This window comes from Podarcis muralis, chromosome W, assembly GCF_964188315.1.
Source record: "Podarcis muralis chromosome W, rPodMur119.hap1.1, whole genome shotgun sequence".
In the NCBI taxonomy this organism is placed as follows: Eukaryota; Metazoa; Chordata; class Lepidosauria; order Squamata; family Lacertidae; genus Podarcis; species Podarcis muralis.
Window position 1 is genome coordinate 23,203,797 of NC_135674.1, and position 72,089 is coordinate 23,275,885.

Genomic DNA, 72,089 nt, shown 5'->3' on the forward strand with positions numbered 1-72,089 from the left:
GGCGGGACTTCTCTACAAGACGTGCGTCTGTTTCTTAGATGACATCCTGATCTTTTCGGAGTCGCAACAGGAGCATGACAAACACGTCAAGGAAGTGCTGAACAGGCTAAAGCAACATAGGCTCTACGCCAAGCTGGAGAAGTGCCAATTTGACGTGACGGAGGTGGATTTTCTGGGCTACAAGCTGTCTGACAAGGGGCTCGCCATGGACAGCGCCAAGGTTCGAGCGGTGTTGGATTGGAAGAGCCCGCGCAACCGGAAGGAGGTCCAACGGTTTGTCGGCTTTGCGAACTTCTATCGCAAGTTTATCAAGGGCTTCGCTATGCAGACGGCGGCCATCACTGACACGCTTAGCTCCAAGAAAAAGAAGTTCATTTGGACAGAGCAGGCGGAACAGTCCTTTCAGGCACTCAAGCGTCTCTTCGCGTCGGAAGAGCAGCTGCTTCATGTCAACCCCAGCAAGCCGATGAGGGTGGAGACAGACGCCTCGGACAGAGCCGTGGGGGCGGTCCTGCTGCAGAAAGACCCGCAGGGGGTGTGGCGACCGGGAGCGTTTTACTCCAGGAAGCTCAGCAAGTCCGAGCAGAACTACACCATATGGGACAGGGAGTTGCTGGCCATTCATGCAGCGTTCAAGGCGTGGAGGCACTTTCTGATCGGCACCAAGCACACGGTGCAGGTTTGCACGGACCACAAGAACCTAGAGCACTGGCGCACGGCACAGTTCCTGAACCAAAGGCAGATACGTTGGGCTGAGTTCTTTGCGAACTTCGACTTCCGAATAGAGTATGTCCCGGGGGACACCAACATCATGGCGGACGCTCTCTCTCGCAAGCCACAGTATCTGGAGGACGCAACGCCAGCGGCCGCCATGCACATCTTCGCACCAACAGTGTGGGCGTGCGCCGCGGCAACCGTGGATCTGGAGGCGGTGCGACGAGCGTTGCAGGGGGACTCCTTCGCGCAAGCAAAGATGGCAGAGGTGCAAAGGGGCAAGGCAGCGGCTGATGGTTTCCAGCTAAGAGATGGATTGCTCATCCGTAAAGGGGCCATCTACGTGCCGGGAGACGAACTTCGCGCCAAGGTGCTGCAGCAGCTGCACGACGCGCCCACTGCAGGGCACTTCGGCAAGGAGAAGACGGTGGAATTAGTCGCCAGGGATTTCTGGTGGCCTGGAATGAGAGGGGAGGTCGCGGACTACGTGGCGAGGTGTGACACCTGCCAGAGGGCGAAGCCAGTGCTTAGACCGCCGGCTGGACTGTTGGAACCGCTGCAAACTCCGGTCGAACCTTGGGAGAGAGTGGCCCTGGACTTTGTCACGGATCTGCCCAGCTCGAGGGGCAAGACGGCAGTGCTGGTGGTGGTGGACTTGTTCTCCAAGATGGCACATTTCATTCCGTGTGCGAAGGTGGCCACGGCGGAGCAAACCGCCAAACTGTTCATAGACCACGTGTTCAAGGTTCACGGTCTGCCACGGTCTATTCTGTCCGACCGGGGGCGGCAGTTCATCTCGAATTTCTGGCAGAAACTGATGGGCTTCCTGAACGTCAAGATCAACCTGGCGTCGGCGAGACACCCGCAGACCAACGGGCAAGTGGAGCGGGTCAATGCCATCATGCAGCAGTACTTGAGGTGTTATGCAAATCAACAGCCTGCGACGTGGGTGGATTACCTGCCGCTCGCCGAGTTCGCCTACAACAACACGAAGCACGTGTCCACGGGGGTCACGCCGTTCTTCGCCAACAACGGGAGGCACCCCAGAACCTTCCCGGGACTGGAAAGGCTGGGGGAGGGGGAGCCGCAGACGGCAGATGCGTTCGCGTCGGAGCTGCAGGAAGTCCACGATCAGCTGAGGCGCCACCTGGAGCTGGCCAAGCACGCATACAAGGTACAAGCGGACAAACGCAGAAGGGTTGGCGAAGAGCTCCACGTGGGAGACTGGGTCTGGTTAGCAGCCCACGCAGTGCCGGCCAGGTCGTTGGCCAAGAAGAAACTAGGGCATAAGCAACTGGGGCCCTATCAAGTCGAAGAGCAGGTCAACCCGGTGGCCTTCAGGCTGGCGCTTCCGGAGGGTTCCAGAATGCATCCGGTGTTCCACAGATCGGTGCTCACTCCCTACAAGGCACCGCACAGGTTTCAGGAACCCGGAACGGCGCCGAGTCCGGTCAGAGACAGAACAGGGCACGCAGGAGTGGCACAGAAGGAACGCATCAACGAAGTCACAGAAATTTTGGATTCCAGATGGGGGGAAGAAGGGGTAGAATACTTTCTCGCCAAGGAGGGCACCCCGGCCAGTGCGAACAGCTGGGTGCCGGGCTACGCCTTGGACGAACCTCTGCTCAAAGACGAGTTTCATGCCCTCTTCCCACATAGACCGATGCCAGCAGACTTTTTCGACGACTGGCTTTTCACGCCCACGCTTTCGGCCAGCACGTTCCGGGGGTTCGACTCGGACGAGGACCCGACACGAGACGTCCGTTCCCCGGAGGGGTCACCCTCGGGATCTGCCTCAGAACCCTCGTATTGGTGGGACGACAGACCAGAGGAGCAGTGGCGCAGGAAGTGGCAAGAAGGTCCAGGACGAGCAACGCCGCCAGGAGGAAGTGAGGGAGAGACGGACATGGACGTTTTCGGGGACGACCCAGGTTTCGAGCACGGCGGCACAGAGATGGAAGCAGAGGTGACCGTCGTCGATGAGAGCAGGGAGGAAGAACCGGAAGACTTCGGATGGAGGCCCGCTACGGGAAGCGAACGGTACCCGACATTCGTCCCCTTGACACAGCAGCACCCAGCTCCAGCACCGGAAGGAGGGGAAGGGGGAGTGGGGGGCTTCGAGGGGGGGATGGATGTCAGGGGTTCAGGAGCAGAGGCAAGGGCAAGGGAGGAAACAGAGAGCGAAGGGGAGGAGGCAGAAGAAAAGATGAGTGATGACGACGACCCGAGATCTCCGAGTCTTTCCAGTGAATCGGAGGATTCACAGAAAGGAGCACCAGTGGCCAAGGCAAGGGGGGAGTTTAGGGGGGCACCCCAGGAAGATAGAGCCAGAGGGGACTCAGAGGAGAGCAGTTGGAGATCGGGACCAGCGTCACCGCCAGAGAACAGGGAAGAGGAAGGGAGCCAGGGGGCAAGCGCTGGCAGCTCACAACAGGAGGGAGGGCACGAGTCAGGGGTGGCCACACCTCCATCTGGGAGCGAAGAGACGGTTAGACGGAAGGTGGAAGGTTGGGCGCGCGCGCCAAGTTCAAATGCACAGGAAGGCGGCGCAGTAGGCAGCCCGGAAAGGGAGCCAGGTCCTAAAGCCCGGCGCAAGGAGACAGGAGGGTCCGGGGGGTCAGCGTCAGAAGAATCCCGGAAGGAAGAGACCCAGGGGGGCAGAGGGACCCAGAGAAGAACAGTCAGGCGGAAAAGGTGGAGCAGGGCTAGGATATTAAGTTGGTGTACAAGGGGCGGAGATTCAGACGGAGCTTCGCCGATCTAGCTACTAGACGTAGAGTTGCACGCAGCAGCTTGAGAATGGAAACTGTAACTCAATAAAGACTTTTACTTAATGACCGTTGGCTAGCGTGATCCTCTGTGAGCTAGGATCTTGAAGCAACTCTGACAACCGCCTTGATCTGTAAACAAACAGCTAATGCGTTTACTGTGGGCATTTTCCAACCAAGCACAGAACGCCTTGAACCTAGGAAACGCTTCTGACTTCTGCTGGAACATAAACACATGAATGTACCTGGAAAAATAATCAATTAAAACCATGAAGTACCTCGCTCCACCCAAAGAGGGCGCAAGTGTACCAACCAGGTCTGCGTAGACTAGCTGATAGGGTTTGGAAGCCTGTCGGCTAGACACTTTGCCTTTCGGAGCAACCTTCACCTTGTTTTCTGCGCAAGATACCCATTTTATGTGAAACGTACAAGGCTTGATGTCCAAACCTGAACCAACCCAGGCATCTTGGCCAGTGCCTGCCAAGATAAATGACCAAATTTTCGATGCACTTCAAATTTTGTGGCACTTCAGGAGAGAGGCTGTAATCTTCCAGAGGAGGAAAAGGTCTGCAATATTCTAAGTTCTCTCCCTGATAGCTGGGACAATCTCGTTCTCACGCTGGAAGCTATGCGTGAAGAAGATCTGACTCTGGATTATGTTACTGGCAGGCTGCTGGAGGAATGGCAGAGGCGTGACAGAAAGGAGTTGTCAGCTTCAAGTGCTTCGTCAAGCAATCGGCTTGTGAGGAGTGCAGGCAGCATTTCTGAGGAGAAGCAGCCAAAACAACGTACCCGAGCTACGGCTGGCAAAGAGGCTGTGTTTGCTGTTCGGCGTTGTTACCAGTGTGGTTCTACTCGGCATCTGAGGAAGCAGTGTCCGGAGGAGGCCAAAGCAGCGCAAGCAGCAGAAGAAGTTTGCAAAGAAGAAGCAGATGGCGCAACTTGTGATGGCCGTGGTCGAGTGTCCTGATGAGCGGCGAAACACCTGGATTATTGATTCAGGGAGTTCCCGGCATATTGTTGTTTCAGAGGCGTTTTTTTGCCAAGAAAGTTGCTACACCACGGAGCCTGGTGGAAGGGCTTCAGACACTGTGCCACACTCCAAACTTTCTCAATTGGCCCTCGCAGTACCTTGCCCAGGTCTGATAATTGTGGCCATTAAGCTTTGGGCACAGAACCCCATCTGAGGCTTGTAAAAGCTCCATTTCAGCTCTTTACTTCAGCAGTGAGCCTCATTCCCTTCAAAGGCTCTTTATCTCTGGCAGGTCGTAAATTAAGAGGCCTGCTTCTCTCTTGGGCCTAATTACTTGGCTTGGATTTCAAAGACTCTCTGCCGCAACACAGAAAAGCCTTGCTTTTCTCCACATACCTCTGTCGCTGCCAGGATCTCACAGGCATCAGCAGTCTTACTCTCCTGTAAGCGCCGTGATTCTGGGCCCGAAACCATGTTGTTGGGATACTGCCGGGGAGACGGGGGCATCAGGCAGACCCCCAGCTGGCTCTGGATGATCACTGGTCTCCCGTCAGTCAGCGACACGAGCCTCAGATATGTTCCGAGACTTGTGTACACTCTGTCAGCAGAGTATGTAAATCATCCACAATGGAAGAGGCAGACAGAGAGAGCATATTTACAGCTTTATTCAGCGTAGTCAGGAACAGAGGAAAAACATGACTGCTTGCCTTAGTCTCCGGGAAAAACAGCAGTAATACAAAAGCAACATGCAACAGAAGTTCCCAGCGAGAGCTGGAAGTAAACAGGCATGTGATACACAAACGTCGTGCCTGTACCCTTTTAAGGTGGAATTGAACTATATCCTAACATCCACGGCCCCAATCGCCTGGTCCGAGGCGTCCACCTCGAGTATGAAAGGGAGTTGTGAGTCCAGATGGGCCAGGATGGGGGCAGAGGTAAATGCCTCCTTCAGGAACTCAAACACCTCTTGCGCTGCCGGTGTCCACTGAAACGTGGCATCCTTCTGGACGAGGGCGCAAATGGGAGCAACCACATGTGAAAATCCCTGAATGAAGTGGCGGTAGAAGTTGGCAAACCCAATGAACTGTTGTACCCCCTTTACATCCTTGGGGGGGGGGGCTCCAATCCAACACCGTCTGCACCTTTCGGGGGTCCATCTGGAGACCTGCAGGGGAGATGATGTATTCCAGGAATTCCATGCGCTCCTGGTGAAAAGCACACTTTTCCAGCTTGGCGTATGTCATGGTATTGCCAGAGAATGAAGGGGAGGAGCAGAGACAGGCAGAGGAAGGGGGCAGGAAGTGGCGATGGAGGAAAGAAGGGAACGCCAGGAGGAAGGACAGCTCACAGATGTTGGACCAGAGCCTCAACACCACACAGGAAGTTCTGGGACAGACAGCGAAACAATGCCTATTCCGTCTGCCAAAGAAAGGAGAGTGTTAAAGAGGAGGGGACAGGGACAACAGATGAAAATTCCACGCCTTTTCTGTTGGAGACAGGGCGGGCGTAAGGCACTCCCAGAATCTGAGCCGGAGGATTCAGATGCATGATTGTAACGTGCTGCTTGTACATATGTAAAATAAAGACTGTATATATGTATCTCTGAGTGAGCAGAGGCATTTCTTGCAGAGAGCGTTCACAAGCCATCTCAGCATTCTGGGAGTCTCAGTTCTCTTCGCAAGGAGAGGGAAGCTGAGCCATGCAAAACCCATCGAAAGACAAAAAAGGTACGTCCGAACAGCCGAAGGGAGCAGCTGGGGGAGCCAGAGGAGGGTTATCAATGGAGGCGGTCTGGCAGCAGAATGTTTTGTTGCAGTCACAAGTTGTGGAACTTGCCAGCAAACTTGACTTGCAAGTTAAATTGTTGGAATCAGAGAGAGCAAACAAGGCTAGCAGGACTATACCCTTGCTCCTCAATAAATTTGATGGGAACAGCCAGCGATACTCTAGCTTCCGGACAGAGATAATATATATGTTGGAACTGAGAAAGAATGACTTTAGATCGGATGAGGAGAAAGTTGCCTTTATAATCGCTCGCTTAGAAAAAGATGCGAAAGAGCGGGAAGTTCCTTTGATAGCAGGGAATCACGCAGCACTGAAGAACGTGAAGGATTTTATAGATATGATGGACGCTGTGTTTCTAAGTGCCTTACATACTAAGGTTACATTACAACAACTCCTGGGCCTGAAACAAGGTAGCAGGCCAGTAAGAGTTTACTGGGCTCAGTTTGCTACATTAATACACCAGCTACAGTGGTCTATGGATTCTTCACCGGTGGAAGCGATTTTCAGAGGAGGTTTGAACGCAGAGGTTCAAGACCAGCTGGCCAGAATGCCAGAACCTTCTAGTTTTGATGAACTTGTGAGAGTCTGCCTTCAGATTGGACTGAGAGAGAAAGCTTGGGAGGCAGAGAGAAAGAGTGCAGCCGGGAAACATTGGTGCGAAAGTCGCATTCCTGAAATTCCAGATTGTAGAGCTGGCAGCGGGCCCAGAAAGAATGGGGAGGAGGCGATGGAATTGGGGGCTGTGCGCGCCAAAACCACTTCGACCGTTAGCACAGCAACCAAGGAGGAGAGGAGGGGCTGGAAAGAGACCAGGAAGTGTTTCCTATGCAACCAGCCCGGACATATTGCCAAGCACTGTCCAAAACGACGTGCCTGGGAATCCTTGTCGGGAGCAGAAGTGAAGGAAGGTCACGGAGCACAAGGGCAGGATCAGGGAAATGAATCATAGAATCATAGAATCATAGAGTTGGAAGAGACCACAAGGGCCATCGAGTCCAACCCCCTGCCAAGCAGGAAACACTATCAGAGCACTCCTGACATATGGTTGTCAAGCCTCTGCTTAAAGACCTCCGAAGACGGAGACTCCACCACACTCCTTGGCAGCAAATTCCACTGTCGAACAGCTCTCACAGTCAGGAAGTTCTTCCTAATGTTTAGGTGGAATCTTCTTTCTTGTAGTTTGGATCCATTGCTCCGTGTCCGCTTCTCTGGAGCAGCAGAAAACAACCTTTCTCCCTCCTCTATGTGACATCCTTTTATATATTTGAACATGGCTATCATATCACCCCTTAACCTCCTCTTCTCCAAGGAGGCAACCAAGGAGGAGAGGAGGGGCTGGAAAGAGACCAGGAAGTGTTTCCTATGCAACCAGCCCGGACATATTGCCAAGCACTGTCCAAAACGACGTGCCTGGGAATCCTTGTCGGGAGCAGAAGTGAAGGAAGGTCACGGAGCACAAGGGCAGGATCAGGGAAATGAATCATAGAATCATAGAATCATAGAGTTGGAAGAGACCACAAGGGCCATCGAGTCCAACCCCCTGCCAAGCAGGAAACACCATCAGAGCACTCCTGACATATGGTTGTCAAGCCTCTGCTTAAAGACCTCCAAAGACGGAGACTCCACCACACTCCTTGGCAGCAAATTCCACTGTCGAACAGCTCTCACAGTCAGGAAGTTCTTCCTAATGTTTAGGTGGAATCTTCTTTCTTGTAGTTTGGATCCATTGCTCCGTGTCCGCTTCTCTGGAGCAGCAGAAAACAACCTTTCTCCCTCCTCTATGTGACATCCTTTTATATATTTGAACATGGCTATCATATCACCCCTTAACCTCCTCTTCTCCAGGCTAAACATGCCCAGCTCCCTTAGCCGTTCCTCATAAGGCATCATTTCCAGGCCTTTGACCATTTTGGTTGCCCTCCTCTGGACACGTTCCAGTTTGTGGTGTGGTGCCCAGAACTGGACACAGTACTCCAGGTGAGGTCTGACCAGAGCAGAATACAGTGGCACTATTACATCCCTTGATCTAGATGCTATACTCCTATTGATGCAGCCCAGAATTGCATTGGCTTTTTTAGCTGCCGCATCACACTGTTGGCTCATGTCAAGTTTGTGGTCAACCAAGACTCCTAGATCCTTTTCACATGTACTGCTCTCAAGCCAGGTGTTCCCCCATCTTGTATTTGTGCCTCTCATTTTTTTTGCCCAAGTGCAATACTTTACATTCTCCCTGTTAAAGTTCATCTTGTTTGTTTTGGCCCAGTTCTCTAATCTGTCAAGGTCGTTTTGAAGTGTGATCCTGTCCTCTGGGGTGTTAGCCACCCCTCCCAGTTTGGTGTCATCTGCAAATTTGATCAGGATGCCCTTGAGTCCATCATCCAAGTCGTTGATAAAGATGTTGAATAAGACCGGGCCCAAGACAGAACCCTGTGGCACCCCACTAGTCACTCTTCTCCAGGATGAAGAGGAACCATTGATGAGCACCCTTTGGGTTCGGTCAGTCAGCCAGTTACAAATCCACTGTGTGGTAGCATAGTCAAAACCGCATTTTACCAGCTTCTTTACAAGAATATCATGGGGCACCTTGTCGAATGCCTTACTGAAATCAAGGTAGGCTACATCCACTGCATTCCCTTCATCTACCAGGCTTGTAATTCTGTCAAAAAACGAGATCAGGTTAGTCTGACACGACTTATTTTTCAGAAATCCATGCTGACTATTGGTGATCACAGCATTCCTTTCTAGGTGCTCACAGACTGTTTGCTTAATGATCTGCTCCAGAATCTTCCCTGGTATTGATGTCAGACTGACTGGGCGATAATTATTTGGGTCCTCTCTTTCCCCCCTTTTTGAAAATAGGGACAACATTTGCCCTCCTCCAGTCTGCTGGGACTTCGCCTGTTCTCCAGGAATTCTCAAAGATGACTGCCAGTGGTTCTGAAATCACATCTGCCAGTTCTTTTAATACTCTTGGATGCAGTTCATCTGGCCCTGAAGACTCGAATACATCTAGACTAGCCAAGTATTCTTGTACTATCTCCTTAGTTATTCTGGGCTGTGTTTCCTCTGCTGAATCATTTGCTCCAAATTCTGCAGGTCGGGCATTGTTTTATTTATCGGAGAAGACTGAGGCAAAGAAGGCATTGAGGAGTTCAGCCCTTTCTGTGTCCCCTGTTTGCATTTCACCATCTTCTCCTCTGAGTGACCCCACTGTTTCTTTGTTCTTCCTTTTGCTACGAACATACCCATAAAAGCCTTTTTTGTTGCTTTTAACCTCTCTAGCAAGCCTGAGTTCATTCTGTGCTTTAGCTTTTCTGACTTTGTGTCTACACGTGCTGGCTATTTGTTTGAATTCCTCTTTGGTGGTTTCCCCCCTTTTCCATTTTTTGTACACATCCTTTTTTTAATCTTAACTCAGTTAAAAGTTCTTTAGATAGCCACCCTGGCTTCTTTAGGCACCTTCCATGTTTCTGTCTCATTGGTATTGCCTGAAGTTGTGCTTTTACTATCTCCCTCTTAACAAACTCCCAGCCATCATGAACTCCCTTTCCTTTTAGTATTACTGTCCATGGGATCTCACCCAGCACTTCCCTAAGTTTTATGAAGTCGGCTTTCTTAAAGTCAAGAAATTGAGTCCTAGTATGCTTGGCTGCTCCTTTCCGCTGTATAGTAAACTTCAGAAGAGCATGATCACTCGCGCCTAATGATCCTTCCACTTCTACCCCACTAACCAGGTCCTCAACGCTGGTTAGGACCAGATCTAAAATGGCTGTTCCTCTTGTTGCTTCTCCCACTTTCTGGACAATGAAGTTGTCTGCAAGGCCAGTGAGGAATCTGTTTGACCTTATGCTCTTGGCTGAGTTTGACATCCAACAAATATCCGGGTAATTGAAGTCCCCCATTACTACTATCTCCCTTCCTTTTGCATGCTTGGCCATCTGTTCCAGGAAGGCATCATCTATGTCCTCCGTTTGGCTTGGGGATCTATAGTAAACTCCCACAATGAGGTCTCTGTTATTCTTCTCTCCCTTAATTTTGACCCAAATGCTCTCACTTTGGCTTTGAGGTTCTAAATCTTGGATCTCTTCACAGGTATACACATCCCTGACATATAACGCCACTCCTCCTCCTTTCTTGTCTGGTCTGTTTCTCTGAAATAGATTGTATCCCTCCATTATTACATTCCAATCGTGGGACTTATCCCACCAGGTTTCAGTGATGCCTATTATGTCATATTTAGTTTGCTGTACCAAGAGCTGAAGCTCATCTTGTTTATTTCCCATGCTTTGCGCATTAGTGTACAGACATTGAAGTCCATTAATCATTCCCCCGTGTCTCTTATTTAAGGATTTTTTCCTCCCGCCACTAGGTCTGCATGCTGTTTGCTCCATTCGGTCTATGACATTTGGATGATCATCTTCATCAATTGATAGACTCCTACCTTCAGGTGCACTGTCTCCCTCCCCCACATTAGTCAGTTTAAAGCCCTCCTGATAAGGTTTCTGAAATTTTTGGCAAAAACATTCCTCCCAACCGCTGTGAGGTACAGCCCATCGCTTGCCAGAAGTCCATCTTCAAGAAACTGCAGTCCGTGATCTAAGAATCCAAACCGTTCCTGTTTACACCATTTGCGAAGACAGCTGTTCACTTCCAATATTTTTCCCTCTCTCCATGGGCCACGTCGTTCAACTGGGAGGACAGATGAGATGACAATTTGTGCATTTAATTGCTTCAATTTCCTGCCCAGAGCCTCGTAGTCTCTTTTGATCTTCTGGAGGCTATTGCTTGCAGTGTCATTCGTTCCCACATGAACCAAGAGGAAGGGGTATTTGTCAGTGGGTTTTATGATTCCTTGCAGTCGTTCAGTTACATCTTGGATCTTAGCCCCGGGGAGACAGCACACCTCCCGAGACATCTTGTCAGGCCCACAGATCACTGCTTCTGATCCCCTCAGTAGGGAATCCCCTATCACCACTACATGCCTCCTCTTAGGTTTGGTTGGGGTTCTTCCGTGAGCTGTCCGTTCCAAGGTCGCCTGCACATTCCCTGAGGACTGACTTTGCTGCTCGTCTTCATATACCTGATCAACTGTAATGAGGGAGAGATCCTCAAATGGAGTCCGTTCTTCGTCTTCCATGCTAGGGGAGAGGACTTCAAAGCGATTGTGTATTTCTAAACAATCAGAGCGAACCCTGGGCCTCCTACTTCTTTGAGTCACGTTTCTCCATATATCTGGCACCTGTGTTGGTGAACTAGCCTCCTTCTCAGGGGTGTCCTCTGTCTCCTCCTTGGTGGAGACGGTGTTCTCTGTTGCTTCCAAGAAGAGCTCCAGCTCTCTAATTCTTTGGAGCGTAGCTACACGTTCCTCCAGTTGATGGACTTTGTCCATATAGATATGATGGACGCGGTGTTCCTGAGTGCCTTGCATACTAAGGTCACGTCACAACAGCTCCTGAGCTTGAAGCAGGGTAGCAGGCCAGTAAGAGTTTACTGGGCTCAATTTGCTACGTTAATACACCAGCTGCAGTGGGCTATGGACTCTCTTCCGGTAGAAGCAATCTTTAGAGGAGGTTTGAACGCTGAGGTGCAAGATCAGCTTTCCAGGATGCCAGAACCTTCTAACTTTGATGAACTTGTGAGAATCTGCCTTCAGATTGGATTGAGGGAGGAAGCCAGAGCGGCAGAAAGAAAAACTGCAACCGGGAGAAATTGGCGCGAAAGCCGCATTCCAGAGATTCCAGAGCGTAAAATTGGCGGCGGGCCCAGCAGGAATGGGGAGGAGGCGATGGAACTGGGAGCTGTGGGCGCCAAAACTGTCAGTGTTTGTAAAAAGCAAAAAAGGAGGAAAAGGGTTCTGACCTCCCTTTGTCTCCTCAGCCTGGTCCTCGGACCCTTGTCGGCACAAAAAGAGTCCACGAGAATATCCTTGCAGAGTTTTATTCTTAAAAGTCTTTGTGCAAAAACACGACTGAATAACTATACACACCAGCACTAACCAACCAACCCAAACACCAGCCTCAGCAACAAACTAACATTTCTCACTCTATATATACAACTTGGTGCAGACCGCTGAGTCATGCTGACCCAGCTTTATTCGCATTAAAGAAACAGCGGCCATTTTAGCTGTGACACCCCTTCTGTTTCTTAAATGCGAAAAACCCCAACAGAAAAATACATACATACATTATATACATAAACCCAGTTTTGTCATCAATTCATTATGGCATGTTGCTGGCAAAGGCTTGGTAAACAAATCAGCAATATTATCTTGTGACTGACAATACTCCAGTTTGATTACCCCATTCTGTACACAATCTCTCACATTTGCATGACGGATAGCAATATGTTTTGATGCGGATTTCATTATTTCCGAGCCCGCTAATGCAATGCACGATTGGCTATCTTCATACACTTGGATAGGCAAATCTGCTTTACAATCTAGATCTTTTAGTATCTGTATAAACCACATGATTTCATTGCATGCTAGCGACAGGCTCCCATATTCCGCCTCACAGGATGAGGTCGCAACAAATCCTTGTTTCTTTGACCTTCACCCAATTATGGAATTGGCAAACATCATAACCATTCCACTTGTAGATTTTCTGGTAGCTACACAGCTTCCCCAGTCCGCATCAACAAATACTTCTAGTTTTTCATCTTGTGTACTAGATATCTTCAAACACACATTTAATGTCCCCTTTAGATATCTGATAAGCCTTTTCAAAGCACACCAATCGGCAGTACTGGGTTTAGATACACGTTGACTCAGAACATTTGCAGCACATGCAATGTCTGGCCTTGACCACTGGCTTAAATACAACAGTGATCCTATTTTTGAGTGATACAACTCAGGCTGATCAAATTCATCATCACACACTGTCTTTGGGAAATCTGGTGTCATGGGAGTCTGAACTGGCTTGCAGTTTTCCATGCCAAACTGCTCTATCAAATGAAGAATTTTCTCTTTCTGGCTCAATAGGAAGCTTCCATCTGCTTCCTGCCTTACTTCTACTCCCAAGTAATTGCTTACAGGCCCTAAGGCTTTAAGCTTAAACCTCTTTTCCAGTTGACTTGTGAGCTTCTGGATCTCATCTGTGGAACTCCCTGCCACAAGCAAATAATCAACCAAGACTAAGAGCATTAGATATTTGTTGCCTGTCCCCTTGGTGTACAGGCATGGATCAGCCACACTCCTTTTAAAACCAAGTTTTACAAGGGCTTCATTTAAACACTGGTTCCAACACCTTCCACTTTGTTTGAGACTGTAAACAGCCTTTTTCAAACGCCAGACTGCACCATTCCCCTCTTCAAACCCAGGGGGTTGTCTCATTAACACTTCATGGTCTAAATTTTCATGCAGATATGCAGCATCAACATCAAAATGGTGCACTGCTAATTGTCTTACAGCAGCAATGGAAAGCATTAAACGAAAAGTTTCACTCTACAGTGGGAGAAAACACTTCATCATAACTCTCCCCTTTAATCTGAGTGAACCCTCTGGCTACTAATCTGGCTCGAAAACGTGGTTCCCCAGATGCAAGGGTTTTCCTTTTGTAAACCCACTTGCATGACACTACTCTGCCACCAGGTGCCGGCATTATGACCTCAAACACTTTGTTACGTTTAAAAGAGTCCATTTCTTCTTTCATAACTTGTTGCCACAAAGCACGGTCCCCAGGGGGTAAGTCTAAGACTTCATTATAACTTTGTGGTTCCACACAACTCACATTGCATACTCTCACTCCTCCTAGGGTCAAACGCTGAGGAGGTACACCCTTGTTTGAACGCTGGGAGCGCCTAGGCACAACTACTACTTCTTCCCCCCTTATCTCTGGCTCTTCTTCCTCTTCCTCTAGAGAAGTATAATCTATTGCCACATCTTTTGGGGAAATCTGTGCCTCCTCCTCATCCTGCTCCTGTGCTGCCAATGGCTGAGAAGAAGCCTCTTCTCTTACTTGCAGGGGCAGAAGGCAATCTGGGTTGGCATGGATCACAGTCCATCTGTCCTGGTCAGCAAAGTCTGCACTTCGTGACAGAACCACGTGTCCTGGGCGTAAATTGAAACGCCACCCTTTGCCATAGGACTGATATCCCACAAACCACAGTTTCTGCGCTCTAGCGCCCCCTTTCTGACGCTGAGCTTTGGGAATATTTACACGTGCCCAAGAACCCCAGTTATGGAGCATTGTCCACTCTGGTTCTTTCCCAAACAATACACGATAAGGAATATCTTTTATAGAGCTAGACCAGGTTCTATTAATCAAAAAGTTCGCTGTCAGAAAAGCCTCGCCCCACAGCCTATGGTTGTGACCCAATCCTGCATCCACTAGCAGGCAGTCCTTTACTGACTGTATTACAGCCCCACGTCTTTCACACAGACCATTTTCAGCAGGGCTATAAGGGTTAGTCAAACGATGGGTGATCCCCTTACGTCGCAACCATGTCCCAAATTGTTTCTTCAGAAATTCTCCGCCCCTTCGCTCCGCACAACAGGGCGAGCGAAGAACTTTTCAGCTTGGGCAACCCATTCTCTGAATGTGGGGAAACACTCAGATTTCTGCTTTAACAAAAACAACCAACTAAAACGTGATTTATCATCTATTACCAGAAAAGCATATCTGGCGCCCCCTTCAGTCTTCTGTGGGAAAGGGCCTATCACGTCACAATGGACAAGTTCTAAAACCTCTTTAGATCACTTTTAGAAGCCACAGGCTTCCTCTTAGATTTGGCCATTTTACATCGGGATACCACTGCTGCTGCTGCACTGTGAGTTGGGAAGGCCGCTCCCTCCTTAGGCTGATTCCACCAGGCCCAGGGGGCGGGGCCCAGACTGACTCACCAACGCAACAGCCTAAGAGGCCTCATGAGGCACCGGGACACCACCACTGCTGCTGCTGCACTGTGAGTTGGGAAGGCCGCTCCCTCCTCAGGCTGATTCCACCAGGCCCAGGGGGCGGGGCCCAGACTGACTCACCAACGCAACAGCCTAAGAGGCCTCATGAGGCACCGGGACACCACCACTGCTGCTGCTGCACCATGGGGATTGAGGAAGGCCGCTCCCTCCTGTAGGCCCACCCCACCAGGCTTAGGGGGCGGGGCCCATACTCGCCACCACACCTGTTTTAAGGACACTGGTGTTGCTGCAGCAAATGTTTAAAATGTTTTTATATATTTTAAAATGTTTTATAGGGGTTTTTACTTTTTACTTTGTTGTACCACCATGAACGGTGGTTTTTATTGATGTATTTTTATTTTGTTCCGTTGTATTTTGGTTTGGGGTTGGATATTAAGTGGGGTGGGGATTTGTTTTGTTGGTACAATTGTTTTTGGTCTGTTTCGTTTTCTATTTTGTAAATGGAGGTTGGTTTGAGGCTTGGGATTGCTACCGTAGTGGGGCGAGGGAGGTATGGCGGTGGGGGCAGATGTCATAGGCGAAGGGGATCGAGATATGGATATGCTCGTACCCCTTCCAATCTGCGCCCCATCCCGAGGGACGAAGGTAGGGTGAGCAAGGATTACTCACCTCCGTCACTGGTGTTGTGCAATGCCAGGTCTATAGGCAACAAAACTGCCACCCTGCGAGACTTCTTCACCTCGCACGGGGTTGACCTGGCTTGTGTGACGGAGACCTGGGTGCGTGAAGGGGAAACTGTTACCTTACGAGAGATGGCGCCCCCGGCTTCCTCTTAGATTTGGCCATTTTACATCGGGATACCACTGCTGCTGCTGCACTGTGAGTTGGGAAGGCCGCTCCCTCCTTAGGCTGATTCCACCAGGCCCAGGGGGCGGGGCCCAGACTGACTCACCAACGCAACAGCCTAAGAGGCCTCATGAGGCACCGGGACACCACCACTGCTGCTGCTGCACTGTGAGTTGGGAAGGCCGCTCCCTCCTCAGGCTGATTCCACCAGGCCCAGGGGGCGGGGCCCAGACTGACTCACCAACGCAACAGCCTAAGAGGCCTCATGAGGCACCGGGACACCACCACTGCTGCTGCTGCACCGTGGGGATTGAGGAAGGCCGCTCCCTCCTGTAGGCCCACCCCACCAGGCTTAGGGGGCGGGGCCCATACTCGCCACCACACCTGTTTTAAGGACACTGGTGTTGCTGCAGCAAATGTTTAAAATGTTTTTATATATTTTAAAATGTTTTATAGGGGTTTTTACTTTTTACTTTGTTGTACCACCATGAACGGTGGTTTTTATTGATGTATTTTTATTTTGTTCCGTTGTATTTTGGTTTGGGGTTGGATATTAAGTGGGGTGGGGATTTGTTTTGTTGGTACAATTGTTTTTGGTCTGTTTCGTTTTCTATTTTGTAAATGGAGGTTGGTTTGAGGCTTGGGATTGCTACCGTAGTGGGGCGAGGGAGGTATGGCGGTGGGGGCAGATGTCATAGGCGAAGGGGATCGAGATATGGATATGCTCGTACCCCTTCCAATCTGCGCCCCATCCCGAGGGACGAAGGTAGGGTGAGCAAGGATTACTCACCTCCGTCACTGGTGTTGTGCAATGCCAGGTCTATAGGCAACAAAACTGCCACCCTGCGAGACTTCTTCACCTCGCACGGGGTTGACCTGGCTTGTGTGACGGAGACCTGGGTGCGTGAAGGGGAAACTGTTACCTTACGAGAGATGGCGCCCCCGGGTTTCTCCGTCCTCCACCAGTCGCGGACCGTGGGCCGGGGGGGAGGGGTGGCATTATTAATCCGAGAAGACTGTTCTTTCAGGGCTCTACCATCGCCATCGATCCCCGGCATTGAATGTGTTGGCCTAGTGTGGGGCTCCGAGGTGAGCTTGGCTGTCTGGCTGGTGTACCGGCCACCTAGCGCACCAGCAGCCACCCTGTCAGGCCTGCTGGAGGCGGTGGCCGGCTGGGCCTTGGAGTTCCCTAACCTATTGGTATTGGGGAACTTCAACATCCATGCTGATGCCATTCCCTCCTCACAGGCACTGGACCTGGTGTCTTCCATGGCGACACTAGGGCTCTCCCAGTTTGTGTCGGGCCCCACACATCAAGCAGGCCACACGCTGGATTTGATCTTTGGCGCCGGTATAGATGTGATCATGTTTCCTTCAATGAAGGTGCCATGGTCTGATCACTACGCACTGAAAGCCAGGATTGATTTTCCACCCCCACCCTGCTTAGGTGGTGAGCCAATTTGGGCTTGCCCGCAGAGGCTGATGGACCCTGATAGATTCCGTCAGGCCTTGCGGGACCTTGCTCCCCCTGGCGACTCATTGACTGAGCTTGTTGAGGGCTGGAATATCCAGCTCCTAGCAGCCATCGATGAGATCGCACCTAGGCGCCCTCTGCAACCCCGCAGAAACCGGGCTCCCTGGTTTACCGAGGAGCTTCGGAAAATGAAGCGGGACCTCAAATGGCTAGAGCGAGTATGGCGGGGTGCCCGTGACGGAGCCTCAAGAACATCTTATAGGGTTTTTATGAAAACCTACGAGATGGCAGTGAAGGCCGCTAAGAAGTCCTACTTCTCGGCCTCCATTGCCTCCGCTAGCTCTCGCCCGGCACAATTATTTAGTATAATTAGGTCTTTAACGTCCCTTGGGGGACAGCCAAATTTAAATAACAATTCGACACACAGCTGTGAGGCATTTGCGAGCTTTTTTGCGGAGAAGGTCCTGTTGCTCCGCCATGACCTCCCTGCCAATTTGGATACAATAAAGGAACTGGAGGCCCCTCGACTGTCCTCGGGTCCAGTATTGGACCACTTTGACTGGATATCCCCAGCCGATGTGGACAGACTCCTCCAAGCTGGAAAGCCCACCACCTGTCCTCTTGACCCGTGCCCGTCTTGGCTGATTAGAGCGTGTCCAGACGAGGTGCGGGCCCCCCTGGGTGATATCATCAATTTGTCCCTTGGCACCGGGATATTCCCAGGGGAACTGAAGGAGGCAGTGGTGCGTCCGCTCTTAAAGAAAACATCATTAGATCCTTTAGATCTATCCAATTACCGCCCAGTTTCGAATCTTCCATTCCTGGGTAAGGTGATTGAGAGAGCTGTTGCTGAACAGCTTGGTAGGTTTCTGGACGAAACATCGGCTCTCGATCCATTCCAGTCCAGCTTCCGTGCTGGTCATGGGACCGAGACGGCTCTGGTCGCCCTAACAGATGATCTCCGCAGGCAGCTGGATCGAGGCGGGTCGGGGCTGCTGATTCTTCTAGACCTGTCAGCAGCCTTCGACATGGTCGATCACGAACTCCTGGACCACCGCCTTGCCGACGTGGGGATCCAGGGCACAGTCCTTCAATGGCTGCGCTCGCTTCTCTCTGGTCGGGGACAGAGGGTGGCGCTTGGGGGGGAATTGTCATCGCGCCACTCCTTGGTGTGTGGAGTGCCTCAGGGTGTGATTCTCTCCCCGATGCTTTTTAACATCTTTATGCGCCCCCTCGCCCAGCTTGTCCGGAGTTTTGGGCTGGGTTGCCATCAGTATGCCGATGACACCCAACTCTATCTGTTGATGGACGGCCATCCTGACTCGGCCCCAGATACACTGACCAGATGTCTGGAAGCTGTGGCTGGATGGTTACGTGGGAGCCGGTTGAAATTAAACCCTTCGAAGACAGAGGTCCTCTGGCTGGGACGGAGCAATATGGGATTGAGGGGGCAACTCCCATCTCTTGCGGGGGTGCAATTAGTGCCAGCATCGTCCGTTAAGAGTTTGGGTGTAATCTTCGATACTTCCCTCTCTATGGAGGCGCAGATTACAGCTATAACAAAGGCGGCATTTTTTCATCTCCGCCAAGCTAAGCAGTTGGCTCCTTATCTCTCTCGCCCTGACCTAGCCACTGTGATCCACGCGACGGTCACCTCCAGACTGGATTATTGTAACTCGCTCTACGTGGGGCTGCCCTTGAGACTGACCCAGAAACTCCAGCGGGTGCAGAATGCCGCGGCGAGACTCCTTATGGGGTCTTCGCTGCGAGATCATATCCATCCGGTGCTATACCAGCTGCACTGGCTCCCGGTGGAGTACAGGATCAGGTTTAAGGTGCTGGTTTTAACCTTTAAAGCCCTATACGGCCTAGGACCCTCGTACCTACGGGACCGCCTCTCCTGGTATGTCCCACAGAGAAATTTACGGTCTGCAAATAAAAACATCTTGAAGATCGCAGGCCATAGAGAGGTTAGGCTGGCCTCAACTAGAGCCAGGGCCTTCTCGGTTGCGGCTCCAATCTGGTGGAACGCTCTGTCACAAGAGACTAGGGCCCTGCAGGACCTGACATCCTTCCGCAGGGCCTGCAAGACAGAGCTGTTCCACCAGGCCTTTGATCATGGCGCAGCCTAACCCCCTCCTCTGGCAATCGGCATTCTGCACAGAATTTTGCTTGATGGTTGCCATTAATTTGATTTTAATTTGATTTAATTAATTTTATAATGAATGTATTTGATTGTTGTTAGCCGCCCTGAGCCCAGCTTCGGCTGGGGAGGGCGGGATATAAATAAAATTTATTATTATTATTATTATTATACATTGCAATCTAGGAAACAGTTACAGCTATTTACTTTTAAGTTCTTGCACACCTTTTGCATCTCTGCAAGCACACGGAAATTTGCGTGACCCAGTTTTCTGTGCAGTTCATGTACACACCCCTTATGAACTGGCAAATTATCCTGAACCACCTGGGCTGCTTTAACAGGCTTGTCCTGCATTACATATAACCCATTTTCCAACTTTGCTTGGCCACATACCTGAGTTCCATTCTTTATCAGACAGCCATCCTGCGTGAACTTAACACTATACCCTGCATTAATCAAACAGCTTACAGACAGTAAACAATAGTCCAAACTGCTGACAAACAGAGTCTCTGGTAGAGTAGTGTTCAAGCACTGCAGGAAACATGTTCCCTGGCCATCAATCTTGCTTCTACGACCATCAGCAAGATAGATTGAGTCTTTTCCATCAGCTGGCTTCCCCAGGGTCTTAAAGTCCTCCCGACTGTTGCAGATAATCCTGCTGCTCCCAGAGTCCAACAACCATGTTCCTCGAGGTATCTTTCTCTCCTCTCGAGAAAATGCAGAAACAAACTGAGCAGAACACGTGTTCTTCCCTGAAGAGAACCCCTTCTGCTTACGTTTCTGCGTCGATTGCTGTCTCTGCTCCACATCGTCTCCTGGAAGTCTAGCCCTGCATTGACGTTGGAGATGCCCGGGTTGGTTGCATCTATAGCACCTCCTCACCGCCATGGCCAAGTCCAAACCTTGGCGTTGCTCCATTGGCAGATTCTGCTGCTGGCCCCCTCGACTGTAACTCCTCCGTTCTTGGAGTTCAGCCTGTCTATCTGACCTTCTTTCTGCTTCTTTGGTCAATCTTCCAACCCCATACTCAAGGGTCAGATCTCGGGGACGCATACTCTCCATGCTGTTAATTACGGGCAACCAGCTGTCAGGCAAACTTGAAAGGATAATGTATGTTTGGTCAGTCTCATCATAACGCTTACCTCTCTGCTGTAGTTGAAGAAACAGAGATTTCAGCATTTGAAGATGAGTTGCCAAACTCTCACCTTCCTTCACAACAGTCCTGAACAGCCTTCTGGTCAGAGAAATTATAGTTCCAGCAGTTTCTCTGACATGCATTGCCCTTAATAAATTCCAGCACTCAAACGCTGTGCTGGCATTTGCTACATGCAATAACTGAGAGTTGCTCAAACACAGCATAATTTGGGCACAAGCCCTTTCATCCAGCCATTTTTTCTCAGCAGAGTCAGTTCTCAAAACCTCAGTTTCAACACAGTCCCATAGTCCATCTCTCCTTAACAACTGCTGCCGTTTAATTGACCAACTCAGCCAGTTGTTTTCTGAGAGAAGTTCAAAAGGGATGCCTCCCCCAATATTTACAACTTGGGAAGACTGGAAATCTGCCATCTCTGCTGGTGCTTGCTGAGCCCCTTCTGTGGGGTCTCCAGCAATCTCTCCTGACTCTTTCTTTAGAGTCCAACTGGATGGTCATGGCTGGCACTCACCGGCTTCTAGCTGCTGCCTCTGTTGACCCTTAGGTCCCGCCTGGCTCTGCAACTGGTGTAGCCGCTCTGTGAGTCGCCTACTGTGGCTCTCTAGCAGTTCAAACTGTTCCACTAGCCGACGCTGAGTGCTTTCCTGATCCTCAGATCCTAGCCGCTCCAGCGTCACTGCAGACAGTTACAGCTTGCCACCAACTGCTCCAACGCACAGCCACTGGCTCCATACACCACCAGGACTCACCAGCTCCCTGCTCAGATGCTGTCAGTCGTTTTACACTCTGCACATGCTCATAAACACTGGGCCCATAACCTGTCAGTGTTTGTAAAAAGCAAAAAAAGGAGGAAAAGGGTTCTGACCTCCCTTTGTCTCCTCAGCCTGGTCCTCGGACCCTTGTCGGCACAAAAAGAGTCCACGAGAATATCCTTGCAGAGTTTTATTCTTAAAAGTCTTTGTGCAAAAACACGACTGAATAACTATACACACCAGCACTAACCAACCAACCCAAACACAAGCCTCAGCAACAAACTAACATTTCTCACTCTATATATACAACTTGGTGCAGACCGCTGAGTCATGCTGACCCAGCTTTATTCGCATTAAAGAAACAGCGGCCATCTTAGCCGTGAAAAAAACCACTCCGACCATTAGCACAACGGCCAAAGAGGAGAGGAGGGGCTGGAAAGAGACTAGGAAATGTTTCCTATGCAACCAGCCTGGACATATTGCCAAAAACTGTCCAAAACGTCGCGCCTGGGAGTCCTTGTCAGGCGCAGAAGTGAAGGAAGGTGACAGAGCACAAGGGCAGGACCAGGGAAACGAGAAACCCTGGCTGGAAGTCGAGGCCCCCAGCCAGGAAAGGAAGAACTAAGAGGTCTCTGAGCCGATGCTCCAGTCCCTGGAATCACTTTGGCAGTGAAACTACAACTCCCAAATGGGCGCCACCTGACTGTTCATGCATTAATTGACTCTGGGGCATCTGCCGATTTTTTTGACATTGACTTGGCCCTGGAACAGAGACTGGCACTAATTCCTTTAGATTTTCCCTTACAGGTCCAAACGATCGATGGGAGGCCCCTGGTGGCAGATGTCGCGTACCAGACCCCGCCTATGAGAATGGAAGTGGACCGCCATACTGAGACACTGTCTTTCCATGTGACTAAGCTGAGTGCCCACCCCATGGTATTAGGGATGAGTTGGTTGGCCAAGCATGACCCTGCCATAGCTTGGCACCAAAGGTCGCTCACGTTTGCTTCGGCCCACTGTCTTCAGAATTGTTTGGGGGGGAAAGAGGGATGATCCGGTGGGAGTTCGGGGCGCTACTGTGGAAGGGGAAGGGGTTCACACGGGAGAAGTGAACATACCTCATTACTATGCTGCCTATAAGGACGTTTTTAGTGAGAAGGAGGCAGATAAGCTGCCCCCCCCAGGGAGTACGATTGCAGGATAGACTTGGTGCCAGGGGCCACACTACCCCCTGGGAAGATTTATTCCATGTCGGAGGCAGAAAGGCAGGCTCTGAGGGAGTTTTTGGACGAGAACTTGAAAAAGGGTTTTATCAGAGAATCTACTGCAGCAGGGGGTTCCCCAGTTTTCTTTGTAAGCAAGAAAAACACGGATCAGCTGAGGCTCGTATGTGAGTTTAGACGGCTTAACAGTGTAACGGTACCTATAGCCTACCCATTACCAAAGATAGGGGATTTATTGACGAAGGTCAGGACTGGGAAGATCTTCACAAAGTTGGATTTGAAGGGGGTTTATAATCTGATCAGAATTCGAGAGGGGGATGAGTGGAAAACCATGTTCTACACCCTATTTGGGTCATATGAGTTCTTAGTCATGCCCTATGGCTTACAGGCGGGGACGGCCACGTTTCAATCCTTTATACAGCACGTATTGGGGTCACTGCTGTACAAAAACTGTGTTTGTTATTTGGATGATGTGCTTATCTTCTCAGAAACTGAGGAGGAACATGTGAAGCACGTTATAGAGGTATTGGAGAGGCTGAAAAGGCATAAGTTGTATGCCAAGTTAGAGAAGTGCCAATTCCACGTGCGAGAAGTGGAATTTTTGGGATACCGCCTCTCTACAGAGGGTATACACATGGAAAAGGGTAAGGTGAGAAGTGTGCTAGAATGGAAGCCGTCCAGAACGCGAAAAGATGTGCAAAGGTTCATAGGCTTCAGTAATTATTATAGAAATTTTATACCCAATTACGCTCAAATCACGGCCCCTATAAACGATTGCCTGAGAGGGAAGAAGACTTTCTATTGGACTTCTGAGGCACAGGCCTCCTTTGAGAAATTAAAGAAGGTGTTTGCCTCAGAAGAATACTTGATACACGTGGAGCCAGGGAAACCCATGAGGGTTGAGACAGATGCCTCTGACAGAGCGGTGGGGGCCATACTACTTCAGGAGGATCAAGAAAAGAACTGGAGGCCCTGTGCCTTTTACTCCAGGAAGCTAAGTCGCACTGAGCAGAATTACACGATCTTTGATAAGGAACTTTTAGCGATCGTAGATTCGTTTAGGGTTTGGAAGCACTTCCTAGCAGGTGCACAGCAGCAGGTGCAAGTATATACAGACCACAAAAACCTAGAGTACTGGAGGAAGGCTAGACTACTGAATCAGAGACAGTTTAGATGGGCGGAATTCCTGTCGGGCTTTAACTTCAAGATAGGGTATGTGCCAGGGGTGCAGAACGCAAGGGCAGATGCGCTATCCAGAAAGCCAGAATATATGGAAGGGCAAGAGGCTCCCACAGAGAGATATGTGTTCAAACCGGAACAATGGCAATGCGCAGCCACCATAGTAAGGGAGCAAGAACTGCAAACACTCACAGAAAGGGACGAGTATGCACAAAGAAAACTGTTAGAAGTAAGGCAAAACGAAGGCAGAGTGGGGTGTTTTAAGGAGAGAGAGGGTTTACTTTATTACAAGGGGGTGTTGTATGTACCAGATGGGGAATTGAGGGCAAGAATTCTCAGGCAACATCATGACAATCCGACAGCAGGGCATTTTGGGCGTAATAAGACTATGTACTTGATTACTAAGGAATTCTGGTGGCCCCAAATTAAGGATGACGTAGCAGAGTACGTCAGAGGCTGTGCGGTTTGCCAAAGAGCAAAGGGAGAAAGGACCGCGCCTGCAGGCTTGCTCCAACCTTTGCCCACACCGGATAGACCTTGGGAGATGGTCTCTATGGATTTTATCACAGACTTGCCGGTGTCTCAGAGGAAGACAGTGATTCTAGTAGTGGTGGACATGTTGACAAAGATGGCACACTTTATACCCTGTACCAAGATGCCCTCAGCACAAGAAACAGCCAAACTGTTTATAGACAATGTATTCAGGTTGCATGGAATAGCTTCGAGACTAATAACAGACAGAGGAAGTCAATTTACTTCACGTTTCTGGAGGAAGTTAATGCAGTTATTGGAGGTGGAAGTAAATTTCACCTCAGCCAGACATCCCCAGACGAATGGACAGTCAGAGAGAGTGAATGCTATATTACAGCAATACTTGAGATGCTACGTAAGTCACCAACAAAATGACTGGGCTGAGAAATTAAGTTTGGCTGAATTTGCATATAATAATGCAGTGCACACCTCTACAGGGGTGTCCCCATTCATGGCTAACTATGGGAGGCATCCCCGGGCATTCCCTAGGAGGGAAGAAAGGTTGTTGGTGCCTGCAGCAGAAGAGTTTGTAGAGGAAATGGAATTCCTACATAGGATGCTGAAGGAGGACTTAGAAAGAGCAAAATTAGAATACAAGAGAACAGCGGATGCCAGAAGGAGGGAAGGAGAGAGGATACAAGTGGGAGACAAGGTTTGGTTATCGTCCAAGGGGTTACCCTTTAAGGGTAGCTGTAAAAAGCTGGAACCTCGGAAGCTGGGACCATTCGAAGTAATAGAGCAGATTAATCCAGTGTCCTTCAGACTCCGCTTACCAGAGAACATGAAAATACACCCTGTGTTTCACAGATCTTTACTATCACCATACAATCCTGCACACAGGTATCAACAGGAGGCAAGGGAAACTCCTCCATCTCCAACAGTGGCAGAGAATGGGGTGGAGGAAGAGATTGAAGAAATTCTGGATTCTAGGTGGTATAGAAATAGGTTGCAATACCTGGTGGCGTGGGAGGGTTGTCCAGAAACTGAAAACTCCTGGGAACTGGCAGAATCTATTCACGCGCCAGAATTGCAAAGGTATTTCCATACATGATACCCCCATAAACCTAGACCCCACGATTGGCAATTAAGAGAAATATTTGAGCAAACTGATGAGGAAGAGGAAGACTTCTTCGGTTTTCAATCCTCAGAAGACAGCGAGAGTGACACGGAGGAGGGGGGTCTTAGAAGGGGGGTGATGTCATGGTATTGATGGAGAACACAGGGGAGGAGGAGAGACAAGCAGAGGAAGGGGGGCCGGAAGTGCCAGTGGAGGAAAGGAGGGGAAGTCAGGAGGAGGGAAGGCTCTCAGATGTTGGAGCAGAGCCTCAACTCCGCACAGGAAGCTCTGGCACGGACAGCGATGCAGTGCCGGTTCCATCTGCTCAGGAAAGAAGAGGGTTAAAGCGGAGGGGGCAGAGACATCAAATGAGAATGCCTCGCCTCTTCTGCTGGAAAAGGGGCGGACGTAAGTCACTCCGAGAATCTGACTCACAGGATTTGGACGCATAATTATGTGTGCTGCTTGTACATATGCAAAATAAAGGATGTATATATGTATCTCTGAGTGAGCAGAGGCATTTCTTGCGGAGAGCACTCACAAGCCATCACACCTACCCTCCGCCATTATCAGATGGCAATTATTCTTCCTGGTCTCGGAAAATGCAAGCCCTGCTTGAGAGACAGAGAATATTTGGAGTGATTCAAAATCCCATTCCTGCTGCACCAACAAGGGCCTGGAATGATTCTAACATGCAAGCAAGGTCTGCTATCGTCTTGTGTGTTGGGGAAGATCAGCTGGTACATATCTCAGGTTTGCAATGCGCAAGAGATATGTGGCTTGCTTTGCGACGTATTCATATGCATGAGGCAGCTGGGACTGTGCTGCTGCATTTTGAGAAGCTCACAAACTTGAAACTGAAGCCTGATGGGGATGTTCAGGCGCATCTGATGCAGATGCAATATCTTCGCCAGCAGATGGCGCAGAGGAATTTTCCACTTGAAGAGTCTATCTTTTGTTTTACAATCATAAACAGCTTGGATCAAAGATTCAAAACGGTTGCGAGTCAACTGGGATCGCTACCTGCTGCAGATCTGACGGTGCAGCACATTTGTGCCGTTTTGCTTAATGAGAATGACAGACTAGCTGCAATGGCTGTTGCTGATGGGGGGAGTGAAGCTGCCAGTTCTACCCCCACCACTGTTGTTGCTCAAGAGGAGCAGGCTGTAGCCCTAAACGTCATTCGATGCTACAATTGTGGTCAGGCTGGCCATTTACAGAAGAACTGTAAAAAGAGCCGTGTTTCCAAAGGAGCCAAGGGGAGCTCAGCAAAGCCAGAGGCTACAAGCAAGGGTCGTGCCAAGTCACAGGCGAGACCAGCAAAGGCTTTGATGTCGCCAAAGGCTTCATCATCGGTTGAGAATGCGTTTGTAATAGATGCAGGAGCTACAGAGCACCTAGCGGCACGGCAAGAATTATTCTCTACATTTCAGGATCAACGCTTCACTGTGAAACAGGCCAATGGTCAGGAGATGGAAGCAACTGGATTCGGGACTGTTTATCTGGAGAGTCTGAATTGACTATAAACTCAACTTGCTGAGTGTATCTCAGATGACAAAGAAAGGATTGGTGATATCCTATGATGAAAAGAGATGCAGGATCTTCAAGGACGGAAAGCTGTATCTTTCTACCAAAGAGAAAGATGGACTGTATCTGTTGACTTTTGAAGTTCCTGATTACAAAGTTTGTAATGCTTGTGAAACTAAAATGTCTTCTTTTACAGGTTTTTCCACAGGTGCCAAGGAAAAGAAATCCACGAAGGTTACCAAGATTTTCCAGCGGGTGTATGCTGACGTAATTGGTCCTCTAGAGGCAAAGCAAAATTCTATCTTGTAATTGTTGATCATTTTCCTCAGTATGTGTGGATTCATGTGCTGCAGAAACCACAGGAGACCTTAGCAAATTTCAGAGAGTTTTGTGATAAGGTTAAAATTGTTCATGATGCTAATGTTGAAAGTCTTTTCACAAATGAAAAGCCAATTTTTGTTTCACAGGATTTTCAAGATTTCCTAGAGAAACGTGAGATAGATCATAAGATGGCTGTCTCTGAAGCTTCATGGAACAAGAGTGTGTGTGTAAAGGTGAACACAGAATTGCAGAAAGGCATGAAAGCTCAACTGCTTAGTTCACATTTGCCCCAAGAGTACTGGGCCGAATCGCTGAGCGCATTTTCTTACACGTGGGTGAGAAAGGTTTCAGTAGGTATGGAAAGTTCTCCATTTGAGAGGCTGTTCCAGAGGAAACCTTCAGTTAAACACTTTAGGGTCTTTGGATCTCATGTGCGTGTGGATACACCACAGGGAATTAAGGGTGCCAAGGGCATTTTTGTGGGTTATGAAAAGGGTTTCTACAGAGTAGTATTGCCTGTGTCTGATCAAGTGATTCTCACAAAGTTTGTAGAGAGCACTGCAAGACAGGAGAGAGAGGTTCTCCACACATTTCCCACAGATGTCAATACAGATGAGTATTCTGATACTGAGAGTGACACAGAGAGCTCAGAGAGTTCTGCTGACACAGTCATTGAGAAGGGTTCATACACAATGTCCAGACCTTCACAGGTTAAGGCTGAACTGGAATTGACAGAACCACTGTTTACTGTTGGGCGTGGTTCTCCCAAAAGTCCCAAGGATGAACCAGTCAGCAAGGAGGATCTGCACCTCATTTGCAGATCTGAGAGAGTTCTGTCAGGGAACTGACATCAGAGCGAGAAGCGGAGGCAGGGCTCCCGAACGATGCTGGAGAGGGGAGCAGCAGGGGGGAAGGAATTCAGTGTAACACCAATAGGGAAGAGAGGGAGATGGAGGAATTGGTGACAGGGCTCCCAGACCCTTCACCCGAATCTAGTGGAGAGAGCGCTGGCACGCCCCTGCCTTCCCCTCACTTGCGCAGACGCGTTCCGCGCAGGGAATTTAGGAGGAGACTTGGGGTCAAACAGCTTTTATGTTGGAAGAGGTTTAAGAGACGCCCACTGACGGATTCTGCAAGTGACTAACAGGTCACGGAGGGAGAGCTCTGACCCCAAGCATGGTTGGGCAAGCAACTAACTAAACCGAAGGCAATTTACGCACAAGTAACCCCTCACAACCATTACAGCAATCCGTCAGTCTTTGATGTTACTTGTGCGCAAGCAGGAGAAACATGAGCCAGACTGGAGGCACCGGGGCAGCAGAGGAAGCTGTGGGAGTGCAGGACCTGGTGAAGAGGAACCAGGAGCTGGAACGGCACGTAGCCCTGCTGATGGCGCGGCTGGATGAGAGGCGCACCCAGGACGCACAGGTTAGACCCACCCCAGTGGCAAAGAAGGTGCCAGGACTGTTACACAAATTTGGGGGGAAGCCCCAGGAATATAATGGATTCAGAACAGAAATAGAGTACGCCTTGCAGCTGCAGCAGGATGACTTTGCTGACGAGGCAGCGCAGGTGGCGTATATCGTGGGGCACCTTGAGGGGAGCGCGAGGCAATGGGTTAGACCCTTAATGGCCGCGCAGAACCCCGCCATGAAGGACGTCCGGAAGTTTTTGCAGGCGATGGACGCTATGTATTCAAGCCAATTGGGGGAGAGTCTGACCCAGCGGGAGCTGATGGGATGCAAGCAGGGGGATCTTTCAGTTAGAGACTACTGGTCCCGCTTTGCGATGTTAATACACAGGCTTGAATGGGACCTAGATAGCCCCCCCGTACGGATGCTTTTTGAGGAGGGGTTGTCCCCAACCGTCAAAGATGAACTCTCCCACGCGCCCCGCCCGGAGACTATGGATCAGCTGACAAAGGCTGAGATGGCGATAGGCGCTCGCCAGGAAGCGCGCGCTTTGGAAAGGCGGGAAGGGAGAGGAGAGCGTTGCCTTGACTACCGCATTCCTGACATGCCAAAGCAGCCTCCCGACGGCGTGGTGCCAATGGAAATTAATGGGGCGCGTGCACGCGAGATTCCGAGCACCCAACAAGGAGGCAAAAGGGAAGGAAAGACTGGGAAAAGCACCAAGAAATGTTTCCTCTGCCAACGGCCAGGACACTTTGCCAGGGTCTGTCCACAAAGAAAGGCTTGGCAAGGGATGGTGGGAGCCGCTGGAAATGAGGAAGAGGGGGCAGAGGAGAAGGTGCAGGGAAACGCCAGCGCTTGACTGCCCACAGGGGGGCACAGCAGCCAAGCGAACAGATAATAGAAGTGCCCCAACCGGACCCACCCAAGGTCTCTATAGCGATAGAGGTGGTGCTAGAACTCCCGAATGGACACCCAGTCAAGGTGAAGGCAATGCTGGACTCAGGCAGCTCCTGTAATTTTTTTAGTAAGGAGTTTGCACTGGAGCACCAGATCCACCTGCTGCCACTTGATTTCCCACTCCAAGTGACCGCAATAGATGGCAGGGAGCTGCTGGGAGGGGAGGTAACACATCAAACCCCACCAATGAGAATGAGTGTGTCAAGGCACACAGAAACCATTGCCTTTCACGTGGCCACACTGGCGGGACCCCCTATAATACTGGGCATGAGCTGGCTAGTGCTACATGATCCAGTGGTGGCTTGGCATCAACGGACAGTCACCTTTGGGTCAGCGCACTGTTTGGAACACTGTCTAGGGGGAGTGAAGCCCAGGGTGAGATTGGCCAGAGTGGCAGCAACTACACTGAAGCAGAGTGCAGAAGTGCCGCCACAGTATGCGGACTTACAAGAGGTCTTCAGCGAGAAGGAAGCAGACAGGCTGCCGCCACATAGACCCTTCGACTGCCAAATCAACCTACTCCCTGGGGCGCAGCTGCCGGTGGGTAAGCTGTATGCCATGTCGGACCGAGAGATGCAGGAGTTGCGAGACTTTATAGACAAAAACCTGAAAAGGGGGTTTATAAGAGAATCTAAGGCAGTGGGGGGCAGCCCTGTGTTCTTTGTGGACAAAAAAAACACGGATCAGCCTAGGCTTGTAGTGGACTTTCGAAAATTAAACCTCGTATCGGAACCCGTGACCTTCCTAATGCCCAGAATTGATGATATTCTGACTAGGGTAAGGAAGGGTAAGATTTTTACCAAGCTGGACCTTCGGGGGAGCATACAACTTGATTAGAATGAGAGAGGGGGACGAATGGAAAACCACCATGTTCACCCCCCTAGGAGCCTTTGAGTACCTGGTCATGCCCTTTGGATTACAGTCGGGCTCAGCCTGTTTTCAAAGCTTCATGCACCATGTGCAGGGTCCCCTGCTGTACAAGAACTGCGTAGCATTTCTGGACGACGTCCTGATCTATTCGGACAATGAAAAACAGCATGTCCAGGACGTCAGGGAAGTGCTGAAAAGGCTACAAGAACACCAGCTGTGGGTCAAGCTGGAAAAGTGCCAGTTTCATGCCAAAGAAGTGGAATTCCTGGGATACAGGTTGTCAGACAGAGGCCTAGCCATGGACCCCGGCAAGGTGCAGGCGGTGCTGGATTGGAAGGCCCCCAAAACCCGGAAGGATGTACAGAGGTTCCTCGGGTTCAGCAATTTCTACCGTAAGTTCATCAAGTACTTCGCCCACTTGACCGCGCCCATCACGGATTGCCTCAGTAGCAAAAAGAAGTTCGTCTGGACGGAAAGTGCCCAACGGTCCTTCGAAAGGCTAAAGAAGGCGTTCGCCTCTGAGGAACAGCTCTTGCACGTGGACCTGCAGAAGCCGATGAGGATAGAGACCGACGCATCGGACAAAGCCATAGGTGCGGTATTACTCCAGCCGGGACGGGGCCAACACACCTGGAGGCCGTGCGCTTTCTTCTCAAGGAAGCTGAATAAATCAGAATTGAATTACACGGTGTATGATCGCGAACTGTTAGCTATTTATGCGGCATTCCGCCAGTGGAGACATATCCTAATAGGGGCTCAGCACAAGATTCAGGTTTGCACTGATCACAAGAACTTGGAATACTGGAGAACAGCGTGAGTTCTCAACCAGAGACAGATTCGGTGGGCTCAGGAGTTCTCCAAGTTCTTCTTTGAGATCAAGTATGTGCCAGGAGAAGAGAACGTGAGAGCAGACGCGCTTTCCCGAAAACCGGAGTACATGGAAGGAGAAGGACCACCAGAAGCTCGACACGTGTTCCCTGAGGAACGATGGGTTTGTGGGGGAGCGTTGGTTGGGAAACGGGAACTGACCGAGCTAATTCGCCAGGACGAATTCGCCCAAACCAGAATCAGGGAACTCAGGGGAACTGGGGGAGACCGGGGAGGTTTTGAGGAAAGGGAAGGACTGCTGTACTACAAGGGAGCAATGTATGTGCCCGGGGAGGCCTTGCGGGAAAGGGTGCTCAAACAGCTTCACGACAACCCAACAGCGGGGCACTTTGGACAACACAAGACCATGTTACTGGTCACCAGGGAGTTTTGGTGGCCAAGGGTGAGGGAAGATGTACGAGAGTATGTACGGGGGTGTGACCGCTGCCAAAGGGCCAAGGGAGAGAGGGCAGCCCCGGCAGGACTACTGGAACCCTTACCCACACCGGGAAGACCCTGGGAGGTGGTGTCTATCGATTTCATGACAGATTTACCCAAATCTAGAGGGAAGACAGCAGTCATGGTAGTAGTAGATCTGCTAACCAAAATGTGCCATTTCATAGCGTGCTCTCATGCGGTGACAGCAGAGGAAACCGCCCAGTTGTTCGTGAATCACATCTTCAGGTTGCATGGGGCTCCTTCGAGGGTTATCTCTGACCGAGGGAAACAATTTACCTCGAGGTTTTGGAGGAGGCTTATGAACTTATTGCAGGTGAAGGTGGGATTCTCGACGGCGAGGCACCCGGAAACTAACGGGCAAGCAGAGAGGGCGAACAGCATTTTACAACAATATCTACGCTGCTACGTCAACGAGAGACAGAACGATTGGGTAGAAAAGCTAGCACTGGCAGAGTTTGCATATAACAATGCGGAGCATGTGTCCACGGGGATGAGCCTGTTCTTGGCTAATTATGGGTGTCACCCCAGGGCCTTTCCAGGGAGGGGGGAGGAAGGGTGGAGCGTGCCCGCCGCAGAGCAGTTCGTGGAAGAAATGGAAGCCCTGCACCAGCAGCTTAAGGTGAATCTGGAAAGGGCCAAGGAGGCGTACAAAAGACAAGCAGACAAACGCCGCCGCGAAGGGGAGACCATTAGGGTGGGGGACCGGGTGTGGTTGTCCACACAAGGCTTACCCTTCAAGGGCGGGTGTAAGAAACTGAGGCCAAAACGGCTGGGACCATTTGAGGTGACACACCAAGTGAACCCGGTGGCATTCCGGCTCAAGTTGCCAGACAGCATGAAAATCCACCCAGTATTTCATAGGTCGCTGCTCTCTCCGTACAGGGGGGAGCGGAGAGTCCGGGGGGTAGGAGGGGAAGGGCTCACACACCCGCTACTGGAAGAGAGGGAACACCACCACCAGGTAATGGAGATCTTGGACTCGCGCTGGCGAGGGCGGCAGGTGGAGTACCTAGTGGCTTGGGAGGGGGAACCCGAGTCAGAAAACACGTGGGTTCCAGCGGGGGAAATAGATGATGGATATCTGATGGAAGAGTTCCACAACAGGTATCCGAGGAAGCCCAAACCCCTGGAGCTATTCTGGGAGGAGCAATTTGCCACCACCGATGAGGAGGAGGAGGATTTCGGAGGTTTTCCAGCCTCCCCAGAGGAAGGAGGAGAATCGTCAGGAGAGGAGGAATCAGATTGGGAAGCCCCTCCCGTGAGAAATCGGAGCGGGTGGGAAGCGGGGTTTGAGTCCTCGGACGACGACGGCAGCTCCTTTCGGGGGTTCCCTGCATCGTCGGCTGAAGAAGGGGACAAGGTCCCGTCACAGGGTCAGGCCGGGGGTGGAGGGGGTCCTGGGAGGGAGGTGGATGTCAGGGAACTGACATCAGAGCGAGAAGCGGAGGCAGGGCTCCCGAACGATGCTGGAGAGGGGAGCAGCAGGGGGGAAGGAATTCAGTGTAACACCAATAGGGAAGAGAGGGAGATGGAGGAATTGGTGACAGGGCTCCCAGACCCTTCACCCGAATCTAGTGGAGAGAGCGCTGGCACGCCCCTGCCTTCCCCTTACTTGCGCAGACGCGTTCCGTGCAGGGAATTTAGGAGGAGACTTGGGGTCAAACAGCTTTTATGTTGGAAGAGGTTTAAGAGACGCCCACTGACGGATTCTGCAAGTGACTAACAGGTCACGGAGGGAGAGCTCTGACCCCAAGCATGGTTGGGCAAGCAACTAACTAAACCGAAGGCAATTTACGCACAAGTAACCCCTCACAACCATTACAAGTTCCAAAGGGAATACCACCCAAAAGGTACTCTCAGGAGTTTGCTAACTCAGCTGTTGCATGTGTTGCTGTAGTTAACAGCTCAAACCAGGTTTAAGGTTCAAGGTTTGTCCAAGACAAAGATAAAGCCACTCCTGGAAGTTGCAAAAAGCAACACAATTTCCCCTAGTCAAGGTAGAGCAGATGCTCTAATTCAGTGTTTCCCAACCGGTGTTCCGCGGCACACTAGTGTGCCGTGAGACGTTGCCTGGTGTGCCGTGGGAGGGAGGCGGGCGAGTCGGGCGGCGAGAGGCGGGGCGGCGGCGGCGAGCACACGCGGGGCGGCGAGCGAGCTCCCTCCCACATCCCATCACCGCTCGCTTCGGCCGGCCTACTGGGCTGTCGCAGGCGGAAGGCCTGCGCATGCGCGAGGTTTTCGCGCCTTCGGGATTCCCTTCACGCCTTCCTCCTCCCGGGTCCTTGAGAGTGCGGGAAGCGGCAGTGCGAGACCGACGTTGAGCCTGGTAGGTATTGAGCTTGCCATCGGATGTACCGTAAACCTCGCAGTATTCTGTAGGGTGTGTGCTTTCAAGAACTGTGTTTAGGATTGGAGCCTTGTTGAGCTAACACAACCTCCTCTTTACTTAAGGGAAATGTTTAAGCTTTTCTCCCCGCCCCTGTGTTGAGTTTTAAAAATAAATAATCCTACAATTGCAATAGGGGGAGACTATGTGTATGAACCGAAAGGGGAGGAGAAGCGGGGCGCGCACAGGGGGGGGGGGATTTCTCGAGCACAAATCAAGACAATGGATCTTCTGCGCTGGAAGAGGCGGCAGATCTCAAACAAAAGCTTGATGAACGGAACAGACAAAAACGCAAAGTTCCATTCAGGGCTCCCCTTTTGCCACGTCGTCTCACAGTTTGGAAGATAGCAGCTCTCCAAATTAATAGTCCTCTTTGAATAGGCAGGGCCTGAGCGTTCCACCAATTTAGGCCTCCTGCCGGGATGTGATATGGCTCCACCTTCCTCAAGGTGGTTCTGCTTTTAAATATTTTCCACCCTGTCACCATGAGGACTAGCGACTTCTTTTCGTAAAATATAAAATCGCTGCTCCTTGCTCTCGTGAGACTGTGTGTTTTAATTCGAAAAGGGTGTTCCGTGTACATTTGTGCGAGCTGTGCTGTAAAAAAAAGGGGGTCTGTATCCGTTTGTCAGTGGCAATTGGATGGCATCTGTCTGGCTCAATGGACAATGGAAGAGTGCGCCTTCGTGGGTGAAGTCAGATCGTTGGAGAGTTACACCAGATTCAGCAGCAGTCATTCTCATTAGTAGATGGTGGCGGGGTGGGACGACTGTCTCCTTCACATTGAAGTTGTTGGCTGCCTGGCTTATTACAGTGTTTTTCAACCGCTGTTAGTGTTTTTCAACCTTTTTAGGTTTTCTGTAAACTGGGGAAGACATCCATGTTGGAAGTTCAATTCCTTGCTTAGCCATGAAGCTCAATGGAAATTGCCTTGCTCTTGCCCTCTCTAATCCAGTGTTTTTCAACCGCTGTTCCGCGGCACACTAGGCCCTCGGGGACCTCGTGGCTTCCGCTTTTGCGTGTGCTGCCGTCACTCTTCCCGCCATTCCCATGTATAATTCGTGCCCGTAATACAGGCAGTAAAAACCGTTCTGTATAACGACTACCCCGCCTCTCCCCCCCCATCTAAACCCATTTTTTTTTTCTTTGCAGAAATGAGCCGCTGCATTGAGCTCACACAGTATGCATGTTTTTGCCTGGCTGTGATTGGTCCGGACTCCAGCCTGGACCTATCACAGTAGGACATCATCTTCCGACTTCCTTCCCGCCCGAGCACAGAGACCAGGACTCAGCGGGAGTCGGCACTGCAGAGAGGCCGGATACTGCAGTGATGGAAAAGTTTTTGAAAAGAAAAGAACTGGACTCTGAACAAAATTTGGAGCCAGATGAGAGCCCAAGTATGAGTGGGCATGAAAAGAAAGCAAAGATGGTTAGCTCAAGCAAATTCTCTGGCACAAGGAAATATAGCGAAAGCTATATTTCATTTGGATTTACTTTCACCGGAGATGCAAACCAACCAACTCCACTGTGCGTGGTGTGTGGTGAAAAGCTAGCTAACAGTGCTATGGTCCCAAGCAAACTTAAACGCCATCTCCAAACGAAACACCCTTCGCTTCAAAACAAGAATGCGGACTATTTTGTTCACCTGCGTGAAAACACGGAGAAACAGGCAACTTTTATGAGACAAACCTCAAAGGTAAATGAAAGAGGTCTTAAAGCTAGCTATCACGTTGCTGAACTTATAGCCAAGTCAAAAAAGTCGCACACTGTGGCAGAGACATTAATACTTCCCGCCTGCAAAGCTATTGTAGAGGAGATGCTCGGACCTGAAGCAGCTAAGGAAATAGCCAAAGTCCCTCTCTCAAACAACACAATTTCCAGACGTAGTAATGACATGTCTGCAGACATTGAAAGTGTGGTTTTGGAAAAGATCCATAGCAGTGAGAAATTTGCATTACAACTTGACGAGTCTACTGATATCAGTGGACATGCTCAACTCTTGGCCAATGTGCGTTTTGTTGATGGTGATGCAATTAGAGAAAACTTCTTTTTCTGCAAGGCATTGCCAGAAAAAGCAACAGGAGAAGAAATTTTTCGGGTCACATCAGAATACCTTGAACAAGGAGGACTTAAGTGGGAAAACTGCACAAGTGTCTGCACCGATGGAGCTGCAGCCATGGTCGGGCACACCAAAGGCTTTGTAAGCAGAGTGAAGGAAAGAAATCCAGATGTGATTGTTACGCATTGTTTTTTGCACCGTGAGGCCCTCGTAGCCAAGACTTTACCAGCAGACCTAGTTCATGTGTTGGATGATGTTGTGCGCATGGTAAACTTTGTAAAGTCACGACCCGTGAAAAGTCGCATATTTGCAGCTTTGTGTGAGGAGATGGGAGCGAAGCATAAAACCTTGCTGTTTCATACGGAGGTCCGGTGGTTGTCGCGTGGCAAGGTCTTGGTTCGTGTGTATGAGCTGCGGGAGGAACTTAAAGTGTTTCTGACAAATGAGAGGACAGATTATGCAAAACTGCTTGCAAGTGATGAGTGGTGTGCAAGGCTGGCATACCTGGCAGATATATTTCATCATCTGAATGAACTGAACACACGAATGCAAGGCCGAAATGAAAACCTGCTTACAAGTACAGATAAAATAAATGGATTCCGTTCAAAGGCATCAACACGTGGAAAGTGGCAATCTTGAAATGTTCACACTCACCAAGCAATGGCAAGGTGTTCACACTGCTGCACTGTGTGAGATAATAGGTAAACATTTAAAAACTCTCGAGGGGAAGTTGTCATTTTATTTCTCTTCAGTCTCCACTGAATGCCTTGACTGGGTTAGGGACCCTTATAGCTCAGCATCAGTTGGTGGAAAGGACATGACTTTACAGGAGCAGGAGGAACTAACTGAACTGAGACAAAATCGTGGTTTCAAGCTAAGATTTGCTGATCTACCTTTGGACAGTTTTTGGTTGGAAACTGCCAAGGAGTTCCCCCTTCTGGCAAACAAAGCTATTTTGACATTGCTCCCATTTTCCACTACATATCTCTGTGAGTTGAGCTTTTCAAGCATGATTGCTATAAAAACTAAATACAGAGAGAGACTGAGAGCTGTTGACGAAGAGCTACGTGTGTGTCTTTCTTCGATTCCAGCCAGAATATCAGCTTTGTGTTCAGCCAAACAGGCCCAGGTTGCGCACTGAATAAAGTATTTTATAATTTTTCATATTTCTGTTTACTTACTATTTCATAAGAAAGTAATTATAAAATACTTTCTTTGTGTTTATTTGATTCCTATTAAAGAGAGTTACTTTATATATAGTCAATATAGGCACAGAGTTAATTTTTTAAACATTTTCTAATGGTGGTGTGCCTTGAGATTTTTTTCATGAAACAAGTGTGCCTTTGCCCAAAAAAGGTTGGGAAACACTGCTCTAATTCCTTGAAAACAGGCAACCAGAGGTTTACACTGGTGGAACCAGTGGCAGGTAGTTCCAAAGGTGGAACTGAAACAACAGGGGATTGTTATGTGTATAACAACTGTTTGTTTTCTTCTCTAGATGCTGCTTTTGTTTTCGCAGCTCGCTTCGACTCATATGGGGGAGGATGTTGTAATATGAGTGCTCACATCACATGATGTGTTTGCTGGGTCTGAGCGTGAGACCGGATGTTCGAAGCTCTTCTCAGAGTTGTGTTCTCAGTGTAACTTGAGACCTTCCTGTTGTTCCTGTAAAGGGGGAGTCAGTCAGATGCTCGGAGGTTTCTGAGAGAGCAGACATGCTTCGTGCAAGCTCTTATGCAGTGTACAGTCCAGGAATAAAGTAGAATAAATAGACTACTTTTCTGACTGTTTTCTTTCTCCTGCTGGCATGCAAGGGGAAGGGAGTGTGCACCTCTCTGGAGGGAGGTGTTGCTTCTTGAAGACCTCCCTGGTCTGACCGAAAACCAGCCAGGGTAGATCACCGGCAACAGGCCCCAGTGCCTGGGAAGAGGAGCCAGCCTTTCCTGAGGGGGCCAGTTTCCAACAGGGTATACAGGAGCAGAAAAGAAGCAAGATTAGCAAGGGGCCTATTAACATCATTAAAAGTCCTCTAAGCCACCCCAGGTTCGGAAGCCACTCAGTCAACCAAGACATGTTACATCCGTTCCAGGTTGGGACAGGAACATGGGCCACTTTTTCTTTTTTTAAAAAAAACATAATTTTTTATTAACTGGCCAATCACATCAAATTAAATCACATCATATAAATTCCAAATTACAAAGCCAAATTTTTAAATTTTGTTGGGGGAACCCATACTTCAAGATCCAAAGGGGGATTCAGATCATCTTCTTATTACTGCGTTAATGTCCAAATCAGTCCCAATCAGTCCAAACAAAGTTCATAATTCTATCCAGTCTTATCTTGGTGTTGCCACATCATATCTTGTTCATATAATTTCTCTTTTTCCTTTACGATCTCTTCTGTTGGTCTCCTTAAGCCGATAACAAGTATAATATTCCTGTGTGGATTTCCCATTCCTCCACTAAGTCCAGATGGTTTCCATATATCTCCTTCGTAGATAACATCACTCTTTCCATCGTAAATTTTGGCATTTGTCGCTCTTAAGTCCCACCGAGAAGTTGATTCACGATATGTAAACAACTCTATTTCTCTCTTTCTCCTCCCAGACCCAAGAGCTCCAACAATGCCTCCCAAAATGGCGACGGCATTTTTTTTTTTGACTGCGTCACTCCAAAACTCTTAGCTTTCCAGCTTCATCTTGAAACATTTCTTTGGATCGAAAGTTTATCTCCACACAGCCTTAAATCCACAGCTTAAGTCCTTAATTTCTGACTCATTAGGGGAGGGGATTCTTGTTAAATCACATAGAAAAAGGAAAGGCAGGTTTTTTTTCCCCTCACCCCTCAGTCATTTGTCATACCGTATCTTGACATATCTTCTCATATTTTATTCTTGTCTTGTTATCAGAGATCTCTTCTGTCAGCAGTCTTTACTCCCCTTTTTCCTTGATGTATGTGCAATTAATCTCGTCCAAATTGTTTCTTTTAAAGATCATTGCAACCAGCGGCGCGAATCGGGGACGGCGTCAAGGAGTGCCGAAAATCCCACAGGAGGGCTTTGTGCCTAGTGCCCCCACCCCCACAAATTCGGGGGTGGTATAGGGCACAGCAGGCAAGGGCCGTCCCCACCACAATCCTGGTGGGGTTAAGGAGGCTAATTACCCCCATCATAGCCTCCAAATTACCTCGTGTGGGTCGGAGAGATGTTATTGTCAGCCATCTTCCGATGCGCCACCTAGTGCCCCCCCCCCATGGGCCACTTTTTCTATTTCTTCCGCCAGGTGTCGAATAGCTTCACCATGGTCAGAGATGTTAAAGCAACAGGCTCCTTCTGTCAAATTTAACGCAGCCCAAAATCCGGCGGAACCCAAAATTGGGGCCGTAACTGAGGACTCATTCCAAGGCACAGGGAGGAGGGGTATTCCTTCCAAAGCGTCTGTAGGTCCCAGAGTGCAGACCGTGCAATTGGTTCGGTTTGCAGAGTAGGCTACCATTTCTGCCATTTGCAGCCATTTATTGTACGTGTTGCGGGCACCCCATTCTCTCATTAGCCGCTGGGTTACCTTAAGTGGTGTGGGCGCGGCGATGGCCAGAAACAAGAAGACTACCATCTCGGCCAAAACCATGTCCCCCCACAGCCCTACCTGCATCATTTGGGCACAGGGATATATCTATTTCCTAATACCTTCTTCTTCTAACACCTGGGGTACCTCCCACAAAGCTATATACAAAGCTATATATTCAAAGGGAAAGAAAAGAAAATGTCCCCTTTTAGTCCACGCTGGATTCTTCTTTTGCCGTGCGTGGAGATGCCAGCTTCCAGGGGTGGCACCAGCAGGGCGGCCGTCTGGTGGGCGCCGAGCCGATGCGGTGAGGAGAAGCGTGAGGTGGCGTCTGTAGGGCACCGAGAGATGGTGAGTCAAAGGGGTTGGTGTAGATCAATTGTAGCAGTCCAATCCAATACTGCCTGCAAGCAGAGATTAAATCACAAAAGAATGAGATCCTCTCGGAAGGTAGCATATTACAGTGATTATCCTACCTTTGCCTCTTAAGATACGCTTCTGTTTTAAATTCTTTCTGCAGAATATTCACTGCAAAAGGGTGTTCTGTTGGGCAGCATTTGAAAATTGATTGACCTTTTAAATAAACTGTAGGACAGTCCTTCCCAGTTTCCCCCTATTATTATTTATTATTTATCTGCAAATAATTTAATTTTGATATACATATTCATGTACTTAATTGACTTGGGACACTGGTTCAGTTATAATTAGGGCACAGCAATAGCTACCTGCTGTATGGCTGAATTTTCTTATAAGAGAACATCTGATAACAGTTTGAAAGGGCGCAACTCAACTTTTAATACCAATTTTTTTTTTCATATCTATTTAATTCAATCCTATATAGAGCAGATGGGGGGGGGGGGTTTGAGAGAGCAGGTACCAAGACACAGTTTAGGGGAAAGGTTCCTGCTTGTTCCTCTTCATAATGTGAGACTAAATATCTGACCTAGAGCACTAGGAACATTTTAGGGAACACCACCATGTCAGAGAAGGCTACGACAGCATATGACATAAGCAGCCCTGATAAGAAGTGCCTGACAACTTACCGTATTTTTCGCACCATAGGACGCACTTTTTCCCTCATAAAAAGCAAGGGGAAATGTGTGTGCGTCCTATGGAGCGAATGCAGGCTTTCGCTGAAGCCTGGAGAGCGAGAGGGGTCGGTGCACACCGACCCCTCTCGCTCTCCAGGCTTCAGGAAGCTATGCGCTAGCCGTGGGAGACCCAGCTCTCCCACGGCTAGCGGAGCGCTGCATTAATCCCGAAGCTTGGGGCGTGCGGAGCTCAGCGCGGCCCAAGCCTCTGGGTGCCGGCAAGGTCTCCGCTAGCCGTCTACCTTGCCGGCACCCAGAAGCTTGGGGCGCGCTGAGCTCCGCACGCCCCAAGCTTCGGGATTAGCGCTCCGCTAGCCGTGTCTAGGCTGCGGATAGCAGCCTGCTTCCCGGAGCGTCGGGCGCCCTGAAAGCAGAGCGCCCGGCGCTTCGGGAACACATCCGCAGCGTGGGGACCCTTGCAGGAGTTCCCCACAGGGCTCCCCACGCTGCAGATAGCAGCCTGCCGCCTGGCGCAAGGGGCGCCCTGAAGCAGAGCGCCCCTCGCGCCGGGCAGACATCCGCAGCGTGGGGAGCCCTGCAGGAGTTCCCCGCAGGGCTCCCCACGCTGCGGATAGCAGCCTGCCGCCCGGCGGGTGGGGCGCCCTGAAGCAGAGCGCCCCTCGCGCCAGGCATACATCCGCAGCAGTTCACCGCAGGGCTCCCCACGCTGAGGATAGCAGCCTGCCGCCCGGCGGGTGGGGCGCCCTGAAGCGCCAGGCATACATCCGCAGCGTGGGGAGCCCTTCAGGAGTTCCCTGCAAGGCTCCCCAAGCTGCGGATAGCAGCCTGCCGCCCGGCGGGTGGGGCGCCCTGAAGCAGAGCGCCCCTCGTGCCAGGCATACATCCGCAGCGTGGGGAGCCCTGCAGGAGTTCCCCGCAAGGCTCCCCAAGCCCAAGCTGCGGATAGCAGCCTGCCGCCCGGCGGGTGGGGCGCCCTGAAGCAGAGCGCCCCGCGCGCCAGGCAGACATCAGCCAGCCCCACAAGCTCGGGGGACAGCAGGGAGGCGCAGCGCCACTATCCCGCTGTTCCTCGACCTGGTTCGGTTTCCCTGACCGAAATTTTTCCTTTATTTCCCCCCAAAAAAACTAGGTGCGTCCTATGATCCGGTGCGTCCAATCGTGCGAAAAATACGGTACATATCTGAAACCACAAAGAAAGGCACAAACCATAAACGAATACAGGCAGTGGGGCCTATGGACTTCACTAAACATCTCTCCCCAAAAGCTGAAAAGAAAAGGGGTTCTGGCCCAGTCCCCCCCCCCCCGTTCTTTATAATGTTAGGGAATGCTCAGCACACACAGATGCACTGGACGCTCAAGGCATTTCCTGAAATGAAAAGGTCAGTCCTCCATTGTGTGGAGCTTCTTTTATTGATCTCAACTTTTCCACAACAAGAATATGTAAGGCTGCAAGCACACTAACAAGGGAGTAAGTCCTATTGAGCTTACTGGAACAGCCTTCTGAGTAGACGTTTACGGGATTGTGCTACAAGTCCAGCTTGGGGTGAGTGGAGCAGAAAACCGGTGAGATTTTTTCTCTCGGCTCCAGCATCAAATAGATAATACTTTTAATATTTTAATATTGGCAGTGTGCCAGATGGAGTACTTGGAAAGGGAGGCAGGATCACAGATATGCTACTGTGACCTATCCTTTGTCCCAGTTTCCCAATACACACATTTGCTATTCCACCCCAACACTCTTCCTACATGGATTCACACACACACACACACACACACACACACACACACACACACACACAAACTTCTTATCAAGTAGTTACAGGAATATTACACTGGAGTGTGCCTGAATTTGCGTCAGTGTAACCATGTTTGCACATTTATGTAATTCATACAAATTATACTGCACTTTTGCATTCAGTTGGGCCAGTGTTCACAACATTCTGTTTTACTTAGCATTTTGGTTTGAAAACCCAAGTTCCACTTTCTGTGCACTTCCTGCAAGATTGTATAGTTGAAGGAAAGAGCCTCTAATAGAGCTTTTGCTTTTAAAGCTGTAGACATTGTTGTTGTTGTTGTTTAGTCGTTTAGTCGTGTACGACTCTTCGTGACCCCATGGACCAGAGCACGCCAGGCACTCCTGTCTTCCACTGCCTCCTCCAGCACCATAATTCAAAAGCATTAATTCTTCGGCGATCAGCCTTCTTTATAGTCCAGCTTTCACTTCCATACATCACTATTGGGAAAACCATAGCTTTTACTATATGGACCTTTGTTGGCAGGGTGATGTCTCTACTTTTTAAGATGCTGTCTAGGTTTGTCATTGCTTTTCTCCCAAGAAGCAGGCGTCTTTTAATTTCGTGGCTGCTGTCAGGAGGTGATGGGCCCAGTGGCCATGATCTTCGTTTTTTTGATGTTCAGCTTCAGACCATATTTTCCCTCCTCCTCTTTCACTCTCAATAAAAGGTTCTTTAATTCCTCATCACTTTCTGCCATCAAGGTTGTGTCATCTGCATATCTGAGGTTGTTGATATTTCTTCTGGCGATCTTAATTCCGGCTAGGGATTCATCCAGCCCAGCCTTTCGCATGATGAATTCTGCATATAAGTTAAATAAGCAGGGAGACAATATACAGCCTTGTTGTACTCCTTTCCCAATTTTGAACCAATCAGTTGTTCCATATCCAGTTCTAACTGTAGCTTCTTGTCCCACATAGAGATTTCTCAGGAGACAGATGAGGTGATCAGGCACTCCCATTTCTTTAAGAACTTGCCATAGTTTGCTGTGATCAACACAGTCAAAGGCTTTTGCATAGTCAATGAAGCAGAAGTAGATGTCTTTCTGGAACTCTCTAGCTTTCTCCATAATCCAGCGCATGTTTGCAATTTGGTCTCTGGTTCCTCTGCCTCTTCTAAATCCAGCTTGCACTTCTGGGAGTTCTCGGTCCACATACTGCTTGAGCCTTCCTTGTAGAATTTTAAGCATAACCTTGATAGTGTGTGAAATGAGTGCAATTGTGCGGTAGTTGGAGCATTCTTCGGCACTGCCCTTCTTTGGGATTGGGTTGTAGACTGATCTTCTCCAATCCTCTGACCACTGCTGAGTTTTCCAAACTTGCTGGCATATTGAGTGTAGCACCTTAACAGCATCATCTTTTAAAATTTTAAATAGCTCAGCTATTCAGCATTTGACTTCACTCTCCAGGATGTCTGGCTCTAGGTCAGCAACCACACTACCTGGGGTGTACGAGCCATCCATATCTTTCTGGTATAATTCCTCTGTGTATTCTTGCCACCTCTTCTTGATGTCTTCTGCTTCTGTTAGGTCCTTACCACTTTTGTCCTTTATTATGGTGATCTTTTTACGAAATGTTCCTTTCATATCTCCAATTTTCTTCAACAGATCTCTGATTCTTCCCATTCTGTTGATTTCCTCTATTTCGTTGCATTGCTCATTTAAGAAGGCCTTCTTGTCTCTCCTTGCTATTTTTGGCAAATCTGCATTCAATTTCCTGTATCTTTCACTATCTCCCTTGCATTTTACTTGCCTTCTCTCCCCCGCTATTTGTAAGGCCTCGTTGGACAGCCACTTTGCTTTCTTGCATTTCTTTTTCATTGGGATGGTTTTCATTGCTGCTTCCTGTATAATGTTGCGAGCCTCCACCCATAGTTCTTCAGGCACTCTGTCCACCAAATCTAAATCCTTAAACCTGTTCCTTACTTCCACTGTGTATTCATAAGGGATTTGACTTAGATTGTATCTTACCGGCCCAGTGGTTTTTCCTACTTCCTTCAGTTTAAGCTTGAATTTTGCTATAAGAAGCTGATGATCTGAGCCACAGTCAGCTCCAGGTTTTGTTTTTGCTGACTGTATAGAGCTTCTCCATCTTTGGCTGCAGAGAATATAATCAATCTGATTTTGATGCTGCCCATCTGGTGATGTCCATGTGTAGAGTCGTCTCTTGTGTTGTTGGAAAAGCGTGTTTGTGATGACCAGCTGGTTCTCTTGACAGAACTCTATTAGCCTTTGCCCTGCTTCGTTTTGATCTCCAAGGCCAAACTTGCCAGTTGTTCCTTTTATCTCTTGATTCCCTACTTTAGCATTCCAATCCCCTATAATGAGAAGAACATCCTTCTTTGGTGTCACTTCTATAAGGTGTTGTAAGTCTTCATAGAATTGGTCAATTTCAGTTTCTTCAGCACCAGTGGTTGGTGCATAAAGTTGGATTACTGTGATGTTAAAAGGTCTGCCTTGGATTCGTATCGAGATCATTCTATCATTTTTGAGATTGCATCCCAGTACAGCTTTTGCCACTCTTTTGTTGACTATGAGGGCCACTCCATTTCTTTTATGAGTTTCTTGCCCACAGTAGTCGATCTGATAGTCATCCAAACTGAATTCGCCCATTCCCGTCCATTTTAGTTCACTGATGCCCAGGATGTCAATATTTATTCTTGCCATCTCATTTTTGACCACATCCAACTTACCCAGGTTCATGGTTCTTACATTCCAGGTTCCTATGCAATATTTTTCTTTACAGCATTGGACTTTCCTTTCGCTTCCAGGCATATCCGCAACTGAGCGTCCTTTCGGCTTTGGCCCAGCCGCTTCATCAGCTCTGGATCTACTTGTACTTGTCCTCCGCTCTTCCCCAGTAGCATGTTGGACGCCTTCCGACCTGAGGGACTCATCTTCCAGCGTCATAAATTTTATATGCCTGTTGTCTTTGTCCATGGAGTTTTCTTGGCAGGGATACTGGAGTGGCTTGCCGGTTCCTCCTCCAGGTGGATCACGTTTGGTCAAAACTCTTCACTATGACCTGTTCATCTTGGGTGCCCTGCTTGGCATAGTTCATAGCTTCTCTGAGTTATTCAAGCCCCTTCGCCACGGCAAGGCAGTGATCCATGAAGGGGACATTATTAACACACAAATATTGGGAAAGTTCTACCCACTAGTTCTCTTATTTTAATGGCTGCAGACTACTCCTGAACCATTAGGGTACAACTGGATGCTTTGGCAGAAGATTTCTTTGCTTTCTGTCAGCGCCCTCAGTTGATGAACAAAACAATAGAAACAATAAAAGGCACATTTTTCCAAGAGAACATATGTCTTGGAGTTGCATATAATCCCCACCAGGCGTCAGAAACTGGCAGATAATTACTCAGAAATTTCAAAATCAATGCCCAGATAATTCATATCTTTTCCCCCCTGGGTGGCCGCAAATATAAACTTGAAAGTCTTTTGTTACATTCATATAAAGGTTCATTTACACCTTACATACTTCAGATAGAAATAGTTCTGGGGAAAATGTGGTTACAATCAGAACACAAAATTCTTCCTCTTCCAATTATTCACCATGGTTCAGTAGCATACCAGTGATGAGTTCATTGTACATACTTTCTCCATTTACCTTAATACATCAATTTGCATGCAAAAATTAAAAATCACTTTTCCTTCAAAGGAACCATACATAAGGTAACTATGTTCAATATTGCCTTTCACCCAATATTGTTCAATATTGCCTTTCACCCAATATTGCCTTTCACCTAGGAGGAGACACCTACTGTGTCAGGGAACTGGGGGCTGAGAAGGGGGAAATGATGGGAAAATACAGAGATAAGCCTCCGATCGTAAGTAGTTGCACCTCATCAGAGGGGAGGATGACGAAGGGATGTCAGGAAGCCATGAATCAGGGAGGGGGGGGAGCAATTTCCGGGGCTCAGCTCTTCACGTAAAAGAGGAAGGAAAAGGGGAGGGCTCCAGAAGTGGCTATGCTGGAGAAAACGAAAGGAACATTTAGTCTCTGCATCTGATACCAAATGAGCCGGACGTGCTCTGAGAGCTCTGTGTGTAAATAGGAAAATGGACCTAATAAAACCTGTAAAACTGGCTGGAGGCCCGGACTCTTATCTCTTCTAGCACCCACCAATCATCCCTGACAGCATGGCAAAGACTCATTATCAGGTGCTAGCAAGAAAGGACAGATAAGAACGATGGAGAGGGAATTTGCTGCTTTTAAGGAACGCCATGCTGATCTGGAAAGACGCGCGGAGGAGCTGCGTATTAGACTGGAGCAGAGCCGTTCGCAAAATAAGGAACCGAAGGGTGACCTGCTGGGAAGGAAGATGCCTTCGTTGGTGGGTAGGTTTGAAGGGGATCCTCAGGAATACTTAAGCTTTAAAACGGAGATGAAATATGCATTGGAGCTCCAGGCAAGGGAGTTTGCCAATGATCAGCAGAGAGTGGCTTTTGTAATTAGCACCTATCTGGGCCAGCTAGAGAGTGGGTGAGGCCACTGATAGCAGCTGGTAATGATGCACTCCGGGACTTGGAAAAATTCTATCAGGCGATGGACGCCATGTTTACAAATGAGAGCCACGTTGATATGACTCAGCAGGAACTCTTGGTTTTGAAGCAAGGCAATTTGACTGTTCGCAGTTACTGGTCTCAGTTTCCCATGCTGGTCCACAAGCTGGGCTGGGATTTGAGTTCCAAACCAGTGCAGGCCCTGTTTAAGGCAGGGCTAAATTCAGATGTGAAAGATGAGCTTTCAAGAGGCCCCCGGCCCAAAGATATGGACGTGTTAACTAAGGCTGCCTTAGCGGTGGGCCTCCAACAGGAAACCCGTTTGCTGGAGAGGAGGCAGAGCAGAGCGGAGCGTTTACATGGCAATCACATTCCTGAAATGCCGGCAGGGGCTACCCAAGGTCAGAGCCAGCCAGAGCCCATGGAGATCAACTCAGCCCGCGCGCGGGAGCGTTCAAAAACCCAGCTGCAGGGCAAAAAGGAGGGAAATGACTGGCAGGCTGCCAAGAAGTGTTTTCTGTGCCAGAAACCAGGACACTTTGCCAGAGTGTGTCCGGAGCGTCGTAACTGGCAGGGAATGGTGGGGGCCACTCCACAAGGAGAGGAAGACATGCCCCAGGTGCAGGGAAACGGGCCTGGCTGATGGTAAACGGGGGCAGCAGCCAGGCGGCAGCAGCAGCAGCGAAGAGCCCCGACCAGGCCACCCCAAACCAGGCATAGTGGTTAGGGTGCTGCTGGAGCTCCCTAATGGCCACGCAATGGAGGTCCATGCCCTAGTGGATTCTGGGGCCAGTGCGAACTTCTTCAGCAGGGACTTTGCTGCGTAGCACCAGCTGCATCTCCGGCCCCTGGATTTTCCTCTGCAAGTTACCACAATTCATGGAAGGGAACTTTTGGGAGGGGAAGTGACGCATCAGACTCCTCCCATGAGAATGAGGATTTCTACGCACTCCGAGACCATCGCTTTTCAAGTAGCCACCTTGGCGGGGCCACCTATTATTCAGGGAATGAGTTGTTTGGCCTTGCACGACCCGGTGGTTTCCTGGCACCAACGGTCCCTTACTTTCGGGTCAACTCACTGCTTGGAGAACTGCCTGGGAGGAGGGGAACCTCGGGAAAGGAAGGGCAAGGTGGCAGGAATGTGCCTGGGAAGGAAAGGCGAAATCCCTCCACAATACAGAGACTTGGGAGAGGTGTTCAGTGAGAGAGAGGCCAACATGTTACCGCCTCACCGGCCATATGATTGCCAGATTAACTTGGTCCCAGGGGCCAAGCTGCCGGTGGGGAAGCTGTACTCTATGTCTGACCAAGAGATACGAGAGTTGAAGGAGTTTATTGACAAAAACTTAAAAGGGGGGTTTATCAGGGAGTCCAAGGCTGTGGGTGGCAGCCCGGTGTTCTTTGTGGACAAGAAAGCAACGAGTGAGAAGAGGCTTGTAGTGGACTTCAGAATTCTCAACTCCTTGACGGAACCCATGGCCTTCCCCATGCCAAGAATTGACGACGTTTTGGCAAGAGTGCGGAAAGGAAAAATTTTTACGAAGCTGGACTTCAGGGGGGTGTACAACCTCATCAGGGTGCGAGAGGGCGACGAGTGGAAAACCACCATGTTTACCCCGCTTGGGGCATTTGAATATCTTGTCATGCCTTTCGCCTTGCAATGCGGGAGCCCATGCTTTCAGGCGTTCATGCACCATGTGCTGGGGCCGCTACTGTACCGTAACTGTGTTTGTTTTTTGGATGATATTCTGGTATTCTCTGACAACAAAAAGCAGCACGTGGAGGACGTGCGTGAAGTTCTGGGGAAGCTTAAGGAGCATCGTCTGTGGGTAAAGCTGGAAAAGTGCCAGTTCCACACGAGGGAGGTCGAGTTCCTGGGCTACTGGTTGTCAGATAAGGGTCTTGCAATGGATCATGAGAAGGTGAAGGCCGTGGTGGAATGAAAGAGCCCCAAGACCAGGAAGGATGTTCAGCGGTTCCTGGGTTTCAGCAACTTCTACAGGAAGTTCATCAAGAACTTTGCACGTTTGACTGCGCCCATAACTGACTGCCTTAGTGGGAAGAAGTTTGTGTGGACTGAAGCGGCGCAAGAGGGATTTGAGAAACTGAAGATGGTTTTTGCATTGGAGGAGCAGTTGTTGCACGTCAACCCCAACCTGCCGCTGCGGGTGGAAACTGATGCGTCAGACCGGGCCATCGGAGCGGTCCTGATGCAGCAAGATGGTAGGGGGGATTGGAGACCGTGCGCCTTTTTCTCCCGGAAATTGAAAAAGTCAGAGTTAAACTACAGTATTTACGACAAAGAATTGCTTGCTATTGTGGCTGCGTTCAAGCAATGAAGACACTTCCTGATTGGTGCGAAGCATCAGATACAGGTGTGCACGGATCATAAGAACCTGAAGTGCTGGCGTACGGCACGTGTGTTGTGCCAAAGGCAAATACGCTGGGTGGAGTTTTTTGCCAACTTCAACTTTAGGATTCAGTAAGTGCCAGGAGAGCAGAACGTGAGGGCGGATGCACTATCACGCAAACCGGAGTACCTGGCGGAAGAAAGACCTCCTGTAGCCAGGCTCATGTTCCCAGAGAACAGGTGGACTTGTGGGGGGGGGGGGCATTGGTGAAGGACGATGAACTAGCGCAACTGGTCAGAGACGATGCTTTTGCACAGCGGAAACTGAAAGAGCTGAGGGAAAAGGGGGAAGCTGAGGAGGACTTCGAGGGTTTCGCACCATCGGACGATGAGGAGTGGGGACCGAAGAGAGTCGGCAGAAACGGCACGGGAGAAGGACACACCGTGAATCGCAGCGAAACTGCGGGGTTGCGGGAAGGCTGGAGGGAGGTCTTTGCAGATACAGAAGATGAAGACAACATCTTTCTAGGATTCCCTCCCACACCTAGCAGCATCGGGGAAACAGAGACAGCCGTCTCTCCTGAGGAGGGGGGGGGGCTTTGAGGAGGGGGTGGATGTCAGGGAACTGGGGGCTGAGAAGGGGGAAATGATGGGAAAATACAGAGATAAGCCTCCGATCGTAAGTAGTTGCACCTCATCAGAAGGGGAGGATGACGAAGGGATGTCAGGAAGCAATGAATCAGGGAGGGGGGGAGCAATTTCCGGGGCTCAGCTCTTCACGTAAAAGAGGAAGGAAAAGGGGAGGGCTCCGGAAGTGGCTATGCTGGAGAAAACGAAAGGAACATGTAGTCTCTGCATCTGATACCGAATGAGCCGGACGTGCTCTGAGAGCTCTGTGTGTAAATAGGAAAATGGACCTAATAAAACCTGTAAAACTGGCTGGAGGCCCGGACTCTTATCTCTTCTAGCACCCACCAACCATCCCTGACATACTGGGTAATTGTATCAATAAGCATTGAGGTATTTGTCTATCAACATCTTGATTCTGCTGTCATGTCACTGATGCATTTGACAACTTTGGAGGTTAAATCAACACAAAGAGCTTCAATCTCTCCCTTTCTCATATAAGATGTTTGTTTTGGAAGTAGGCTCTTCTTACCCTGAGTATTGTTAGTTTAAAGCAGAGTCCCGTGCCCAGCAGAAGGATGAGGAGTACGTGCTGCATACTCTATATTGCTTTATTTATAGTTCAAAGCTTGTATATTACAGAAAGACATCTTGCCTCTGCCGGAGCAGAAAATGCATCCTCTCTCCTCGACAGCTTGGAGAGAATCACACAGTGAAACTGCAAAGAACAGTGAAAAACAGGAAACCAGTGTACGTCACATCCAGTCTCCCTTTCCCGTGAGAAACTCCAACAGTACAGACTGTGGAATGTAAACACCTGTCTCGTGACAAGCCCTTTCGCTGCACAGTGAAGGAAAGCAGAAACCAACATCCTCCCCCTTTCTGTGAACATCACTGGGCAGCGTGTTCGTATAATATCAGTACAAACCCAACTTCTGCACATAGGTACAGTGTTGATCCCTTGATACAATCTTGGACAATACATCAGCAGGAATTTCATTACCTGGCATATAGGACACCGTTACGAGTCCCTTCTGAATACATTCCCTAGCATGCTGCAACTTTAATTGCAAGTGCTTCGTGCTTTGCTTACAACCTTCAGACTTCAGCAAAGCCAAACATGCTTTGTTGTCCTGGTAAACCTGGATTGGACATTTGACAGGAATTTTCATATCTTTGCACAATTGTACCAACCATTCACAATCCTTAAGTGAATAAGACAGTGCATTCAGTTCGGCTTCACAAGTACTTAAGCTAACTGTTGTTTGCTTCTTGCATGACCAATCAAACAGACCCTGATTGTACATGTAGCAAACTCCAGACGTACTTTTCCTGTCTGTAGTGTCACTTCCAAAACTCGCATCTGCAAATATTTCAAGACCACCAGACTTCTGATTGTTAAATCTCAGTCTGTAATGCATAGTGCCTTTCAAATACCGCGCTATGCGTTTCAGAGCTTTCCAATCCTTGACACTAGGATTGTTGACTTGTCTGCTTAGCAAATTACAGCTAACAGCAATGTCTGGTCTTGAACATCTGGCAATGAAGTTTAGCTTGCCTAGCACACTTCTGTACAGTGTAGTGTCAGAAAATGCTTCTTCAGTGTCATCTACCTGATAACCTGTTGTCATCGGTGTGTCTACAGGGTTAGCATCCATCAGATTTAGTTTGCTTAACACATCAGCAATTTTCCGTGACTGGTGTACTAGAATGTTACCATCTTGATCTCTCTCTATTTCCAGAGATAGGTAGTTGTTTACCTCACCAAGATCTTTCATTTCAAAGTGATCTTTCAGTTGAGCTAGAGCGTTATTGTACATTGCGACATCTTTCCAAAAGAATAATAAATCATCAACATAAAACAAACAATACAGCTTCTTTTGCCCCTCCTCTTTGACAAATACACATGGATCAGCTTTCCCTTGCTGAAAACCTAGAGAAAACAATACTTCAGTGAGTTTTGTGTGCCAACACCGTGCACTTTGTTTGAGACCATAAAGGGATTTCTTCAGAGCACAAACAAATCCCTGTTTTACCTGTACGCCATCAGGTGGAAGCATATAAAGTGATTCATCTAGAGATCCGTACAGAAAAGCTGTATTAATATCATGGTGACTAATGTGTAGATTTTCCTCTGCAGCTAGCTTGAGCATAAGCCTAATGCTTTCATACCTCACTGTGGGTGAGTAGGTCTCGTGATAGTCTTCACCTGGTACCTGTGCAAAACCTCTGGCTACCAATCTGGCTTTGTGTCTGACTATCTTGCCATTTTGATCTGTCTTCGCTTTGAAGACCCATTTGCTTCCAAGCAGTTTCATTCCTGGAACTACTGGAACTAGCTCCCATGTTTTGTTCCTTTCTAAGGAATCAAGCTCAGCCTTCATGGCATTTAACCATGGCTCAGCTTCCTTTGAATCCAAACCCTGGATTTCTTGGAAACTTGAAGGTTCAAATACCTTCTTGGAGCTTTTAACAGCTGTTACTGCTATCGTAGCAAACTCATCAGCAAATCTCTTTGGAGGTCTGCCTTTTGTGGCTCTCTGTGACCTACGAATTAGCCTTAAGTCTTCAACACTCTCCTCTTCCTTCTTAGGAGAAAAACGACCTACTGTGAACAATGGTTCCTCCAATTCTTGATCAGAGCTTTCAGAGGGTCGCATAGAGGCTTTCGCACTCTTGAAATCCTCTGAATCACCCGATTCAGTTTCAGATTCAGACTCAGAACCTTCATCAGTGGGTGTGGGTTGTTGTGGTTGCTTTTGACTATCCTCAGTCTCATCACCGTCATCAGGATAACATTGGAAAATTCCCACATTCTCCCCCCACTTTGCATTGTACTCAACACTTCTCGTGAGCTTAATTGTCTTAGAGTCAGTCATCATTATTCTGTAAGACCCTTTCTGATAACCTAGAAAGATACCATGCAATCCACGCTTGTCTAACTTGGAATTTTGTGGTGAGTGAACCCACATGTCAGAACCAAAAATTTTCATGTGTTTGATGTATGGCTTCTTGCCAAACATCTTCTCATAGGGGGTACAACCAATCGCTGAAGATAACCTGCGATTGTAACTGTAAACAAAACACGAGAGAGATTCGGCCCAATAACTCTCTGGAAGATTGGCATCATGCAGCAAGGTTTTTAACCCTTGAAGCAATGTCTGATTTGCCCGTTCCGCAAGTCCATTCTGCCATGGCGAGCGAGGACTAGACAAATCGTGTTGAATTCCTTTCTCAGTCAGAAAAGCTTCAAACTGCTGAGAAGTGAATTCTCCCCCGCGATCACTGAAAAGAGTCTTTATCTTCTTACCATGCACATTTTCCAACCAAGCACAGAATTCCTTGAACCTAGGAAAAGCCTCTGATTTCTGCTTGAGATTGTACACAAAAATATATCTGGAAAATGCATCAACAAGAACCATGAAGTACCTATTTCCACCCAAAGAGGGCGCTAGTGGTCCAACCAAATCTGCATGAACAACCTGGTATGGTTCCGTAGCTTGCCTACTAGACACCTTACCTTTCGCAGCCATTTTCACCTTGTTTGCTGCGCATGCTTTGCACTTCATGTGGTACCTGCAGGGTTTAATAGTCATACCTTCAACCAAGGCAGGCATTTTAGATACTGCCTCAAAATGCAAATGACCAAATTTTCTATGAAAATCGTGAATACATTCTGCATGCAAACTTTTGTTAGAACCTGCAATGCAACAAGTGTCATCCTGCACAACATAATCATAATACAAAACAAACAAACGATCAACATATTCAGCATGCAATACATAATCATTTTTCTTTGTGATGATGCACTTCCTGTTCTTGAAGGAAACGTCAATGTTCCGCTCATTCAGCTGTCCAACGCTGAGCAGATTATGTTTGGCGTCTGGCACGTAAAGCACATTCTGTATCGATAAGTCCAAAATGTGAAGAACAACAGTTCCGTAGCCTTTACTTGGAATAGTGTGGTCATCCGCCTGGTGAATCGCACCTTCCTGCGGTGTAAAAGACACAAACAGTCTCTTATCGTTGCACATGTGGTGGGTCGCCGCTGAATCAACAACGAAGAAAGATCTAGACGTCTTCTGGACCTCCGCAACCTTTGGAGTGAAGCGTGAAACCATAGCCTTGTGCTGCGTTGTCCTAGACACCGGACCTTTGCCTTTGCCTCGGCCTTTTCCGCGCGATGAGCTTTCGCTGCGCTGCTCTGTCTTGGCCCTGGGATATCTGCATTCCCTCTTCATATGGCCTAGACGTCCACACGAGTAGCATTTCACTGCCTTCAAAGCTTTGGCGCCATCTGGTGGTTCCACTGCACTATGGGACGACGTCTGTGAAGACTCCCCCTTGCCCATGCAGCTAGCACCCCGGCGATCTGCTTCATTTGAAATCACGGCAGTAACATAGTCCACTGTCAGCTGAGCGGTTGGCTGCACAGCAATCTGGGTTGCAACAGACTCCCAACCTGAACCCAAAGATTGTAGTATCATGAAAGAATACACAGCCTCTGGAAAGTTGAGTCCTCTCTGTTGCAGCTCATGTCTCAGATTTTGCAGCTCCATCAGATGTAAACGCACATCTCCACTTTCAGCAAGAGCCATATTATGCAGCTTGTTAAAGTAAAACATAGTAGATCCAGCTTCTGTCCTTAAGTGAGCTTCTCTCAAAGCGTCCCAAATTTCTCTGGCTGAGGTCTTATCACGCAATAGACAGAGCTCTTCTGGGGATACTATCAATGTAAGAGTTCCCCTTGCCTTGGAATCCTTAGCTTCCCACGCATCTGTAACTGGAGCTGGGGGGGTTTCTGTAATCACCTCAAACAAACCCTCTTTCCGCAGAATTGCCTCTGCATACAGAACCCAGTCCGCATAATTTTTCTTGTTGAGCTTAGGAATCCCACAAGCATCCTGAAGGGCCATCATGACTCTGGCATTAGCCTTCAGCGTCATATATGCTGCTTTAAATCTTGCTGCGTCACTGCTGCAGCTGCTTTATTCCAAAAGCGCACTTAAAAGTTACTTTCGATTTCCCCAGCATAGTAACTTGTGCCTGGGAGCCTTTTGCCTATTCCCGGCAAAATGGCTTTAAAAGTTCAAAGTCCAGCCATAAAGCCATTAACTAGAAGCTGGCAGGCTGCCCGGAGCAGTAGCACATACCTCATCAATCACCTTTACGCGCAGAGCAGATTCCGATCCGATCTGTCCCTCTGCATTCCGATCCTTTGCCGGCACTCCGATTCGACTTCTGGAGCCCATAACCACGTGTTAGTTTAAAGCAGAGTCCCATGCCCAGCAGAAGGATGAGGAGTACGTGCTGCATACTCTATATTGCTTTATTTATAGTTCAAAGCTTGTATATTACAGAAAGACATCTTGCCTCTGCCGGAGCAGAAAATGCATCCTCTCTCCTCGACAGCTCGGAGAGAATCACACAGTGAAACTGCAAAGAACAGTGAAAAACAGGAAACCAGTGTACGTCACATCCAGTCTCCCTTTCCCGTGAGAAACTCCAACAGTACAGACTGTGGAATGTAAACACCTGTCTCGTGACAAGCCCTTTCGCTGCACAGTGAAGGAAAGCAGAAACCAATGTGTGTCTCAGAACAGGAAAATTTCAAAGCATTGAACACTTTCCACAGCCTAATGTGAACAGAGAAATAAGTTATTTTGCCTAAGACCTCTCCTGGCATGTACACTCAGAAACCAAAAGAGCCACCTCAATTTTCAATTAATAGATGTCCAAGGAGTATCTTTCATGGGAGGGACATACTAAAAGCACAAACAACATTCCAGGTCCCTACTCTTGCTGTTAATTTATGGATGGTTAGCTGTTCAGCCAGCCAAAAAGAGGGCTGCTCTATAATATATTATATTCTTAATTCAGAAGGACTTTCTTTCTTCCTGGAGATCAAGGCAACTGCACCTTTCAGGATTGCAACAGCTGTGGATTAATTCTTTAAAAGCTGTTTTTACTTATGAAAACCTCAACCAAGAATCTTAATGTGGATCACTCCACTCCTCCATGTAGGACTGTGACTAAAGTGTGTTGCTGTTCACACAGCCTCTATCTATTCAGCTTTTACTAGAGAGAGTAAATTCTCTCTCAATAATAGCATATGAATATATTAATTTCAGTAATACTAATCAGCATAAATACTCAACCGTTTTTACAACCCACTACCCAACTTTTCTTTTGTTCCTATATTCTGACTTCTCTCCTCATCTGTATGAACATGGGATTTAAAACCCCATCCCTTTTGGCAACACTACTTTTCCCCATACATTTGTACATTTTTACTTTTGATCAACATTTAACAAGTGGTTTCTAAATCACCCAGGGTACCTATGCAACAGAGTCAATAAGAAACAAACTTATTAACAAAAATATTAAGATACCAGGTAGCTCAAAGCACAGTGAATTGATGACATTCAAATTCTGAAACCAGTACAATACGATTGTATTAGTAATTGAAACCTTCCCACCTTTTAACATGAAAATATAAAATTTGACCTCATGAGCAACTCATGTCACTTTTAATGTTAAAGACCAAATAATCCTTTTTTATACTTCTACTCTGCAAGATTCTAGGTGTTTTAAGGTCTGTTTCCCAACCCCCTAACATGCACCACAGTGAATGTGGCAGAGTCGGGAACCCCTTCATGCAGGGTTCTATTCCTGGCACCTCTGTGCATCGGCAGAGCACATATTTTTTTCCGGACCCCACGTGTTGGCAATACAATACAAGCCAACTGGACGCACCTATGCTGGTCACCGCCAGAATACAGAAAGGAGCTTACAAGGGTTTTCAACTGTAGCTTGACATTTCCAATTGTCCCAAAAAACCACTGCAAGGGGGTTGGTTTACCGTTTTTTTCTCTTAACCCCTGGGACACTCCGTCCACCTAGCGTTGTTTCTCACTCAGTCACCTTTCTCCGCATCCTGTCAGTGGCCTAGACGGACTCGCGTCGCTAGGAAACGCACCTCAAGGACCACACTTCGCTTCGCCAGTGGCTTCTGAGCCTCGATGTCTCATCCACTCAAAACATTCACTGGAGTGTCCCCACACACAAATAAATACACATACATACAAACCCCATGCACCTCCCCAATCCCCTTTATCCACAAACTTCCCAAAACTGGTGGCACTTTACTGCTCTTCTACCGGCAAACCAGCGGCACTCTACTGCTCTCTACTGGTCAGACCCAGCGGCACTCTACTGCTCCTACTGGGCGGGGCTGATCAGACCCCTGGCTCCCACAAAATAAACTGTGGAGCTTACCTTTCCCTTGGGCACCCTTTTCCCGTGCAGCTGCTGTCTCTTTCTTCTGTCTCTGCAGCGTCTCCACTCAGGAACGTGGTGGGGGGCTCCCCCTAGAAATGGTAGGGTGCGCGCTTGGAGCCACCTACGCCGACCGAGCTGTTCGCTCTGCAGTGACGCCTCGGACCTTCCTTCCTGTTCAACCCCTCTTTGTATATTAATTTGTTCGGAGATCCCTGCATTCACTCTGATTACAGCCTTCCCTTCTCTATATAGTTCTCGGATCGCCTGCACAAATTTTTAAACTATTCCTGCCTTCATCATAATACTCTCCCAAAACTTGTGTCTTATTGTATCAAAAGCCTTATAAACATCCCATTTTAACAAGGCCAATTCACCTTTTGCCCTACTAGTTAATACGTTTATCACATTTCTTATTGGTTGACCTATATATCTCCCCTTTATGAACCCATATTGGTCTTCATTAATTATTTTAGGCAATACCTTTTCTAATCGTTTTGCCAAAATCTTTGTAAATTTTATAATCCATATTCAGTAAACTAATCGGTCTGTATGAGCCCACCTCAGTAGGATCCTTCTGTGGTTTTTGGATCACCACTATTTCAGCTAATTTCCACATATCAGGTGCTTTCCCGCCTTCTAAAATATTATTAAATACTTTTTTCATTTCTGGACCCATAATATCTATAGTTTCTTTATAAAAGTCTGCAGTAAATTCATGTAATCCCGGGGATTTCTTTCTCTTAAATGTTTTAATCACATCTCCAATTTCCTCCAGAGAGATTTCCTCATTCAATGCACCCTATCACTTTCTTCGATCTTAATCACTAAACTTTTGCTACTGATACTTTTGTTTTCTTCTTTATATAGTTTTTGATAAAATGCTGCAAATTCCTTCCTTATTTCTTTAGAGCTTTGTATAAATATGTTCCTTTTAGTTCTAATAGCCTTAACCCTCTGTTTATTCCTCCTTTTCTTTAAGTATTTTGCTAACCTCTTATTTGATCTTATTGACGTTCTCTGAAACTCATTTTTAATAATATTATCTCTCTTCCAAACCATGAACCAATCTAATTGATCCAGTACTTGTTTTAACTTTCTTAATTGCCCCTGTCTACTCCTTTGATATTTAATTTGCTGTTGTTGTAATATTTCGATTTCTTTAATTTTTTTCCTGCCTCCCCGAATACCATGCTTTCTTAATAGCCTTCTCTTTCGTTATACATTGACCTCTTATAACAGTTTTAAATACATCCCACACTATCGAGATCTCCCCCGTACCGTTATTTTCTTTAAAATACCAATTACATTGTTTTCTAATATATTCCCTGTCATGATCTTTAGCCATTACTATATTGTTATACTGCCATCTTCTACTTTGTCCTTCCTCCTCTAATCCCAGCTCTACCACCAGTGGGGCATGATCTGAGATCCATATTCCCAAAGTCTGTGTATCCTTAAAGCCACTTCTGAACTCGGGAGGAGGTGGTGTTGAGGGCTTCACGCCCCCAACACGAGCGCGGTGGCTGGCTCCCAGCCCCGCGTGATCTGGGGAATCCTCGGCAGTGTCATCCCCGGGCCAGCCAATCGGCTGGCTCAGGGGGTGTGGCTTGCCTCATTTAAGACAAGCATGGCCGAGGATCTCCTTCTTTGGCCGATCAGCTGTTTGGTTTACTGCAGCTGCGTTTTCTGATTTTAGAGGTTTTTTCCTGTGGTTTTGAGGAAGGTTTGTGTGCTGGTCCCAGGGGGGATAAAGTACTATTACCGTAGCCCAAGATCAGGCCAGAGTCTCTAGCAGGGTAGACGATCACTAGATGAGACGCGAGGTCCGAGACAGGGAGCCAGGCGGGGTAACAGGAACGCTGGTAGGGCAGAAGCAGGAGTCCAGGCGAGGAACAGGAACACTGGTAGGGCAGAAGCAGGAGTCCAGGCGAGGAACAGGAACACTGGTAGGGCAGAAGCAGGAATCCAGGCAAGGAACAGGAACACCGGATAGTCAGGAACAGGAAGCCGGGTGAGGAATAGGCACACTGGGAGTGCAGATCAAGGACTGGGTAAAGCAGGTACTCCACAACGACGTTGCTCCCGCAACCTGGGACCGGGCTGCCTGACCTTTATCTTCTTCTAAGGCCGGGGGCGGTCCCGGCCCCCAGAAGCCCCGCCTCTCTTGGCCTTAAGGCGAGCACTCCTCCTGGGAGACACCAGTTCCCTTCGCCTCTCTGCCCTAAGCCTCTGCAGATCAGGAGAGGCCGAAGGGTTACTGGGCCCCGGGGGAGGCTCACCTGTAGCCACTGAGTCTTCCAGCACCTCTGGGGCCAGAATGGTTTCACCTGGTGCCTGCTCTTGAGGTTCCTCAGCATCTAGGCCTTGCCCCAGTTCAGCCGGCCCTGGAGGCGGGGACTCCTGTGCCGGCTGGGATTCCTCCGGATCGCTCTCAGACTCGGAATCCCAGGCCATCACACCATCCCCCCTCCCAGGCCCCCCCCTCACTTGAGGGTCCGGACCTGGCTTGCTGGGGTACGCCGCATGAAACTCTCGGATGCAGGCAGGCGCGTGGACGTTGACCGCTGGTTCCCAGGAACGGTCCTCTGGCCCATACCCCTTCCAGTCAATGAGATACTGCAGCCTTCCCCTGCGGTATCGGGAGTCCAGAATGCCTTCCACCTCGTACTCAGGCTCTCCCTGCACCAAAACTGGCTGCGGTCGGGGACGGTTCGGGTGGAACTCGTCGGGTGGGGCCACCGGACTCAGAAGGGACCTGTGGAATACCGGGTGAACCTTCAGGTTTGCTGGCAACCGGAGACGGAATGCCACAGGCAAGACCTGGTTCACGATAGGGAACGGGCCGGTGAACCGGGCGGCCAGCTTCCGCGAAGGTCGAGAAGGGTGGAGGTGGTGAGTGGAGAGCCATACCAGGTCACCGACGTGAAGTTCCGGCCCCACCTGGCGGTGGCGGTCGGCCTGGACCTTGTACGCCTCCTTGGCCTGGCGCAGCTGCTCCATCAACAGCTGTTGCTGGGACTGGAGCTCCTGAAGCCACTCTGTCACCGCAGGGACCGCAGATGCCGGCAGCACATCCGGAAACAACCGTGGATGAAAACCATAACTGGCTTGGAACGGGATCTGCTGGGTGGACGCATTCACCGCGTTGTTATAAGTGAACTCCGCCAATGCTAGGTGGTCGACCCAGTCGTCCTGCTGGTAGCTGCAGTAACACCGGAGGTGCTGTTCCAGCACCGCGTTCGCCCGTTCCGTCTGGCCATCAGTCTGTGGGTGGTAAGCAGATGAGAGACAGACCTCTGTTCCGAGGGCCTGGTGCAAAGCACGCCAAAACCGGGACGTGAACTGAACGCCACGGTCGGACACTACACGCTCGGGTAGGCCATGCAGGCGGAAGACATCCTGAAGGTACAGCTGCACGGTTTCCTTAGCTGAGGGTACGGATGGGCAGGGGGCACAATGCACCATCTTCGTGAAGTGGTCGGAGAAAACTAGAAGGCAGGTGCAGCCACGAGACGGGGGTAACTCCACTACAAAGTCCAGAGAAACTGTGTGCCAAGGACGTGGTGGAACCGGCAACGGCTGAAGAAGGCCGGGGGGTCGCCCGGTAGGCCCCTTGGCCCGCCTGCAGACGTCACAACCAGCGACGTAGCGAGCCACGTCAGCCTTCAAACGGGGCCACCAAAACTCACGGCTTACCAGATGGGTGGTCCGATACCGCCCAAAGTGCCCCTCCGCTGGAGCATCATGGGTCATCCGGAGAACCTCAGCCCGCAGCGGCCCTGGTGGGATGTACAGGCGCCCGTGGTGCAGCAGAAGACCCTGATGCGAGACCAGCCCTGGATACTGAGGGCATGATCCTTCGGCCAGTTCCCGGAGTCGTTCCTGGGCCCAAGCGTCGACCCGCTGCTGTTCCCGCACCCGAGCCTGCAGTGGCTCAACCTCCTGGGTGGCCAGGAATGCAGCTGGTGGTAGGATCGTGGTGGGTGCTGCTTGCTGAACCGTGTCTGCGTTGTCTTCAGGTTTCCGGGACAGGGCATCCGCCTTCTGGTTTTGGGAGCTAGGGATGTAGCGGATCCGGAACTGGAACCGGGAAAAGAACAACGCCCACCGGATCTGCCTTTGGTTCAGCTTGCGGGTGGTCTGGAGGTATTCCAGGTTCCGGTGGTCGGTTCTCACCTCCACCGGGTGTCGTGCCCCCTCAAGATGGTGGCGCCAGACCTCAAAGGCCACCTTGATGGCCAGTAGTTCCCGCTCCCACACGGTATAGTTACACTCCGCTGGAAGGAGCTGGCGGGAATAGAAGGCGCAGGGTAAGAGTGGCGCTTCCGGTCCGTACTGCTGAGACAAGACGGCACCGAGAGCCGTACTGGAGGTGTCAGTCTCTACCACAAAGGGTCGAGAAGGATCCGGATGTTGCAAGATTGGCGCTCTCTGGAAACAGGCCTTCAACCCTTGAAATGCCTCCTCCGCCTCCTTGTCCCAGGAAAACGGCGTCTTGGGGCGCAGTAGCCGGGTCAACGGGGTGGTGCGATGAGCATAATCCGCAATGAAGGTCCGGTAATAGTTGGCGAACCCCAGGAAACGCTGTAAGTCCTTGCGGTTCCGAGGTGCCGCCCATTCTCGAACCGCTGCCACCTTCCCAGGATCCATCTGCACCCCACCTGGTGAGAGTCGGTGCCCCAGGAAGTCCACTGACCGCTGATGGAACTCGCACTTGCTGAGCTTTGCATACAGACGATGCTCGCGCAAGCGCTGCAGCACGGTCCGGACATGGCCCTCGTGGCACGCCGGGTCACGGGAGTAAACCAGAATGTCATCCAAGTACACCACCACGTACTTGTCTAGCAAGTCCTGGAACACGTGGTTGATGTACCGTTGGAACACAGCAGGCGCGTTGCACAAACCAAAAGGCATAACCAGGTATTTGAACTGTCCGTACCGGGTCCCGAATGCTGTCTTCCACTCATCCCCGGCGCGGATCCGAATCAAATTGTAGGCACCCCGGAGGTCTAGCTTGGTGAACACCTGCGCCCCTTGCACCCGCTCCAGTAACTCCGAAATAAGGGGCAAGGGGTACTGGTCCGGGATGGTAATTTTGTTCAGGGCCCGGTAATCATGGCAAAGGCGGAGCTCCCCACATTTCTTTTTAACAAAGAGCACTGGCGCAGCAGTGGGCGAGGTAGAAGGCCTAATGAACCCACGCTCCAGGTTCTTGCGCAAGAAGTCCTGCAAAGCCTCGCGCTCTGGCTCTGTTAACGAGTATAAGCGACTCACCGGTAGAGGCGCTCCGGGCTGGAGGTCTATGCCGCAGTCAAAGGACCGATGCGGCGGCAGCTGGTCTGCCCCCCGTTCCTCGAACACGTCGTGATAGTCCCGGTACTCAGCGGGGAGCGTTGCAGCAGCCTCCTCAGTGGGTGCAGCTGCTAGCATCTCAGTCTCAGCAGGAGAACTGGGGTCTGGGAAGTGTACAGTCCGTTTGACCCAGTCAATCTGCACATTGTGAGCCTCCAGCCAGTCCATCCCAAGCACCAGGGGGAACCGGGGCATGGAGGCAATATCCAGAGTTCGCATCTCACGGTGCTGCTGGAGGCACAGGACCAGGGGCTGGGTCTCCTGAGTAACGGCACCCGAACGCAGGGGCCGTCCGTCGATTGCCTCCACCTGTACTGGTTCTGGCTTGTTCCGAAGTGGCACCCGATGCTGGGCAGCAAAAGCAGCGTCCATATAAGAGCGGGTTGCCCCCGAATCCACCAGAGCATGGGTAAGAATCCATGGCCCTCCTGGAGGGTATAGATGTACCGGAACCATAAGGTGTTGTAATTCAATTGGTGCGGCCCCATTCTGTGCTGTTTGGGACCCCAGGTAGCCAGGGCCATCAGCTACTGGGGTTGGCGGTTTCCCTGCGGCTGGCGTTTCTCAGGACAGGACCGTGCATAGTGTCCGCTTCCGCCACAATAGAGACATAGATTCCCCTCCCGACGCCGCGACTTCTCTGCGGGGGAGAGGTGTGGCCGCACTGCCCCAAGCTGCATAGGTTCCTCCAATGACTCAGCTGGGCGTGTGGGGCTGCTGGTAGACACTAGGGCCGAGAACTGGAGGTGCCGGCGGCCCCGAGCCTGACGACGGTCCTCTAGCCGATCGTCTATCTGTAGACTCCGTTGAATAAGGGTGTCTAGCGTGGTGGGGCGTTCCATTGTGGCCAGCTGGTCCAGTATCTCATCTGAAAGCCCCTCGAGATACTGGTCCCGAAGAGCAGAGTCGTTCCAGGTCAAGTCCTGTGCCAGCAGCCGGAATTCTGTGGTGTATGCGGCCACCGTGGACTTGCCCTGTCTCAACCGCCGAATCGCCCGGTTGGCTTGACTCCCCTTCTGGGGGTTGCCGAACGCGGCCTCCAACAGATTGCAAAACCCCCCGTAGTCTGCCAGCAAGGGGGAGTCTTGCCTGAGCAGCGGCAACGCCCACTTGGCCGCCTGGTCCTTTAACAAACTAATCAAAAAATGCACCTTGGTGCGGTCGTCAGGGAAGTTCCGGGCGCGCCCCTGAATATACAGCTTGGCCTGGGCAAGGAACATGGGAAAGCTGGCCGGGGCCCCATCAAATTTCTCAGGCAAGGCCACTGGGTACTTGCCAGAAGCCGGGGCGTCGGCCCCAGGAGCCGGTAGGGCGTCCAAACGCTGCTGTAGTGCCGTAACCGCATTACTGAGCTGCTGCACGGTGTGCCTCAAGGCCTGGTTCTCCTGGGCTATTGCCAACAGTGTAGCCGCTTGGTCGGCCATGGCCTCTGACTCTTCCCGAACGCACCCCAACAAAGAGGGAGTGCGGGTGTGGCGGGAGCAAACTGTGCTGGTCCCAGGGGGGATAAAGTACTATTACCGTAGCCCAAGATCAGTCCAGAGTCTCTAGCAGGGTAGACGATCACTAGATGAGACGCGAGGTCCGAGACAGGGAGCCGGGCGGGGTAACAGGAACGCTGGTAGGGCAGAAGCAGGAAGCCAGGCGAGGAACAGGAACACTGGTAGGGCAGAAGCAGGAGTCCAGGCGAGGAACAGGAACACTGGTAGGGCAGAAGCAGGAGTCCAGGCGAGGAACAGGAACACTGGTAGGGCAGAAGCAGGAATCCAGGCGAGGAACAGGAACACCGGATAGTCAGGAACAGGAAGCCGGGCGAGGAATAGGCACACTGGGAGTGCAGATCAAGGACTGGCTAAAGCAGGTACTCCACAACGACGTTGCTCCCGCAACCTGGGACCGGGCTGCCTGACCTTTATCTTCTTCTAAGGCCGGGGGCGGTCCCGGCCCCCAGAAGCCCCGCCTCTCTTGGCCTTAAGGCGAGCACTCCTCCTGGGAGACACCAGTTCCCTTCGCCTCTCTGCCCTAAGCCTCTGCAGATCAGGAGAGGCCGAAGGGTTACTGGGCCCCGGGGGAGGCTCACCTGTAGCCACTGAGTCTTCCAGCACCTCTGGGGCCAGAATGGTTTCACCTGGTGCCTGCTCTTGAGGTTCCTCAGCATCTAGGCCTTGCCCCAGTTCAGCCGGCCCTGGAGGCGGGGACTCCTGTGCCGGCTGGGATTCCTCCGGATCGCTCTCAGACTCGGAATCCCAGGCCATCACAGTTTGCTGGCTGGCCGGGTCTTTGCTTGTTCGCCACCTTTGCGTGCTGGGAAGCAGCCCGGCCTGTCGCTCACTGCCTCGGCAGGCTGCTGAATCCTCCGAGGAGCGTGCTTTCTTTCATTGAGCCTCCGGCTCAACACAGAGCTGAAACCACTCAATTGCCAGCCTCACGCGCCGTGAAGCAGCCCGGATCGCCGGGTGCTGCCTCAGCAGGCTGCCGGTTCCTTCAGGAGCCTTTTCCTTTTTCCTTCTCTGAGCCTCCGGCTCACATGGGAGCTGAAATCGCTTGGGGGGTGCTTTCCTGCTAGCGTTCTACCTGTCGGTTTGCAAGCCCCCCTCCACAGAGGCTGGCCCCTCTCACTGTCCTCGGAGCTTGCATACCAGTAGCCTCCTCTGGCTGACATCCAGACAGACCAGGGAGATTTTGATAGGCGACATTTTCCCAAGCGTGGGTAAAATGCACACCCCTCCTCCTGCTTCTTCCCTAGCAGGGAAAAGGAGACAGACAGAAACGTCTATTTACATTCTTTTATTTCTGTCTACAGCACTAGAGAAATGCATGTCCTTTCAGTTCAGTTCTTCTAGCAAGTCTGACAAACTTCCTGTACATGTGCACACGGAAGGCTTCAAATTACACTCTTCACAGTGACGTTTCCAGCCTGTGAACTTCCTGGGAAATTCTTCTTTCCCACAGATAGGCGCATCATGTGATGTCAACAATCTGGCTGTCTGCAGCTGTGATGTTTCCATATACTGACATCCTCCCCCATATGAATCATCGTTAGCTGCGGACAAAGCTTGGTCCAGAGAAGAAAACAAACAGTTGTTATACATATAACAATCCCCTGTTGTTTCAGTTCCACCCTTGGAACTACCCGCCACTGGTTCCACCAATGTAACTCTCTGGTTGTCTGTTTTCCAAGGAATGAGTGCATCTGCAATACCTTGGCTAGGGAATGTTGTGTTACGCTTAGCAACTCCCTGTTGTGTCTTTGTCTCTGTCTTAGACATACCCTTAACTTGGCTTTTGTTGTCAACAATAGCAATACATGCAACAGCTGAACTAGCAAAGTCTTGAGAATACCTCTTGGGTGGTACGCCCTTTGTTATTCTCTCAGACCTGCGTATGAGGTGCTGATCCTCTTTGCTGACTGGTTCAGTCTCAGGACTTTTCGGAGAACCAGTTCCAATAGTAAACAGTGGTTCATCCTTAACCTGTGAAGATCTAGCTTTTGTGTGTGAACCTTTCTCAATAACTGTGTCAACAGAACTCTCTGAGCGTTCTGTGTCACTTTCAGTACCACTATAATCAGAATAATCAACTTCATCATCTGAATCATCCACAGTGGGAAATGTGTGAAAAATTACTCTCTCCTGTCCAGGAGCACTTTCTAGAAATTTTGTGAGAATCACTTGACCAGATTCAGACAAAATTACTCTGTAGAGACCCTTTTCATAACCCACAAAAATGCCTCTTCACCCCTTCTGGAGTTTCTGTGTTGATTTGAGATCCAAAAACCCTAAAATGCGCTAGGTTTTCTGTGGAACAGTCTCTCAAAAGGAGAACATTCCATGCCCTTTGAAACCTTTCTCACCCAAGTGTAACAATAACAAGATAAAGATTCAGCCCAAAACTCATGTGGCAAGTGTGAACTCAGCAATTGTGCATTCATGCCATTTTGCAACTCTTTGTTCACTTTTACACAGACAGTTTTGTTCCATGCAGCCTCTGAGACAGCAACCTTGTGCTCTTTTCCTTGCTTCTCAAGGAAATCCTGAAAATCCTGTGAAAGAAAAATTGGCTTCTCATCTGTGAAAAGAAAATCAATTTTAGCATCATGAACTTAACCTTATCACAAAACTCCTTAAACCTTTCTAAGGTTTCTCTGGGATTCTGCAAAATGTAAATCCATACAAAATGAGAAAAATGATCAACAAATACAAGGTAGTATTTTGCATTGTCTCTAGATGGTGCTAAAGGACCAATTACATCAGCATATACTCGCTGAAAAACTTTGTTAATCTTTGTTGCCTTTCCTCTCGTGTCTTCTTTCGAGATACCTGCAAGAGAAAGCTTTTTAGATTCACATGCTGTACACATTTTATAATCATTTTCATCAAATGTTAACAGATACAGTCCATCTTTCTCTCTGACAGAAAGATACAGCTCTCCATCTTTGTAGATTTTGCAGCTTTCCTCATCATAGGATACCAGCAGTTTCTTCTTAGTCATCTGAGATACACTCAACAGATTGTACTTTAAATCAGGAACAAAATACACATTGTTTATAGTCAAGTTCAGGCTTTCTAGATACACAGTTCCAATCCCGGTTGCTTCCATTACCTGACCATTGGCCAGTTTCACAGTGAAGCGTTGCTTCTCAAACATAGAAAACAATTCTCGGCGTGATGCCATGTGTTGCGTGCAACCTGTGTCGATAACAAATGCGTTTTCCATGGATGATGTGGCCTTTAGCGACATCAAAGCCATATCTGGTTTTGCCTGGGACTGGGTACGACCTTTGTTTGAGGCCTCAGGCTTTACAGAGCTCCCTCTAGCTCCTTTCTCCTGATGTGGTGTCTCCTGACGAACAGCATTCTGAGCTACAGCTTTCTCCTCTGTAGCAATTGTAGTGTGGGTGCTTGATTTCTGAGCTTCACTCCCCCCATCAGCAACAGCCATTGCAGCAACAGTCCCTTCACTTCCCTTTCGTGGCTCAAAGCTCCTCCCAGCTTTCGATGAGCTCTCAAGAATTTGGCTAGCTTTATCTTGGCTCTCCCCCTTTGGTGCAACCAATTCTCGGTCCTTGCTTCCCACCCCAGCTTCACAAGCTTTCCGAAGTGACTCCCAAGCGACCCTTGGTTCTTCTGCACCCTTTAGGACTGGCTCAAGATAAGCGTCCACATTTTCCACCAAAATTCTGATCACACGCTGCTTCAATTCACTTTGAACTGCAGCCTTCTCCCCCTGTGCTTGTACAGTAACAGGCTGTGGGGTCTGGACTAAGTCCCATAATTGCTCTCCCACCAGCAATAATTCCATTGCCAATGACCATTCTAGCCAGTTTTGGCTATTCAGTTTCTGAGAGAACAGAGCCATCTTTAATCCCAAGCTGCAGCTTCCAGCTACAATCTGGAAAATCCAAAAGTCTATGTCTTGTTTACTAGCTGCTTTGCACCTGGCAGTCAGCCCAGCTGCCTGGAATTTTCCCTTCCGAGAATCTGTAAACAATAAGCCTTCGCTGCAATCCAACAGCTCTTTGCAGCCTAGCTGCTTTGGAAAGTCCCTTTCCAACAGTTTGTTTACAACAAGCGTCGCTGAAAACCCAGCCTTGCTTTCACTTTTGAAGCTTCTTTTCTCTCTTGCCCATAAATTTTCTCAAGAGTACTCATGATTCCGTCTCCGAGCAACGGCAGCTCTTATCAGCTCTGGAATGCGAAGTATTTGGCTTCTCTCAGCTCTGTTTTATCCAAAACAGGAGCTTTTTTCTTAGGGAACCGAAGACTTTTCAATTCACGTTCACCATCCAGCCATAAATCAGCATCGCAGAGGAACGTGGATCGTTGCTTATCAGCAAAAAAAAGTCTCCCACCTGGTGCTCAGCCGTCTTAAGCACTTGTTGTAGCAACCATCGGGCTCTGCTACCATTTATCAGTTTGCAAGCCCCCCTCCACAGAAGCTGGCCCCTCTCACTGTCCTCGGAGCTTGCATACCGGTAGCCTCCTCTGGCTGATATCCAGACAGACCAGGGAGAGTTTGATAGGCGACATTTTCCCAAGCGTGGGTAAAATGCACACCCCTCCTCCTGCTTCTTCCTTAGCAGGGAAAAGGAGACAGACAGAAACCTCTATTTACATTCTTTTATTTCTGTCTACAGCACTAGAGAAAAACATGTCCTTTCAGTTCAGTTCTTCTAGCAAGTCTGTCAAACTTCCTGTACATGCGCACAAGGAAGGTTTCAAATTACACTCTTCACAGAGACTTTTCCAGCCTGTGAACTTCCTGGGAAATTCTTCTTTCCCACAGATAGTTGCATCATGTGATGTCAACAATCTGGCTGTCTGCAGCTGTGATGTTTCCATATACTGACAGGTTTGTGCCTCTGAGCTGAAAATCACTGGGGGATTCTTTCATTTTGGGTGCAGCCTTTCCCTCTCTGGCCGGATTTTGCCCACCCTACATGGAGCGCCCGCCCCGCGTGGAGCCAAAACAGCCGCCCAACAACGCTCTCAAGGGAATTTTCTCGGCTGGGGAACTTCGCGCGTTGCCGGCAGCCTTGGGGCACTTGGGACAGTTGCTTCCTACGGAAGGGTAATGTACTTCGGGGACTCTTTAGGGCTGCGCTGGAGAGATAATCAGGGAGGCTGGACTAAGTAAAATTCTTGGTTGGAGAGGCTACAATTAGCGGCAGAGCAGTAGCAGTTTGAGAGGCTTCAGTTAGCGGCAGAGCAGCAGCAGCTTCGCCCCTTCAAAAAAAGTAAGTTGTTTGCAGTTGCCAAGGTTACTGTGCCGGGCGCTGCCATTTTAGGGTGACCACGTGGTCGGACAGTGGCGGCCATCTTAGGAGAGGCAGACCTGCAGTGCAATAAATTGAGGGACCACGTGGGCGAACCACAGCGGCTACTTTTAGGCTAGGCATCCTCCTGGCTGTGCATGCCTGTGTGCTGAGTTGGTCTTAACTGACGGGGCTACATTGTATATTTGCTGAACTCATTATATTGCTGAATTTCTTTCTTGCCTCCGTTAATCCCTAACAGAGGGAGGTTTTTAAAATCCTCCAGTTGAAATAAAGTGTCTAGTGCAGTACTATAAGGGGCTGTCTCAAAAGGCTGACTTCATAAAGAGAACGCTTATTGAAGTAAAAGCGGGGAATTGCTATCTAAATTATAATTTTATAATATATAATTGCTAATTTATAGAGTATAATTAAAATGCAGTCATCAGCGGCAGTAGTTATAAGTTAAAGTGCAGTCAGTAGCTGCAGTTTAATGTGGAGGCATTTAAAGACTTAGCTTGGAAGGCAGGCTGTTTATTATAACTTGATGCTCTGATGGTGCCCTGGGAAAACAATTTTGGTAGTCAATTCTCTCATAATCTCATAATCCCTCTCGAAGGGGGGGCTTTAATCCTGTTTTGAATTAATTTGGAGCGTGTCAGGCTTAAGTGCATAAGTGCATGGTATTTTATTTGGTAAAATCCGACGTGCGCGAACTTAACGGGAGCAGGGGTTGAATTTGGTGCATGCTGCTTTGGATCTAAAGTGCCCCTGTTGAACGCCTTGTCCATAAGGGCTTAGCGTCTTATCTGGATAGAACTGGCTCTCCGGGGCATTGACTGTGCTTTGTGGCTTAAGGTTTTAGTGTATTGCTCGGCGCCTGACTCACAAGGTACGCAGTACAGCATTAGGTGAGATACTTGGTGGCCAGGGGGTGAAGTGTTTGTGGCATTTAGTTAAATTCTGTTAGGTTTGAGTTAGGGTAACATAAAACGAGCTCCAACAAGTAAATTTAGATGAGCTCTGAGCTTTTCAAGGTTGGTGTGGTAAATACCGAGCTATAGCGTACCACTAAAGCATTAGCCGATTCGAGTGCCAGTGCAGATAACTTCTGTGTGACATGGCTAACAGGGGTAACTCTCAGGCACCCTTTACCAATGGAGGGGGGGTTTGGCCCGCAAGGCGGTTCGCAAACCCCAGCTATGCCTTGCAACCTGCAAGCCTTTGTCCAATTCTTTTCCGCGTTTGAAACATTCTATCTACAATGTAGACCAGGGGTCGCAAGGTCCTCCACGCCAATGGTGGGTACACAGGATTGCATTCCAGACACCCTCCCTAGCAATCAGAAGCGCCCGGGTCCATCAGTGCACCTGTATATTCCAGGAGCCACCGGCTCAGCCTACACCCACAGAAGGTGGATTGGGTTCATCATCAGAGGAAGAGGCGCAGGCACAGCAAGTAACGCCCACAACCGCCGAGCAGGCTCTGGGTGTCAGTGAAGTGCAGGGGGAAAAGAGAAAGGCAAAGAAGAAACACACGGCGAAGAAGAGTAAGAAAAATAAGCCTTCCGACACTGAGACTCTACTTCCTCATCAGACTCTGACAGCGATGCCCCCTTGGATGGGTACTGGGGCCTGGGTGAGGATATTTCTGGGGTTTACATCGCCGTAATTTGCGCGTGTTACCCTAAACGCAGCATGCATCTAGTAGCTTACATAGCCCACGTAAGAAGGGCCTTTGCTGTGGCTGGGGAGACAGCCGCCTTAGCGTATGATGAAGATTTCCGCAGAAATGCTTCTTTACTGCTCACTATCCGCTGGGACCTGAGGGACCAGAACTATTGGATGGAGCATGTGGGCCCATACATGGAAAAGATACCACAGGACCCATATAAGTCTGGGAAGGTCGAGACAAAAAGGCGTAGGCAATGCTGGGAGTATAACAGAGGGCAGTGTATGTGACCAAACTGTAAGTACCTGCACGAATGTGAGAAGTGCCTAGGCAATCATCTGGCCACATCTTGCTTCAAAGGTAAGCAGCCCTTTCGGGGTGGCAGGGGGCACTTCCACCAGGGTAATCGTGGTGCCCCCGGACCCTCCCAGGGTGCAGCTGGAATTATGAATACTACCCTCGGTCTGGCCTTCTCACCAATTAAACTACAACCGTAAAAAGTCCTCCTTGATTTATACCCAAACAGACAAGCCGCTAGGTACCTTTGGGAGGGGTTTTCCCTTGGCTTCAGAATTCCTGTTTCATTCACACCTAACTCCAGGAATCCCCCTAACAAAAAATCTGTAAAAGACATGCCAGATATCGCTACAAAGAAAATACATAAGGAAATTGTGGCTGGGAGGGTAGTTGGCCCCTTCATGTAGCCTCCTTTCGAGGGTTTACACATCTCACCATTAGGTATTGTCTCTAAGAAGGCCCCGGGCGAATACCACATGATATTCCTATCCAAGGGGGAGTTCGGTTAACAATGCAATACCACAGGA